General features: G+C 54.8%; 3 protein-coding genes across 5 annotated transcripts; 1 reads left to right on the forward strand and 2 right to left on the reverse strand.

Annotated features, from left to right (window-relative positions):
- Nucleotides 1-31797: 31797 nt before the first annotated feature.
- On the reverse strand, nucleotides 31798-36001 carry ZBTB42 (zinc finger and BTB domain containing 42). 2 transcript variants are annotated; one of them, XM_084792806.1, is made up of 2 exons: nucleotides 35549-36001; nucleotides 31798-35124 (listed from the first exon to the last, which is right to left on the reverse strand). In XM_084792806.1, exon 2 carries the CDS (start codon nucleotides 35105-35107, stop codon nucleotides 33845-33847), a length of 1263 nt encoding a protein of 420 aa, XP_084648932.1. In that variant the 5' UTR covers nucleotides 35108-35124; nucleotides 35549-36001; the 3' UTR covers nucleotides 31798-33844. The 2 variants fall into 2 exon arrangements, with proteins under 2 accessions (XP_084648932.1, XP_084648933.1); XM_084792807.1 differs by having other exon boundaries at nucleotides 31798-34946; nucleotides 35549-35995.
- Nucleotides 36002-39445: 3444 nt separating this feature from the next.
- On the forward strand, nucleotides 39446-59641 carry AKT1 (AKT serine/threonine kinase 1). Of its 2 annotated transcripts, none has more exons than XM_084792805.1 (14): nucleotides 39446-39508; nucleotides 42679-42814; nucleotides 51491-51619; nucleotides 54315-54426; nucleotides 54715-54862; nucleotides 55286-55417; nucleotides 55523-55588; nucleotides 55975-56043; nucleotides 56308-56433; nucleotides 56502-56630; nucleotides 56704-56918; nucleotides 57104-57191; nucleotides 58263-58365; nucleotides 58708-59641. In XM_084792805.1, exons 2-14 carry the CDS (start codon nucleotides 42769-42771, stop codon nucleotides 58785-58787), a joined length of 1443 nt encoding a protein of 480 aa, XP_084648931.1. In that variant the 5' UTR covers nucleotides 39446-39508; nucleotides 42679-42768; the 3' UTR covers nucleotides 58788-59641. The 2 variants fall into 2 exon arrangements, with proteins under 2 accessions (XP_084648931.1, XP_084648930.1); XM_084792804.1 differs by lacking the exon at nucleotides 39446-39508 and adding an exon at nucleotides 40336-40471.
- Nucleotides 59642-64059: 4418 nt separating this feature from the next.
- SIVA1 (SIVA1 apoptosis inducing factor) lies at nucleotides 64060-68762 on the reverse strand. Its single transcript, XM_084793462.1, has 4 exons — nucleotides 68461-68762; nucleotides 66290-66484; nucleotides 65244-65400; nucleotides 64060-64230 (listed from the first exon to the last, which is right to left on the reverse strand). The coding sequence occupies exons 1-4, from the start codon at nucleotides 68576-68578 to the stop codon at nucleotides 64173-64175; spliced, it is 528 nt and encodes a 175-aa protein (XP_084649588.1). The 5' UTR covers nucleotides 68579-68762; the 3' UTR covers nucleotides 64060-64172.
- Nucleotides 68763-68969: the final 207 nt, after the last annotated feature.

The raw sequence follows: 68969 nt of genomic DNA on the forward strand, positions 1-68969 counted from the left end.
GGGAAGAAAGAAGGTTAGGGGGGAGATGGGGTGTAGTCTTCCTTAGCCACTTCCTGCTGTTCAGGGTCATCGGGTTCCTTGGGGCAAGTCCGATCCTTGATTCAGAGTATCTTCACCGTCTGTCAGACTGCATCAGCAGTAACAGGAGCATCAGAGGGAAGCACCAGCAGCCTTCTTCTTTTTCAGAGCCCCCTGTCTCTGTGCGTCTGACTTTTACTCCCACTGACAAAGACCACGCCCCTGCACGAGGTAGTAACCAGCTGACAAGGATCACATGCCCTTTCATGGGACAGTTATCAGCTGTGGACAAACTGGAGCAGCCCCCATATCCCACCCCTGGAATTAAAACAAAAACATGTTTGCATATGAACCAAAACTGCCACAACAAAATATATGCCTATTTAGCTGGTGTTCTTTAGTGAGTCCTGGGGGTTCAACTCTGGTCCTCACACTTGCAATGCAAACACTTTACCAACAGAGCTATTTACGCAAACCCAGGCTCTCTTTTTAAAAAAGATTTAATTATTTTTGGAAATTGTGATTCTGTGTATGGGTTTTCTCCTTGCTTGTATGTCTAGGCACCGGGAGCATGCCTGGTGCCTGCAGAGGCCAGAAGAGGGCAGCAGAGCCCCCGGAGTTACAGATGATTGTGAGCTGTTACGCATATGCTGGGAGTCGAACCGGTATCCTCAGGAAGGGCAAGCAGCTAGTGTGCTTAACCTGACAGCCATATCTCCAGCCATGAGCTTTCTTCCTCTTCATGATACCAGACCTGCCAGCAGCCACACTTCCCTCAGCCTCAACCTCACTGCTTTTCTCCCTCAGCCTCAACTTCACTGCTTTTCTTTTCTGGGCAAAGAACACGTTCTAAGCTTTTCCTTACTGTGTTTTGTTCTGGATTCTCACTCAAAATTTGGCTGGAAACACTTTTGTGCCACAACTTGGATTCTGGGTTATCCTGAAACTTCCCACACTATTGTGTCACCTAAAAGTCTCATCAAGTCTGCGTGTGGAATGACCACAGACAAGTGTCTTACTACTACATGACAGTGTTCTGCTCTTTGGAGCTTCTACCAAAATTTCCCATTGGGTTTTGCTTATTATATTCTGATTCTTCTTCAGCCTGCTGTGTTGTCAGGATACTCTATAAAACAGAACTGTAGCAGGTATTTTTAGCTCTATTTTATTTCAGTTCCTTAATGCCTCTACCTCTGTCCAATCCCCCGACCCTAGGTAGGAGAGAAAGAATGTTAGAAGGGAAGGGGACATGGGTCTCTTTAGACTTAGCTACGGCTGGTTAGGTTGCCAGGTTCTTTGGGGAAATGCTCATCTCAGTCGTGAGGAGATCCAGCCGTCCAAACCACTTTCTTCTTTCTCCCGCTGTCTCCTGGAAGCGTTCTCAAAGTGTTCTTCTTCTCTCTGGGCTCTGATACTTCAACCCTCTCAGAGTCGTCAGAATTAAACTAACTGCAGCTGGAAAACACGCTCTGTTATTAGCTGTGGACAAACTAAAGCATCTCCATATCCCACACTTGAGATTAAAAAACAAAAACAAAAAACCAAAAAAACCTAAAACCTGTTTTTGGTTTGTTTTAGTTTGGTTTTTCGACACAGAGTTTCTCTATGTAGGCGTGGATGACCTGGACTTCCTTTGTAGACCAGACTGGCCTTTAAGTCACAGATAGCTGCTTGTGTCTGCCTCCTCTAGTGCTAGGATTACAGGCGTGTACCCAGCTGGTAAATGAGTTTTTAAAGAAACCAAAACTTCCACTACACAGAACACATAGTAGGAATATGTATTCAAAGGGAGCTTATTATATTGGCTTACACAACACAGTCTGAGTAATCCAGCAATGGGCCCCCCAACACAGTGGCAAAGCTGAGAACATGGTATCTACCCAGTTCACGGGGCTGCATGTCTTAGCAGCCCCAGTCTGTCATTGAAGGCCTGGAGGATTCCTGGGGTGCCGCTGGTCTTCAGTCCACACTGAACACCCGAGAAAGCTGGGTTCTGATGGGAGCAGAAATGATAGGCACGCTCACCAGGAAGAAGGGAGGGCAGCTGACCCCGCCCACTACATCTGGGCCATAGTCAAAGGAGCCTCATCCTCTAGGGAAGAGCCACACTGCCTCCTCGGCCCAGACAGCCTGAGCGGGTGTCTCTTAGTTGAGTCCAGAACCGGTCAAACCCCTAACGGTTCCCCAAGTTCCTCCTCAAAGCACTTCCAAAGGCCCTTCACCCCAAGGTCAGGTAGTCATAGCAACAGCAACAGTGACCCCTCTGCTGGTACCAATTTCCCATTAGACTTTGCTGCTGTGACCAAAATGCCTGTCAGAAACAAGGGAGGTTCCAGCCCGTGGTGATGCAGGGTGTGGTGGTGCAGGCCTCGTGCTCATGGAGGTGGCCTCTCCCCTTCCATCCCACCAGGGCCTCAGCCTAGGAGAAAGTGCCTGCCACATCCACAGTACCTTTCTCCCCTTAACAAATCCTCTCCTGCAAGTTTTGTACATGCCCAGGGATGTGTTTTACAATCCTCTAAAGCTTTTCAAACCAATCAAGTTGGCAATCAGATTAACTCTCACATGAGGAGGAGGGGAGGGGGAACCTCTGAAAAAGACAATAGTGGCAGCTGTGGGTAGAAGGGGGTCTCCAGCTTTGCCAGGGCTGTGGAATCTATCACAAGGTCAAATGGAGTATTTTGTCATGGATAATTTACTGGGCACATAGACCTAAGGTCTATGTGGCCACCTGGTATGTGAGCATTCCGGCATCCGGAATGTGTAAGGACAAAGACATCACTGAATGTGGCCAGCAAGATGTCGTCTCAGCAGGTAAAAGCACTTGCCTCCAAGCCTAAATTCAATTAAGTTACAAGTGGCACCACTGAACTGCTTCAAAAACCAAAGGATTGCAACAAATTAGAGAAACATTGTAATTCACGCTCCACAATGGACTGGTTGTGGGTAGAGCTAAGCAAAGCAAAAGGGAAGACAGTGACCTCAGAAACCAGCCAGACACCGTGGGAAAGGAGACTGTGAGGCTGTGCCTGAAGATGCCCTTCTTGGGCTGCAGTATATGCCTACAAGCCCAGGAGTTCAAGGCCAGCCTGGGCCACCTGACACTCCTTCCGGGTTGTTTAAGAAACAACAAAAACGGCTCGTGGGGCTGGAAAGATGGCTCAGCAGTTAAAAGCACTTGCAAGTACTTGTAAAAGCAGAGGTCCACTGTTCAGTTCCCAGCATGCACGCGATCCAGTAGAACTGACACCCTCTTCTGGCAGGTGATGCACATACATACGTACATACATACACACATGCATAGAGGCAAAATATACACATTAATTTTTTTTTTTAGCAGAGTGGTGGCATATACCTTTAATCCCAGCACTCGGGAGACAGGGACAGGCAGATCTATGTGAATTCGAGGCCAGCCTGGGCTACAAAGAGAGCCCAGGACAGCCAGGGCTCTGTTTAAGAAATCCTGTCTTGAAAACCAAAACCAAAACCAAAAAATTTTAATGTTGGTAAATCTATATGTTCTTTAGAAGTGGCTTGATATCACCCATGATTAAATAACTGCAAACTGTTGTTATCTGAGAGAGTCTGTCCACCTGTCAGACTTGGGGATGGGACACACATCTCCAATTTTTTTTTTTTCTGAGACAGGGCTTCTCTGTGTAGCCTTGGCTGTCCTGGACTCACTTTGTAGACCAGGCTGGCCTCGAACTCACAGAGATCCACCAGCCTCTGCCTCCCGAGTGCTGGGATTAAAGGTGTGCGCCACATCTCCAGTTGTTAACGGGTGTGAGGTGCACATGCAGGGACTCTTCATTGATAGAGGCGGTGTAATATTCTTTCAGCGGGGACACAGGGAAACATGGTTTCACTCTGTTGCTCAGTACATTTCCCTGTTTTTTTTTTTGTTTGTTTGTTTATAGAACCAGGAGGGTAGGGGTTCCCCCAAGGAGTAAGGCAGAGTCAGGGGCTGTCCAGCAGGACATTTTTGGACTTTAGGGAAAGACACTATGGCTTCCAAGCTGGACAGGGCCCGCAGATGGTGTTAGAGTTTGAGGCCCGCAGTGTGGATGCCTCTAGGGAGTTGAGGTGGTGGTGCCCAGGGAGGAGCAGAAGAGGAAAGTGGGGTGCAGTGGGAGCCAGATGTATCTGATCTCTCACATACCCCTGCATACTGTGGCCTATTGGAACCGCTTACCTTAGCTGCCTCTTGTGAGCTGGGCTTGGGTCTACCCTCAGGGATTTATTTTCCCCATCCACCCTGAACCCCAAACTCTGCTCTCCAGGCTTTGGGACTGCGGGACCCCCCAAGGATCCTTTTGATTTGCTTTTGTTTTCGGTTGCTGTTTGCACCAAAACTAACTGCTGCCAAACTTGCAGCCACCAGCAGCACCCAAAGAATTAGAGTATTTACTCCTCAGCTGGAGGAGACCCAGGGACACCAGTGGCGAGTGCAAAGCGGAGTGTGTCCGAAGACCTACTACATCTGCAGTCCACTGCTGCCTGACTGCACCGAGCCCACACCCCAGAAGCGCATACTTGGCTTTCACACCTTCAGTGTCCATGCCTTTCAACCTCCGTTACCTCCTGAAGCCACACCCTCACTGCTCCCGGCACTCCCTCACCACACCACGCTGGGTTCTCACCTCCATCGCTCCAGCAGCCACAGGGCTCCCGTTCCCTCACCATTCCACTGCCTTCCACATTCCTGCCTCTAGCGTTCCCCTACACTTCCTGTGACCTGAGCTTTGCATGCCTATTCTTCTGCCTCCTGGCATCCGGCAGGACAGCAATGATCTGGAGGGGCGTGCTGCAGGGACCTCTGTGCTCCCCAGCATGGCTGCCCCTTATGCCACCTGCCCCTAAGCTCTGCGGTGTTTCTTCTACACAGCCAGGTTCTTTCCATCCTCAGGGACCAGGTTCAATTTAGGCACAGGAGCATGTTCAATTTAGGGCCAGTGTGATGAGCTGCCATTGTGGAGGTTGGGGTGTGACTTTGGGAATGCTATTCCACCATAGAAATGGAGTGAAGGAAGACTATCTTGCTTGCGTCACTCCCTTTTCTGGGCAGGCCATGATGCTTGGTGCTGCAACAGCCATCTTGTGACAGCAGAGGACTTGGAGCAGCGTGGAGAGACAGAAGAGGCAGATCTAGATCCAAGTTTGTGGCTGACCCAGTCTGACACAAATGAAAGCGGCAGGGGACCCTGCGCTGTTCACACTCCTCTGTCAGCTGCTGTCGTAGTTTTAGCACAGCTTTCTCCCTGGGATATGGAGATCAATGTTTCCTTCTGATAAAGGTCTATTCTAGGGTATATTTTAAAATAAAAGCACGTCGCCCTGCCTTAACTTCTGCTCCCTGCAGTCATAACTCCCACTGGCATCTTCTCTAGAGAGGGCAGGTTTAAGAAGAGGGCATTTTAACCAGGAGTTACTGTATGCCCCTCCAAGGTGGGCTGCTTTAGAAAGAAAGGAGGTGCCGGACACATTCCTTTAATCCCTCAGCACTCAGGAGGCAGGAGGCAGAGGCAGGTGGATCGCTGTGAGTTCAAGGCCAGCCTGGTCTACAGAGGTAGTCCAGGGCAGCCAAGGCTACACAGAGAAACCACCCAGACCCAGGAAAAAAAAGAAGAAAGAAAGAAAGAAAGAAAGAAAGAAAGAAAGGAGGCTTATTTGGGACCACAGTTTTGAAAGTCAAAGCTCCAGCTTCATCTTGTGGTAGCTTTCTTAATGCAGAGTCCTTAGGCAGCACAGGGCCGCGTGGTAAGAGGTGGGGAGCATGTACGTACCTACTCTTGTCCCATGGGCCCATTATGGTCCCCTTATAAAGCCACTGCATTCAATTACAGACTTCACCCTGACCCTGTTTACTCCTAACCCTTCCGTAGCCCCCTTCTCAGTAATGAGGTTAGGTTTCTACCCCCTTTAATCCACATAGGGAGATTATATGTCATCACGTGGGTCCTTGGGGCATTCCACACATTAGACCAGCAGACCACAAGCCAGAAAACCCAGAGTGCTCCCTGGCAAAGCTTGCCAGAGTCGGCCACAGGGGTCATGGCATCTATTGGGAGTGGGCCCTGGGCAGGAAGGCCAGCGGAGCTCTGAGATAGGAGCTTGGATATTAAGCACATTTTGACCAGTCCTAAAAGACTGAACTAGTAAGTATAAGTCTGGTCACAGTAAAATTATGCCAACAAAGGCCAGCGTTTGACACCCACCTTCAGGGCAGTTCTCGGCTATAGACTGCAAGGATCTGGGGTCTAAGACCGTCAGCTCCCTCACCCCAGGATCTGTATGTCTTAGGTCTCCCAAGAGCTATGTTCTTGCTCATTTCCTCATTCACCTGCCCAGCATATGTCACACCATGACCCCTGGCTTTTACTCAGTCGCAGCGAGCCCCTCACAGCTCTGTCTGTAAGTCCAAGACTGCAGATCTGGTGGCTTGCTGTGTCCCCACATGGTGGAGACACAAGCAGCTTTTCTGGGCCACTTTTAACAATAATCCCTTGAGGGCTCTGCCTGTCCCCCCAGTACCTCCTAACGCCACAGCTGTGGGAGCAGGCTTTTGACGTAGGAGTTTGTGGGGCCGCGTCACCCACACTTTCAGGTGACTGCTGAGCAGCGATCTCTGGATGAACCAAGTATGCACAGTGAAGCTGGCTTGGCTTCTCTGGGGAATCCTAGCATCTTCATCTTCTGCCCCCAGCTTAGGGTTTGGGGGTTCACACCCACACTTCATCAGCTAAAGGGTCTGGGATACCCCGAAGGGCCTCAGCCTCCAAGCTAGCATCAAAACCTCTGGTTAGGGGCCGGGTAGTTTATGTGTCCTTCAGGGCCCTGAGCAAATGGCTGAGTGAGGGAACTGGGGCTCTGTTGTTCTGTGGGGGAGTCTTCCCTATTGACCCCAATAGCACAGGGAAGGGGACCTGGTCCCCCTCAAGCTGCAGCATCCCTCTGTCTGGATTCTAGGGTGCCCTCTGTTCTGGATAATTGGCACCTCCAGTACAGTTCTCTGCCACAGGCTGGGCTGAGTCGACAGAGAGGCCAAAGAGGAGAGAGCTACCTACTTATGACCATGATAAAGATGGCAGACACTGGAAAAGTGGGTGTAAGCCCTCTGCTTTGCTTAAAATATTTTATGTATATGTGTGCCTGCTTGCCTATATAATGTGCCCCAGGTAGACAAGTGCCCTTGGAGGCCAGAAGTGGACACCAGAAGTCCTGGAGCAGGAGTTACAGGCAGTTGTGAGCCACTGTGTAGGTGCTGGGGACCGAACCTGGATCCTGAGTAGCCAGTGCTCTTAACTGCTGAGCCAACTTTACAGCCAATTTTATAGCATTGCTTTTTAGAATAAAAAGCAAGGCCCAAGATGTGGTTGGGTTTTTGTTGTTTTGGGGTTTTTTTTTAAAAGGTTTTTTAGGTTGTTTGTTTGTCTTGTTTTGTTTTGTTTTTCGAGACAGGGTTTCTCTGTGTATCAATCCTGGTTGTCCTGGACTCACCTTGTAGACCAGGCTGGCCTTGAACTCACAGCAATCTGCCTGCCTCTGCCTCCCGAGTGCTGGGGTTAACGGCATGTGCTACTACACCTGGTGGCCCAGGAGGGGTTTTTTTTGTTGTTGTTTTGTTTTTTTGGTTTTTTTTTTTTTTTTTTTTGTTTTTTTTTTTTGGTTTTTCTGAGACAGGGTCTCTCTGTGGAGCCTTGGCCATCCTGGACTCACTTTGTAGACCAGGCTGGCCTCGAACTCACAGCGATCCGCCTGCCTCTGCCTCCCAAGTTCTGGGATTAAAGGCGTGCGCCACCACTACCCGGCCCCAGGAGGTTTTTAAAATTTGTTTTTTAAAAAAATTTTTTAAAAATGTTTTGTTTTGAAAAGAGTTCTTACTGTGTACCAGACTGGCCTTGAACTCACAGAGATCCACTTACCTCTGCTCCCATAGGGCTAGCACTGTGTGTGTGTGTGTGTGTGTGTGTGTGTGTGTGTGTGTGTGTGTACACACATATATATTCTCCCTATGTAGACCTTCAAGTTGCTGCAACCCTCCAGGTAAGCACCACCCCAGGCTCACACATTTGAGAGTTTGGTTCCTAGTTGGTGGAACTTTCTGGAGAAGGATGGTAGGTGAGGTTTTGTTGGAGGTGCGTCACTGGCCCAGTTTTCATCTCTCTGCCTTGGCCTTTGGATCATTATGTGAGCTCTTAGCTATCTCTCCAGCACGCTGCCTGCTGCCTGCCACCTGCCGCCTGCCACCTGCCGCCTGCCACCTGCCGCCATGCCTCCTCAAGACTGTCATGGACTCAACCCTCTGAAAGGGTAAGCAAGCCCCCAGGCAAGGGCTTCCTTTCACAAGTTCCCCTGGTCACTGTGTCTTTTCACAGCATAGAACAGCAACTAAGACAGCAAGATAGCTCAGTGGGTAAAGATGTTTGTGACCAACTCTACACACATGCCATGGCACCCCTGCCCCCCCAACACACACACAAATAAATAAATGCAATTTTTAAAAAGAAACAGCATGGAGCCAGATGTGATGGCATACGCCTGTAATCCCAGCACTCAGGGAGGCAGAGGCAGGTAGATCTCTGTGAGTTCAAGGCCAGTCTAGTCTACAAAGCGAGTCCAGGACAGCCAAGGCTACACAGAGAAAGAAACCTTGTCTCGGAAAAAGAAAGAAAGGAGGCAGGGGTGGGGATGGGGCGAGAAAAAAGAAAGAAAGAAAGGAAAAAGAAGCAGCATGGTTTTTAGGCTCACATTCCAGTCTGTTCTTACAGTTCCTGAACGCAAGTCCCCACCCAGACCTCCCTCTGCTCCTTAACTTCCACCTTGGAGCTGAGCTGAGGTCAATGTCCGGTACCTCCTCTCTACCTGACATCTTTCCTACTGTCCCCTCCCCCTCCACACAGGCTCACCACCCCTGGCTCCTCCTTCCCACAAGCACAGGCTTTCACCAGGTCTAGGACCAGGTCAGCGCCTTCCACCCTCTCCCCTCACGCTACCCACATTCTCTGCAGAGCACACAAAGCGTCCTCCCTGAAACAAGCCGAGCTTAAAAATCTAAAGATGCCCCCTCCTTCTAGGTGATCCCCCTCCCTATAGCCCCTCATTTGGTCCCCTCCCTCTGGTTTCTTGCTGCAGGTCTTGGCCAAAGCTGTCATCCTATCGAGGGGTGGGGACTTCTCCATGCTCTGAGCACGCTCAGCTCTTGCAAACTCCCCTCTCGGGCCTCTGCAGCTGCTGACTCTTTTGGAGTCGTGGGTGCTCAGGGTCTTGAAAGCTGTCATACCAGTGCAGATCTTACTGGCATTCATGGTGTGAAGGGGCTACATTCTCTCTGGAGCCCAGCGCCGCCAGAGAGAGGAAGGATGCCCGAGAGAAGTAGTGGAGACAAGTCTAAGTAGCTAGAGGAAGCACAACCAAAGAGAGCTCTCAGCAGGACACAATTGCGCCATATCGCCAGCAGGGGTCGCGCTGGCCTTGGGGACTGGAGAGCAAGGCGCCGAGTAGGCACTCCCCGGGGCCAGTGTAGGGTTTTCTGGCCTGGGGTTCTGGCTATTACTGGCCAGGACTAAGATAAACTGGGACCTCTACCGAAGCTGTCTTGGGCGCACAGCTGTCCAGCGGGCAAAATCTTCTGTTCAGGATGAACCTTGAGCATAAGACCTCCCCTTGGCCTGAGACCCTGAGAGGTGGCCGTGCCTCATGCCAGGCCTCGTGAGCCTTCTGGCTTGCCCAGTGTCGTCCTCCATGCAGCATGCTGTCAGAAGCCTGGTGAGATCCTGCCGCTTTTGAGGATGCGGCCCTTCAGAGACTCCCACGTCTTTCTGAGTACTCACCAAAACCCCAGTACTAGCCCGGCAAATAACTGCTTCCTCTCACACTGGCCAGCTCCTGGTGCCCTGGCCACCTAGCTGCCTTCACCAACTTCATTCTGCAGACAGGATGCATGCTGGCGGCCGCCATCTTTCCTTGTTCTCACCGTCAGTAGCTTACACAGAATGTTGACTTTTATTTAGGTCAGGAATATTTGCTGCTTAAATTGTGAGTCCCACCCAGAAGGGCCTGGGGCCTCGTGGAATCATCCAGAGTCCTCAAATGAACTTCTCCAGTATACTCTACACACTCGCAGTATGCCCACAACAGGTTCCTAAACACTGCTGTACACACAGCAGTTGCTACTGTAACCCACAGGGACAAACCTCCTGACTCCTACCGTCTGGACAGCCCATCCCACCCAAGCCTTGCTTTTGCAGAGTCCCTAGCTGGTCCCCAGACACCAGACCACCTTCTCATACACCCAGCCCTGGATGCCCACATATGCAGCCACCTTGGCAGCCTTCCCTCTCTTCCTTCTGAAATGGAAGAGGAACTTGAGCAAGCCACTTGTTCCTGGTTCCTGAGCAAACCCAACGGAATCGGTTATTCGCTTGCTTTATGAGAATGTTCGCCTGGGTGTGTATGTATGTGTGCCACATGCATGCCTGGTGCCTGTAGAGGGTGGCAGAGCCCTGGAGCTGGAGTTGCCACGTGGATGCTGGGAACCGAACTCTATATCTAGTTTTCAGTGCTCTTAACTGCTGAGCCATCTTTCAGTCCCAGTTATTTGCTTTTTGGTTTTTTGTTTTCTTTTTTGAGACAGGGTTTCTCTGTGTAGCTGCCCTGACAGTTCTGGAACTCTCTTTGTAGACCAGGCTGGCCTTAAATTCAGAGATCTGCCTGCCTTTGTCTTCCAAGTGATGGGGTTGCAGGCATGCACCACCACACCAGCTCCAGTTATTTGCTTTTAGGTGACAACAAGCAACACCTCTGAAGGAAGGTGGATCTGGTTGCCTGGTAAGTCTCTCAGAGCACTATTCTACTCATGTTTTGCAGACTCAGGAACAAACTGTTATTATTTTGCAAAACTCATAGTTTCATTGATTAGCATACTGAGTAGTGAGTGGGCAAAATGGGCCTAATGCTTCTTTCCATCCATCTTCCAACCAGCCAGTCTGTCATCCTCTATCCATTCATCCCCCATCCATCCATCCCCCATCCATCCATCCATCCATCCTCCATTCATCCTCCATTCATCCTTCAGTCTATCCACTCTTCCATTTGTCCATCTATTCATACCTCTATGCAGCACACTTCTACAATGCTCCCCCCCCATGTCAGTGGTGAGTACTGCTTCCCAGAAGCACCCATTGGACAGCCCTGGGGTGCAGAAATAGCCCCAGGAGATAGAGGAGAGAGGTCTTCTTTTTAATTTTTATATATATATATATATATATATATATATATATATATATATATATATATATATATATATATATTAAAGTGCTCTGAGAGACTTACCAGGCAACCTGATCCACCTTCCTTCAGAGGTGTTGCTTGTTGTCACCTAAAAGCAAATATTGGAGCTGGTGTGGTGGTGTGTGCCTTTAATCCCAGCACTTGGAAGACAATACACACACACACACACACACACACACACACACACACACACACATGTTTTTTAAAGACAGGGTTTCTCTGTATAGCCTTCACTGTCCTGGACTTGCTTCATACACTAGGCTGGCCTTGAACTTACAGAGATCTGCCTGCCTCTACCTCCCTGCGTGCTGGAATTACAAACATGCACCACCACGCCAGCTCAGGAGATCTTCTTGGTGGGTTTTGGGAACTGGGTTGTTCACATCTGGTGGTAACCAATGACCTCGCTGTAGAGGCAGTGTGACACAGATAATCATGGTATGTGGTGGTGGAGGTACTTGCCTCTTCAGAGGTGGTAGAACATGCTGAAAAGCAGCCAGGAAGCCATGTCACTGCTGCTTGTCCATCACAGTGGTGGTCCCCACTAATCCTTCATCCCACATATCATATCATAGGCAAGAGATGCAGGCTGAAGAGCTGCAAGCACTCACATGCACTGTGTGAGCAAGATCAAGGCCAGTGGATTTCCTGAGAAGGAATTGGGCCATCAGGGGCCATGCATGACACTATGAGCCTTCAGCCCCCAGGTACACGTGGAGCCAATGTTACTGGTTGAGCCCGAAGTGTTCCCCACTGCCTGGTATTTTGAACCTCAGTCACCAGCTGGTGGTGCTATCTCATGAGATTGTGGAACTGATAGGAGGTGAGGCCTGACAAGACCAGTGGTTCTCAACCTTCCCAATGCTGTGACTCTTTAATACAGTTCCTTATGTTGTGGTGACCCTCAGCCATAAAATTGTTTTCACTGCTACTTCATAACTGTAATTTTGCTACTGTTATGAATTGTAATAACAGTACTACTGTTATTACAGTATAACAATGTGTAATATATAATGTAATAATGTATAATACTATAATAACAATGCTACTGTGGTTTCTGGTGGTGGACCCCTGTGAAAGAGTTGTCTGTAATGGAAGTTTTGGTTTCTTTGTAACCTCAGTTATGTTATGTAAATATGTTTTTGTTTTAATCCCAAGTGTGGGATTTCAGTTTAGGCTTTAGTTTGTCCACAGCTGATAAATGTCTTATGTGGGGCGTGGTCTTTGCCACCTGATGCTGCTGCCTGGTGCAGCACGGAAAGGGGCGTGGTCTAGGACTGGGGGGGGGGGCGGAATAAATAGAAGAGCCTGGAGAGAGAAAGTGTGGCATGAGGTGGTGGCATGAGGCATGTAGCAGTTTGGAGAGATCAGAGATCGACCCTGTGGCGGATGGAGAGAATGCAACGGCTTGGAGGAGACTGTTTGCTGTGTTTGCTGCTGACGGAGACTGGTATCGTCCCCCTCCCAAATCCCAATTGACTCTAAACAGCCATTAGAAGTAAAGGGGTCTGTGCCCCTCACTCCACTAACCTCCTTTCTCTCTTACCCGGGGCTAAAGTGTTGGTGGAAGGGAGGTAGAGACTTCAATACCCCTAATAAATTAAAGTTTAAAAACAAATGCCATCAGGTGTGGTGACGCACGCCTTTAATCCCGGCACTCGGGAGGCAGAAGCAGCAGATGGCTGGGAGTTCAAGTCCAGCCTGGTCTACAAAACGAGTCTAGGACAGCCAAGGCTACATAGAGAAACCCTGTCTCAAAAAATAAAAAACAATTTGAAAAAACCCACCAACAATCCTTTGCCTCCCAAAGGGTCTGTGACCCACATGTTGAGAACTGCTGAACTCTTAGAGGAAGTAGGACACCAGGGTGGGGCTTTGGAGGTTGCATATGTCCTGGTATGTCCTCTGCTTCATAGTCCATAATGTGAGCAGCCTCCTCTGTCCCCTCTCTCTATCCTAGTCTACTCTGCCCCATCATGCCTTCACTGCTGCAATGGACTGAACCATCCAAATCTGTGAGCCAAAATAAAACTTTCCTCTATTAAGTTGCCTCTCTCAGGCACTGTGTTACAGCATGGCAAAAGGAACTACTATAGCCTCCTTCCCTGTGGGAAGCAGCCTTTTGGTAAGTCTGGCTCTCCCCTTATTGCAAGCTGTACCCAGGGAACTGCTTCTGCCTCTCAGCTAACAGTCAAGGTCTCAGCCCAGCATGGTCGAGTCTCCTACGTGCCAAGTGACCTGCGTGAGTCTGCTGCTCTGTATTGGTTGGAGCCTGTGGAATCAAGTTCTTGTAAAACTGGACTAAGAGGAGGAGATGGTGGCCATACGGGCTGGATGTTTGCGTGAGTGCACCTGCTGGAGTGCATGTGTGGACATGGATTAAGCCTCACCACCCAGAGGGAGGAGTTTGCCTGGCTGGTAGATAGGCGAACCGCTGTTGGCAACACTATCCCAGGGCAGGGGGGTATGGGCTGTATAAAGCCAGCTGCGCACGAGACAGGGTGAGCGAGCCAGTAAGCAGTGTTCTGCTATGGTTTCTGCTTGAGTTTCTGTCCTAACTTTTCTCAGTGATGGACTGTATTGCAGGATATTTGATCCCACCGTGAACCCCGAAATTGTGAACTGTAAAAACCTGTCTCTCGGTTGGTGTAGTTCGGCCCTAGCACACACCTTTTATCCAAGAACTTCCTGTTTATTGTAAACAGGTGAGTATGTTGTGGTTCGGCCAGACCTAGCACACACCTTTAATCCAAGAGCTTTCTGTACACAGGGTTTAATAAAGTTAAGCCTATGTCAAGATGTGGAGCAAGAAGCCAGCTGACAGGGATTACATGGATAGGAGGGACTTGGAGACAGCATGGAGAAGAAGGAGCTCTTTAGCTTTTAGCTTTCCCTTTCTGGGCTGTCAGGTGAGCTAGCCAACCTTTTCCTCCTGGGCCATGAGCTGAGTAAGAAAGGGCTTTTGCTCTGGGACATGAGCTGAGTAGGGAGGCCAGCTGCGTGCTTTCTCTGCCTAGTATTTGGCTCCTGAGTCTTCACTGATAAAATCAAACATTTGGGATTTCCTTTTTTTTTTATAACTATAGCAACAGGGTTATAACCTGGAAATCTAAGCTAAATAAACACCTTCCTTCACTGAGTTGTTTTTAGTCAGGTGTTTATCACAACAACACAAAGTGAACTAGAACAATTGCAAAGCCCCTTCACTGCCCTGGAGGTTGGATGTGAGGAAAAGGGATATTGTTTGGACTCACTGGTGCCTTCTGTGGGCGTCCTTGCAAGCCTCCTCAGGGACCAGTGGGCGCTCTCTGGGCTGGCGGTCCAGGTGATTGTGGACTAGGGGAGAATAGCCAGGTTTTCCAGGTCATTACAGACTGTAGTGTCTTCAGTTGATGCTGGTCCCTTGGTTCATCTTGTTTCCACGGACAGAGTGGAAGACTATGAACATCAAGTGACAAAAGGCTCAAGTTCTCCCGCAGGGCTCTAGTGACTCTCAGACATGTCCTGTGGGTGCCTCCGTGGCACCGAAGTGTGTTGAAGTTACACATAAGTGGCAGCCGGCATGAAGTCCACGTTTGGCTCCATGATCTACAAGAAGGGCCTGGAGGAGCCTCCAGGAAGGAAGGAAAGAGATCCTCTCTAGAGCGTCCAGCAGGACCAGCCCCACAACACCTCGACTCGAGTCTCCTCACCCACCCACCCACCCCCCAAGAGAGGAAGAGAATGAAGTGGCCATTGTAGCAATGGGCTTGTGGACATTTGTTTTGGTGGCAGTGGGAGACCCACAGCTGTCCCCTTGTTGCAGCACCAGTCTGCCCGTGATGCACAGGTCGGACTGGTGTGGCCGTAGACCGTCATAGATCTAATCAGGTTAAAACAATGGCGGCTGTTCTGGATGCTGCTTATTTAGTTACAGGCAAGGCTAGCTCTGTAGCACAGGCTGGCCCCAAGCTCAGGGTCCTCACACCTTAGCCTTCTGGGTGCTAGCATTACAGGTATGTGCCTGTACACCCACCTTTACGGAGCGAACCACCTCTCCTGTGGCACCTGGTAAGCGGTTACTAACCTTTTTTTTTTCCCTCAGTCTTGGTTAATACAGCCAATCAGAAAGAATCTTCCGGGGCTGGAGGGCTGGCCCAGAGATTAAGAGCACTGTCTGTACTCCCAGAGGTCCTGAGTTCAATCCCAGCAACCACATGGTGGCTCACAACCATCTATAATGAGATCCAGTGCCCTCTTCTGGCCTGCAAGTGTACATGCAGGCACAATACTGTAAACAAACAAACAAACAAATAATAAATATTTAAAAGAAAGAATCTTCCTTCCCTCTATGAGGCATCAGCCCACCCTGGTGATCTTATCTCAGCATTGGACCCCTTCTTGCCCTCCATCAGAACAGTTTAGAGCCTTTGCGACATTTGTATCTCCTGGAGCTCCCCCTCCCTCACAGTGTCACTCCATTTGGACCTGATCCTGGGAAAGTGACAAACCATTAAACTCTTTAGTAAGACAGACTGCACTGGAGTGGGAGGGACAGACTTCTCTGGAGGTGATGCATCCAGGGCTCCACTCACTCCTCCCGACAAGGTAAAAGACAAATGGCTACCACCTGCGCCCCCTTGAGTCGGTGGGTGGTGCGCATGCCCAGTACCACCACACTTCAGCGCAGCACGAGAATCTTCCGGTCGCAGTAGGGACCGAGCAAGAACAAGCTGTCCTGCCAGAAGAGCCCTGAGACCTAAAGGAGAAACAGCAGCCAGAGAGGATGCAGGTTCCGGGTGTCGTCCTAACAGGAGAAGCACGGGAAGACGCTGCAAGTATGGAGACGGGGGTCCTGCTCTCCTGACTGAAATGCACAACAGTTGAATCAAGCTCTGACTTGGCCGCTGGGTCCAGAGGATGTGAGGCCTAAACACCAACTGCCTCTGTGAGCTGCTCGTGGCTCAGGGGGTGATATTTGATCCACACAAACATACAATTAAGCACGCACAGCAGCATTCCTGTCATTAAAGGGAAACTGTGACTATGAGCCAGGCCCGAGTGAGCAGGTCCGGAAGGCACAGCAGTGCAGTGGCAGATGGTCCCTCTCCTGGGTTGATGCCTGCTGCTTACCCTCGGTATGTGTGCGGCCTCATGGGGCACCCATTTGGCTGGTTAACAAAAGAGCAAAATAAAACCCTGAACTGGTCTAGCCATGGGTCTCAAGGGTGCTGGTACCAGCAGCCCTGGTAGAGCAACCCTGTCCATGGACACTCAGAAGCCATGGCAGAGGGCAACCCCTAACCCCTCCCTGGTCTGCAGAAAACATCCAGAAAACACTTTTGTAATCTGCTTTGCTTTCCAGAAAAGGCATTTACACAGGCCGGTGAGGTTTAGCTCATAGGTGGGAAGGTGGGTTTGGCTGGAGGGCAGGTCTGCACATCACTCGAGGTGCACAGAGTGAGGACATTGATCTTTTGGGGACATGCCACCAAAGCCATCGCCTGCAGGAGGGGCTCTCAGTAGACAAAAGGACATACAGTGGATACCAGGGCATTGTCAACAAGCCACTGCAGTCTTCGTACAAGCTGGCCAAGGCGGCAGACATGGTACTCTCAAAGAGGTCAGTCTCCACCTCTTCTAGTGGCACCGAACACATTTCATCAACAGCAAAGCGATGTGTGCTCTGTCCCACACTGGGTCCCGTCCCTGCCAGCCTCCCAAGAGTCTTTCCACAAATAGCATTTGCAGCCAGGGGTCATTTAAGAGCCAAGCAAGTGAAAGCAGCCGATGCTCTGAGCTCAGAGTCCATGCTTAAAAGCAGGGCTGGTGTGATGGAACAGGGCCTGTGGAAGGCCGCATCATCATGGTGACAGGCTTCCTGCAGGAGGGACTGACAGAGCAAGAGATAGAGTGGCCTCAGTCTCGGGGGCTATCAGAGCATTACAGAAGGCTTCTCCTCCCACTCGGGAGGTCAGTCTATGGCCCCAGTCGGCTAGTGACTGTTTTCCTGCATCGAAGTGGAGGCAGCCCTCACTGTCTAGGGCTCCCTCTGCCGCAGAAGTGACAGTTGGGGAAGGCACTTCTGCATCAGCCAGGGAAATGACTGCAGCGTCACAGCTGGAGCCTCGCTGTGTCAAGAGCCCAGGGATGCTGGGGTGTGCCTGATGTTCTGGAGTTCAGAGATGAATGTCAAACTGTGGCACCCACAAAGACAAAATCCGAGGGCTCAGAAACTGCAGAAGGAGGGTGTGGACCATCCATGTAATAAGAAATGCTAACCATGTAAGAGTGGTGGAGAGCTAAGTCCGCAGACCACCCTGGGGAGCTGTAAAGAGGATAAATGTGTCGTCATCCCCTCCCCCTGCCCCTGCCTCATTGTCATATTAAAGACCTAGCCTTACTGTCTTAGAATGTCCCTTGTCTGGGAATGCAGTTGGTGCAGGTGGAATCAGGTGAGCTCTCGGCATCCTTGTGAAAATGGGGACACTGGCAGCACTGGCTGGAGAGCATGCTCTGAGGCAGAAGGCAGAGTTACGGCACAGGTTCTTACCAGCAAGAGGGACAAAAGTCTGAGCAAGCACAGAAGGTGGGACAGGAGCCTGAGACAGCCCAGGAAAGCAAGTGGCCCTGCTAAGACCTCAGGCTCTTCGCCTCTAGGAAGGAGCTCTCTGCCCTGTGAGCCTCCTGGACCACGACTGCCTTTGCTGCTGCTGTCCTAGTGGGGAGCACAGGAACAGACACTTCCCACCTCCTGTGACCTGCTCTGAAGCAAGAAAACAGGGAGCAGCACTGTGTGACTCTGCGTGCACCCCGAAGCCCATGCTGCTAAGTCCCTGCTTCCAGGCCACACTAGGGGCACCCAGGGCCCAGTCCTCCTGCCCTGGCTGGAGCTGCTTCCTGAGCCGGTGACATGCCTTCCCTGGGCCTACTGCCTACAAATCACGAATGCTATTGTGGTGGCAAAGAACGTTGCTCAGGTTTGAGGACACTGACCCTTCCTTAAGGGACCATGGCCAAATGGAGCAAGTGATGATGGCACATTTCCGCCAACTTGCTTCTCCCTTGCTCTTCAGGCTAGGGCTCATGGCTGCTGGCTCATGGGTCACCCACGACGTCTAGTCCCTGGGGGCCCAGTGCTCCTCTCAACCTGCATCGTATTTATAAGTGACCTTTCTGGAAAGAGCTGGGGGAACCAATTCTGTCTGGATGCTGCTTGCTCGACCCCGACCCCGAGGCTGCTGTCAAACACTCCCCCATCCCTCGAGTGCCTGCTACTCTAGAATGCCCCTCCCCCCACTCTGCCCCATCCCCAGGAATGCGGGTGAAGGAGGCACAAGGCCTACACCGGACACATCTAGTGCCCTAAGTGCAGCCTCTAAGGCTTGGTTCCTATGAGGGGAAAATCAAGCCCACACTGCAGGTGTTTCAGAGACTGTCTCAGGATGCAGAGGGCACAGCCCCCCACCCCCACCCCGAGTGCTGCATCCTTGGCCAGGAGGCCAGGGACCCCCATCCCTCCGTTTCCACAGTCCAGGCAGGGAAGGTAAGCTGTCAATGGGGTGGGTGGGGTGGCGGGGACTGCAATGCCGTAGGTGGGAAGGCTGATTGAGGGGCCTGGGTACTTTGTAGGTCTCTTTAGTATTTGGGAACCTCAAGCACCAGGGAAGCTGCACCTCGCTTTCTGTTTCTGGATGCGGTCACTCGGGGTGGGCTGCGTTCTTAGACAGTCTGTTCATATCCTGGGCTTCAAACAACAAAAGGTCACTCTCCCGTAGTTCTGTAAACAGGAAAAGTGAACCCAGGCAACCACAGGCCCCAGAGGGTCCTTCCTACCTCTCTCAGACAGCCCTATTGTCCTTGACTTACCACAGTCCCTGACTCTGCCTCGGCTGTCACCGTGTCCATCTGCTGGGCCCAGTGATGCCCTATTGGCTGGCAGAACATGTTTCCACCGTGTGCATCTGAGAAGCTGGCAATGAGTCAGGGAAATCTCCCTCATCAGCGTGCTTGACACCATCTAATCCGGGAGATCCTGAACAAAGTGAAGAGCGGAGTCCTCTGTGTGAACGGAGAGATCTGCCACCTCTGGCTCTTGGACATTACCTCTCTGCTCCCAGCACATGAGCGTCCAGACTGACTGAATCACGCCAGCCCTTTTCCTTCTAGCTTGTAGATGGCAGAGTGTGGGACTTCTTGGCCTCACACTCACATGGACCAATGCCCATAGAATGCCGCATCTCTTAGCTACCTCTCCAGCCGACCTACGTGATATGCACAGGGCCCTTGCGTCAAGATGTCATTTCTTTCTTTCTTTTCTTTTTTCTCTTGAGACAGGGTTTCCCTGTGTAGCCTCGGCTGTCCTGGACTCACTTTGTAGACCAGGCTGGCCTCGAACTCACAGCGATCCACCTGCCTCTGCTTCCCTAGCAGTGGGATTAAAGGCGTGTGCCACCACCACCCGGCCCCAAGATGTCTTTTCTAAAAATATAATTTTGAAAGATTTATTTTTAATTGTCTATATGTGAGTATGTACAAAAGTATAGGACATTGATAGGTTAAAGGCACCTGAATAACCAATGGTCACCGCAGCATGGGTGACCACTCACACACTTTCCTTCCCGGAGCTTCCTGCCCAACACGCATGCAGCTCCACCAAGAGTCTCCCTCCCCATAATTAGTTATCGCTTACATAACCAGGAGGTGGAGGCCCTTTGAGTCTTATAATTTTATGACTCTTATAAGTTTCATTAGCTTAGGAGTCTCCTTCCTCTGTGTATGTGGGTGTTTCAATTTGGAGGAAATAGCTCTACGGCACGCTGGTGCAGCTGGACTGCGGAGGTGCCACCAGCCATGCCAGCCTCCGGCCAATGCACTGGTTCAAAGTGCTGCTATGTGAAGCTCACACGCCCGCATGCCCCTCCATGCACCCGCAACTCACCACACACACACACACACACACACACACACACACACACACACAGACACCAAACCCTCACCCACCCAGTCATAAACAGCCTATAGGTAACAGTCAAAGCAAGCGAGTGACGTGGTCACGTTTACTGTTTGCAAAGAACCCGAGAAAGAAGAGGCATAGGGACTCTGGAGGTGGCCATGGAACCGAGCACAGAGATGCGGGGGAGGTGTCGACGGTCAGAGGTTGGATCCGGGGACGCAATGCTTCCCAGAGTCCCTCAGTCCACAGCTAGCGGTCATGCAGCTTGAAAGGAGCATAGCTTTTCTCCTACAATTCAGGTGCTTTCGCCTTTGGAGATAGGCTCAGAACTCTCCTCCACATCACCGTGGAGGGAGAGCCACACCCTTCTGCACTTCCTGTCAGCTCTCTGCGCATCATGGTGAGGGCCATGGTAGGTGGACAGCGGCCAACACCACGAGCACTGAATGAGAATGGTCCCCCTAAGGCTAATGTCTGAATGCTTGGTTCCCAGTTGGTAGATCTGTTCGGGAAGGGATAGGAGGCGTGGCCTTGTTTGAGGAGGCGTGGCCTTGTTAGAGGAGGTGTGGCCTTGTTGGAGGAGCTGTGTCAGGGCAGGGTTTGAGGGTTCAAAAGCCCATGGCATTCCCGGTTAGCTTCCTGCCTCCTGCTTGTGGACCACATGTCCGCTCTCAGTTTCTGCTCCAGGGCCACTGCCTGCCTGCCTGCCTATTGCCATGCTCCCTACCATGACGGTCCTGGACTCTGACCCAATAAACTCTTTCTTTGGTAAGTCGCCTTGGTTATGGTGTCTTTTCACAGCAATAGAAAAGACAAAGTTGTCCCCAGAGTGAGCCCAGCCAGGCTGACTGCAGGGGGTCCTGTCCATAAACCAGGACTTGTGAAGATCCTTTCTGTTGGAAGTGGGAATTGCCACAGGCAATGCTGGAGCCAGGATCAAAGCACCCAAGATCCCGCAATGAAAAGTGGAAGAAGATAAGGTGGTCAGTGCTCATCTTTAGGGCTGGGATTCTAGACGGGGGCACAGACCTGCAGAAAACACCAGCTGATTAAAACCATCACTACATGGGCTTTCTGTTGTGAACTGATTGTGTGTGTGTGTGTGTGTGTGTGTGTGTGTGTGTGTGTGTGAATCTCTGTTAAAGATGTCACAAGGCTGATACATACCGATTAGGCCTTCCATGACCGTGGAGAGTTGGAATGTTTCAGATCACACGCTGAATAATCTTGGATTATTTTTTTTGTCCTTTCAATAGCCAGTCATTGAATTGTGCTAACAGACCACACCAGGTTCCATGAATCCAACAGCTAAAAATGTTATCAGCCTCTGAGGTCTACAGCAGAGATGTACTCAACTGATTAATTACATCAAGGTAAAAAAATGCTTTGACTTTAGCTATAAATATTTCATGGAATTATCACACTTAACACAGTATAAGGGTAAGCAGATCTGCGTACCTCTGTCATGGTCACTCATATTTGGCTACAGAGTACACATACTCTTTTTGGGGTAAGAGGTTTTACACCAACAATCTGTCTCTGACCTCCACCAAGGACAGAGTTAGCCTGTAGCTCCCTGCAGCTCCTCTGTGCCTTGGGTTCTCCCTGTCCAACAACAGGGAGGCAACCATTAATCCAGCGGACCGCTCCCTTCCTTCCTCCCTCCGTCATTTCCATAGCTACGCATAACGACAAGTCAGGCCCTCGTGATAGCTCTGCAGACACAAGATGAACAAATCCCACGCGGCCTCTGCCCTCGAGGAGCGCGCTCCAAGGCACAAGTGACCAAGACAAACACCGACCGACCGGGAACCAGCTTCTCCGAGGCTCGCGCTTCCGCCCGGCGTTCCCAGGCGCGACACCGCCGGGAGCCCGCGTGACACGGGAACGCGGGACGAGGAGTGCGCCTGCGTGAAGGGGCTGCGCGTGCGCAGCTGGTGTACGGAAGGCCCGGGGCGCTGAGTGCCGGAGTGGAAGCTTGCTGCTGTCGCCGCGGTGTCCTGGAGAGGTCTGCGCGGGTTCTGTCCGGCGGAAGTTGCCGGTCTGCACGCGTTGTGTGCAGTGCATACTTTCGTCACACCCTCTGGCCCCGTTGTTATCTGGAGCTGCTCACTCCCTCCCTTCTTGGGAAGGGAGGGGAGGACTTAGGTCGAGGTGGAGAGTGCCGAAGTGGCGTAGGGCCCGGCTTCGTGGGTGATTGACCCCAGTCTCCTAAAGTCCCTAGTCCCACGTTCCCCAGGTCCCCAAATTCTAAGGTCCCTGGGCCCGAGTTACCCAGACCCAAAGCCCTAAGATCCCTGGCTCGCTGGAATCCAAGTCTTAGGGTACCTGGTCTCCACCTTCCCAGACCCAATCCCTAAACCCTCTGTTTCTCAGTGTCCCAAGCCCTAAGGACCTTGACCCCAATTTCTCCCAGCTTGCAGCTTCCAAGCCCCAGGACAGTCTATGAAAAGTAAGAGAGCAGCCACCTTCCATTCCCAAGAATAGCACAGTGCAAAGGTAGAGGCTTCCTGCTCCCTTTGGACCTTTGGGAGGTCCATTTCAGGGGCCCGCTGGAGGACAGGGTGGAGCTTGTAGCGAGTGGAAGGGTGAGTTCCCTAGAAAAAGTCAGAGCTGTCGCCAGAGCGGCTTCGCTCCGTGGGCCAGACACACTGACTTCAGAGGCCACCTGGAAAATGGGCATGGAAGCAGCCAAGAGAACCCAAAGCAAATCAGAATGCGAGTGGCCAGCTCTGCTTGTGGGGCAGTGTGGGGCCTGGACTCTGTAACAGCCACCCACTGGCTTCCGCCTGGCAGCAGGAGGATGCGGAGGCAGGAGAGGACCCAGCACCTCCACACAGATGTGCACCCGGGGTTTGTTGGTTGAGGTGTGCACTCTGTCGTGACATTGCTCATCCCAGTGGTCATAGCTAGGGCTACGCCCTGACCACCTGCCATCTCACACCAAAGGATTAGCGCGCCTAAGAAGCGAATCCTTTAAAACCTCAGTGAGGAAGTGGTGGTAGGGGCTGAACTCAGACAAAAATACAAAATATCCGGGAACCTAGAAGAAAAAAAAAAGATCTTATCCTGAGAGAAACATCCACTGCGGTGAACTATCAGATCTAGAAATTTCCTGGTTTGTTAATGCAGTTAAGGCTGCAAGAAAACGGACTGGCCCTTGAGCAGACAGTTCGGCACCCTCTGAGAGAGTTATAGGTGCCTCCTCCTCAGGCCATCTCAGCCCTGCTTTGGGGAGTTGGGTACTTGTAGCGCTCAGTGCTGCGTAAGAATATTTGCTACCGCTGCTTACAGTCAAAACTGGAAGCAACCCAGATACCCAGCACTGGGACACTTGATAAATATGTGATGGAGTAAGCCCACTGGGCCGTGACATGATGTGCCACACGGAGAAATGAAAGAGCTGGCTGGGAAGGTAAAGTGCTTGCTTTGTGTGATGACCTGAGTTCAGTCAGAACCTAGCACTGAGGAGATAAAGAGAGGTGGAGCCCCACCTTTTGACAGTCAGCCAGGTTGGCCTACTCGGGAAGCCCGAGGCCAGTGAGAGAACCCATATCAAAAACAGCAATAAAACAAGGCAGCCCGGCTCCAGGGGAGCATCACCTTGGGGTCTTCTGGCTTCCACATGTGCATACATATTCAGGGACAAGGGACCATTTATGTGAGAAAGGAAGATGCACAAGCATATCTGATGCTGTGCTACCTTGGGTGAGGCAATGAGGGAGTTCTGTGTCTGTCTTTGCTGGCCAGTTTTATGTCAACCCAACACAAAGAAATAGAGGCAACTGGCAGGAGGGAATCTTTTTATTTTTTAAATTTTTGTTATTATGTATACAGTGCTCTGACTACATGAACACCTGTAGGCCAGAAGAGGGCATCAGATCACATTATAAATGGTTGTGAGCCACCATGTGGTTGCTGGGAATTGAACTCAGGACCTCTGGAAGAGCAGTCAGTGCTCTTAACCTCTGAGCCATCTCTCCAGCCCGTTTTTGTTGTTTTTAGATGGGTTTTTCTCTTGTAGCCCTGGCTGTCCTGGAACTTGCCCTGTAGACCAGGCTGGCCTTGAACTCGGAAATTTGGCAGACTCTGCCTCCTCTAAGTGCTGGGATTAAAGGTGTGCCCCCCCCCAGCCTGGCAAGAAAGAATATTTATTATTTATTTATTTATTCATTCGTTCGTTCGTTCATTCATATTTCACGTGCATTGGCACCCAGACAGCACACATGTCAGTGTGAGGGTGTCAGATCTTGGAATTACAGTTAGGAGCTGCCACATGGGTGCTAGGAACTGTATCCGGCTCCTTTGGATTAGCAGTCAGTGCTCTCAACCACTGAGCCATCTACCTCTCCAGCCTCGAAAGAGAAAATCTTAATTGAGAAAAGTGTCTCCACAAGATTGCCCTGGAGGCAAGTCTGTGGGTTATTGTTTTGATTGATGATTAATGTTGGTTAGCCCAGCTCACTGTGAGTGGTACCACACCTGGGCCCGTCGATGGTCCTGGATATCTTGAAAGAGCAGGAGGAGCAGCCCCCTAAGCAGTGTTCCTCTGAGGCCTCTGCATCAGCTCCTGCCTCCAAGTTTCTGCCCTGTGTGAGTTCCTGCCCTGACTTCCCTCAGCGATGGGCTGTGATGTGAAGCTGGAAGCTGGAATAAACCCTTTACCCTCCCCCACCCCCACCCCCTGCAAGTTGTTTTTTTTCATGGTTTTTTTAATCACTGCAATAGAAACGCTAACCAAGGCAAGATCACAGCAGGGGAAAAGGAAACACACACCCCTGGTCAGTCATGGGAAGCACCTTACTGGTTATGTAGAATCAGGATAAAAAGAAACGTTAGGTTTTAATCCAATTCATCAGATGTTAAAAGACAATTGGTAGCATGGTGCAGGGACTTACAGGGCTGACTCTGTCTTCCAGGTGCTAAGGTCCCTGTAACACAGCCAACATTTTCTTAATACCTGTCTAGAAATATTTTATACCTGTATAAATGCTATTCATGAACATTAACTCCAACATATAATTTACCATATCAAGAAGAGGGGGCAGCATAGAGGCATTCTCATTTGACAGTATGCTTTTTTATACCACTGGGCACTTTTGTTTTGTGTGTCTGTTTTGCCTGCATCTATGTCTGTGCATTTAGTGCCTTGGGGAGAAGAGGGCACTGGATTCCCTGTGACGAATTAAGACATCTGTGAGCTGCCATGTGGATGCAGGGAATCAAACCTAGGCCCTTTAGAAGAGTAGTCAGTGCTCTTTACCACTGAGCCAGCTTTCCAGCCTGGCACTTTGGCTTGGATGGCGGTGTTGTAGTCTCTGTGATGGAAGGTAGCGGGTCTCCTGCGGTGCTGCTATATTGCACAACGTCCTAATAACCTGACGTCAGAGTCATCTCCTTCTCTGCACACTCATCCATGGGCCTGATTCCCAGGTCCGCTGAAGGCAAGCACAGGTGCAGCTGTAGATGGCTGTGCTCGAACTCCCTCCAGATGCTGACTGCTGTTGCCCCAGGTGTCATAAAAACACAGCACAAAGTTTGGGCCTGTCTTTTTGCATGCCCCAAATCCGAGTCCTCATCCGCAAGGCGATGGTGTTTAGAGCTGTTTAGAGCTGGCCTTTATGGAGGTGGTTAAGCTCCATGGGCTCATGGGTGGGGGGCTGCCTGTGATGTGGCTGGTGCGCTTGTGAGGAGAGGAGGACACAGAGGGCTGCCCATGGTAGACCTCGAATGGTTCTTGTTCTTGGCTCTTGTTCTTGGTGTGTTGTGTGTGTGGGACACAGTGTTTTATCTCTCCCAATCTGCAAAATGGTATCTTTGTGTGTTCTCTAAAGTATTTATGGGAAGTTTCAAGCTATGCCAAAGTATGTAAATACAGAGACTTCCCGTTCCCACCACTGACCGCAGCAGCCCGTTCCTGCCACTCCACTGCTCTAGGGCCTGCCTCATCACACACATCTTACCGTGGGTGCATTAGGGCTGCCTCATCACACACATCTTACCGTGGGTGCACTAGGGCTGCCTCATCACACACATCTTACCGTGGGTGCACTAGGGCTGCCTCATCACACACATCTTACCGTGGGTGCACTAGGGCTGCCTCATCACACACATCTTACCGTGGGTGCACTAGGACTGCCTCATCACACACATCTTACCGTGGGTGCACTAGGGCTGCCTCATCACACATATCTTACTGTGGGTGCACTAGGGCTGCCTCATCACACACATCTTACTGTGGGTGCACCCATGTAGCACACTGCTGTAAGACCAAACCCAGGCCAGCTCAGGAGCAGCCGTGCATTCCCAGTCCACATCCACCTTCTGCCCCGAGCACCTGCTGCTCCTGCCCTTCCTGGCCCTGACTCACCGAGTGTGCGTGGAGACTCAGGCTGGATGCACATCATTTGGCTTCCTTGTGTGTGACTTCGCCAGCGGTTATTTCCACCCCCACTGAGTTCCGCAGTTAGTGTACTCATCCCGCCTCCTACTGGTGGCTGGGAATGTACTTTCCAGCTTTGTGACAGTAGTGACTAGAGCTGGTGTGCATTCGAGGGTAAGTGTTCTCGAGGGTGTGCATTTGTCTCTCTCTTAAGTAACACCCGCTAGCAGGACTGTTGGGCCAGATGACAGGTGGTGGATTTAAACTTCATTATAAATGGCCAGCTCCTACGGGGCACGCTAGAACATGCCTATAGTCCCAGCATTCGCGAAGCTCAGGCAGGACACAGGTGAATTCACAGCCAGCCTGGGTGAGTGTCTTTTCCAGAGCCCTGCCAGAAGACAGTGATGAGCATCACAAAGGCTTTGCCACCCCACTGCCACTTGCCACTGTCATCTTTTCATCTTTGTGTGTGTGTGTGTGGTGGTATCTCATTGTGCTAATTTGCATTTCCTGGTGGCTAGAGAAATAGAAACGCCTCCCCGCCTTGTTAGCTATTCTTGTAACCTGCTGGATCCAAGTTGTCTCCCAAGAAAATGAAGTGGGCTGTTGCCCTCAAAGCCCCATTTGGGGGAACTCTGGACCATGAGGCATGCAGCGGGACAGATTACTGTGTAACCAGCAAGGACTTCCTCATCTGAGGTGTGCGTGGTGTTGGGTGATGCACAGGATCAAAGGTGAAGCAGGCTGTCATACCTGGTGTTATCAGGAGGTCACCTGATAATCTGGCTTCTGTGGCTCTGGGCAAGGTTACTTAGCAGTGAACACCTTAATCACGTAGGTGCAGCTGGTGGCCTTTCTAGGACTGAGAGTGCCAGCAGTGAAGGGTACGCAGCACTGCCAAGGGCACTCCCCAAGGAGCCACACCAGGTGGTGTCGGCATCTATTAAACTGGTGGCTACTGACACATAGCCCTGTGGCCACCGTTTCTTTGCCTGGTGCTGGCTTCTCTCAGCACTGCCTGCCACCCTCATTTTTTTCACCAGCAGTTTCAAGTCATTTTTTGTCATGTGTATTTTTGTCCCAATTTTATCATTTTATCCAGGGGGTTATTTCAACATGCTGGTCCAGCGTTGCCAGCTCCTCACAAGGACCAATCTTAACATTTCCTCTACTATATTTAGTATGAAAGGCAGAGTGCCTGTCCTGTGCCCCTGCCTGAGATGCACTTTGGGGAAATTGGCTGAGTTGAGTGTGACAGGGGAGAAGGACATGAAACCTGGAGGCAAGCTAGGCCAGGCTTGTGGTGGCACCTCATATGAGGAAGGAAAAAAGGGGAGGAGGAAGGTGGAAAAGGGTGGTAAGATCAGCAGACTGGCACCAGGCCACTGGTGTTGGGAGTAAAGGATGCCCAGACCTCACCTTCAGAAGGAGGGGCCATTCAGGTGATGATTTGAGCTACACAGGCTGGGAGGACGGCTGATGTGGGCTTGGGAGAGAGGAGGGATGGGGTGCTCAGAGCCAAGCCCTGCATCAGATGAGGAGGACAGGGTGGTTAGCCAGGCTCTGTGCAGAGAACACAGAGGGCAGAGATGGGAAGCAGTGCAGGCTGGGAGTGTTCCCCTCTTCCTACTCTGACTGGTGGAGGCAAGTGAAAGCCGAAGAGGAAATGGAGTCTGTCCAGATAGGACAGAGCATGCCACGCTTCTGCCAGGCCACACACACTGGTCACCTGCCCTGAGATGCAGGACATGGGAAGCTGTAGGTGGAATGGGCAAGCAGAACGGTCAGAGCCCACTTCCCTTTAGTGCCTGATGGCCTGTGAGCGTACTTAGCAGGCCGGCAAAATACCAACCAACAAGTGTTGCTGGAGAGAGTCCAGTGGAGTCAGGAAGGGCCTAGGCCATATCCTCAGCCCCTTACATTCATCTGAAACACAGAGTGTGCAGTGTCTTGTTCCCCCAAACTCCAGCTGAAGTCCTAGCCACCAGGAAACTAAGCCTGTTTAAGAAGTGACAAGTGGGGCTGGGGGTGTCCTAGTTCAGTGTGATTGTTTCCTTCCAAGAAAGGATGACTCTGAGAACACAGATGATCCAGTCTGCACAGACAGAGGGGCCTCAGGGGCCAACCTACTGACCCTGCTCCAGGACCTCTGGCCTCTGGGACTGCAAGACATGTCTTGTTCAGAACCCTGCCTGTTGGACTGCCGTGGCAGCCTGGGACCGTGAGCAGAGCTGATACAGGACAAGAGTGGCGGACAGCCCAGCACCCCCATAAGTCTCCCTTTCGGTAGGATCCCACTCAGGGATGTGAGGGCCCCCAGGAGCCACTTATTACCACACCCAGCGCTAGGTAAATAACCCTGCCTGACCACCACAGCATTTGGCCCCAACTATAGCCACAGGTCACCTCATGCTTTATGCCACAGTTGCCCAAGGAGAGGAGGAGAAAGGGGAGGGGATCAAGGTGGCTTTCAGAGGAAGCAGACCTAGTCAAACAAGGCTTAACAGCAGTGATCCTCGCCCTATTCTCATCACAGATCCCAGGACACCCAATGCTGTGGCCGGCCGGGTGGGCCCCAGATCTTGGTGCCAGTGTCCTCAGCCTGGGCTGCTCTGACCTGCAGCCGCCCACAACTACTCACTGCCATTCCATGTCCACCACACTCAGGTGGCCACCGCCACTCCATGTTTCAAGTGAGGACACTGAGGCAGAGAAGAGGCAGCGAAGGGACAGGGCAGAGCCGGATGGGACGGAGGCAGGAGTCCCCATGTGACATGGAGGTCACCGTGACTATCTCTCCACAGCATGCACTGGGCATGCTAATTAGCATCAGCAGAGAGAAGCACAGGCCTGCCTCACAGGGCACAGACCAGCTGCCTGTATGGGAAAGGTTGAGCGGGTGTTGAGATCCAGGTGATGGTGGACGGAATGGTGAAGGTGGAGGTGGAGGAGAAGAGCGTGGGGGAAGCCATTGCGGTGAAGGTGACTGAGGTGGCGGCAGCAGCAGCAGCAGCAGCACATGGTAGTGGTAGAAGCAGCAGTGCAGGCAACAGGGGATAGTGGTGATGGCGTGGTGGAGAGGGAACAGGTCCTGGTGGCAGTGAATGTGGTAGAGTGAGCGGTCAGACACTGGTCTTCGTGGTGGCGGTGATGAGCTGACCGTGGTGGTGCAGGAGGAGACTGCAGAGATAGCGATAGCAGAGGGAGCAATGGAGGCTCAGGGGTGACTGTGGAGGTGGGGACGGCGATGGAAGCTGGAGAGGTCGTGGAGAGGCAGGCGGGGGCTCTGGAGATGGACTTGGGGAGGCTGCTGGTGGTGCTTGAGCTGCTGGAGGCGGCGGAGTCTGAGGCACCGAGAGAAGCAGTAGTGGAGGTGGTAGTGCCAGAATTAATGGTGGAGGGGATCTTGGTCGCACTGGAGGTGATGACAGTAGTGGTGGAGGGGGGAGCAGCGTACAGGGCATAGAGATGGCACATGTGCTGTGGTAGATACAGAGCCGGGGTGAGGGTGATGGCTGGGCGTCTGGAGAGAAGATGGGGCCGAGATGGGAATGGATATTTCGGAGGACCAGGACAGAGGCACAGATGAGCTTGGCACTCATCGGTCCACTCCTGCAGCTCAGGTATGGAACTATACCTGCAGAGTTGCCCTCCCTCCCTCCTTCCCTCCTGTCCCTCCCTCCCTCCCTTCCTTGGGGGTGTCTAGAAACTCCTTGTGCTATGAATATCAGAAAGGAGCGGGACCAAGTGGATGTTATGTAAGCAGACAGCTCAGCTTCCCTGAGGCCAAGGGCTAGGAAATTGGGGAGCCCCTGCTCCACTTGTTTCTCATGGCCTCAACCTTCCCACACCCACTTCACGTCATATGACCACTCCCCCTATGCATCTTCGTTCTGGTCCACTCAGAGGTTCCCGGGAGGCTTCTGGGAACACCTCCGTGCTACCTCTAGCTTTGTTCTTGCTGTTCTGCGGAGTGCCGGCCCCTTGGGAGACCCCGGGCCACTAGGGTCTGTGCTGTTCACTCTGCCACACGGCTAAGGCACGCGACAGTACTGGGGTGCAGGCAAGTCCGAGACTTGTTGCTCACTGACTGAGCTTTTGGGCTACCGCCATGCCTTTCTACACGCCTCAGTTTACCATCTGGCCAACAAGTCAAGATGAATACCTCCAGGGAGGGTGCCAAGAGGCCCATGTTGTCCAGGAATAGAGCTGGAGGCTTAGTGAAGCCGGACTGGGTGGAGTCCAGCAGACAAGAGGGGCCCCAGGGAGCCTCCCTCCCAGGGATCAAGACCCCCTCCTCTCTTATGGCAGCAGCTGCCTCCTCCTCCTGGACTGGAATGAGTCACAGGCTCAACTGGGAACATGACAAGGGCCTCCTGCAGGACAGTGGCTCCCATCCAGGCCCAGTGAGAGGCAGAGTGAGTGTGGGGCAGGGGAGGGCCAGGCACCTCTCCCAGGACTTACATCTGGAGCCAGAACTGGAAAAGCAACAGGAGTTGGCCCAGGAAGTGTGATGCCCATCTGGTACCAGCTTAGGGCCAGGACCCCTGTGACATGCACAGCTCCCACCTTGCCCTGAACTTGGCTAGAGCAGAATGAGGCTCACGTCACATGCTGAGGCCATTCTCCATCTGCCAGAGGGCCCGGTAAGAAGGTAGATAAAGCATGGAGGGCTCACGGGGGGCATCTGCACCCCTATTCAGTGTCCAGCACAAGGAGGTATAGGGGAACTGGCATAGGCCCCAAACCATCAGCCTGGTGCCCAGCCACCCACTACAGAGGGCCCAGAGGGAGTGAGGGGAAACAAAGCCATCCACCCAGCTCCACCCTGAGAGAAGTGTCATGGGTTGCGGAGAGAGAGATAAGAGAGCAAGGTAGGGACAGAATGCGGTTTGCCTGGACGGTTTGGAGGAGGTAGAGATTTCAGACCACAGAATCGGGTCTTAGATCCAAGACCCTGCCTGGTCCTCACATCACCCTGTCTCTCTGGGGCTCTTTTCCTGAACTCTAGCCTTCAGGGGCACCCATCACCAGGCCTGTGCCAATCCACTCACCCCACATGGCATGACACCCCTCAGACTGGATCCCCAGGCTGTCCACCACTCCCACTCCCAGCCCAGCAAAGCCCACTTTTCCTAACCCCCAAGAATAACTACAGCCATCTTCACTGTGGTTGGCTTTATTACACCATCACTGTGACCGCCGAATGTGTAAAATAGGAAGACAGCACTGGTTTCTACGAGTGGCGTGGGCTGAACACTAGCGGGGCTGTGCAGACATCCCAGCCAAACCTACACGGGAAGAGCTGTCCTGTGGAGTCACTTCTCAGGGGTCCCTCCGGGGGCAGAGCAGCAGTGAGACCACAGGCAAGGACAGTAGCTGGGTCGGGAGCCCCACAGGGCACAAAGCACCTGGACCCCCTCTACACACACCTGCCCTGTGCTCACCACATAGGTAGTGTGTGTCGTCATATGTATACACACACACAACTGAACTGTGCCAGTTATAAACTCACAACCAGTCACTTATTCTTTGTTAACTTCACAGTAACTGTGCACCAAAGACAATGAGTCCAGTGTTGACTGAGGGCAGGCTTCCTGCCCCGGGAAAGCAAGCACTCAAGGAAAACCAACGCAGCAGTGCTCTGCTTGTAGTGCTGAGTACGCGTGCGCCACACACACACACACACACACACACACACACACACACACACAGAAACACACATGGGGGGGCGTGCACACACACACACACACACAGCACACTCAGGTCATAAATCACAGGGTCCTTCCTACCAGCCTTTCCAGAGGTGGAGTCAGAAGCCAGCACATCACTGCCTCTTCTCCAGCTCTCTGAACTGACAGGCACCAGCTTCCCAGGCCAGCCGTGGACACATGAGAGGAGCACAGAGATGGTTAGGAGATCAACAATGGATCTGTCCACCTCGGGGAGACCAACTGCCACTTCGCTCCAGACCAAGCAAGCAAATAAATACATCAAGTGTTAGTAGAAGACACAATGACAGACATGGCCAACTCTGTCCTCTGGGTCACTTGCAATCATCAGAGACAGCCCTGTTGGGGGAGTGGGCAGGTTGTTTCAGACATCTCTACCACTTGCTCTGAGACAGGGTTGAGGCCTCCCCCATCCTCTTCCTGAAGGTTCTGGGACAGCAAGGCTTGCTTGGGAGCAAGTGGTCAAAGTAAGGTGGCCCATATCCATGACAACATCGGAGGACAAAGCCCTTCACATTCCAAGGGTACCAGCCTTCCTTCCAGGGCTGTAGATGAAAGGGGAGGGTCTGGCTCCCGTCTCTCTGTGACAGCTGCTTCTACGCATGCCCCACAGCGGGAGGTGGCACAGCAAACATTGCTCTTGTTAAGCTGGACACGCTTTGGCCTTGTGTTTGGTGCCTGCGAATGACTACAGCTCCAGGGAGACCCTTAGAAAGCCGAGAGTGACCCCCAGGGTCAAGCCTGCTGGAACACTTGGCTCATGGCAGGATCTGCCATTCCCAGCCCCATGACCCCAGCAGTAGACACATGGGGAGCCTCGGGAGGCTCTTGGTATAAAGAGAATCCATTTCCAACTTCCCGACTTTGCCCAGAGTTCCATCCCCGTTCCACCCTAGTAACAGGTCACTCCAGGGACACCCAGCTTCAGCCACCCTCCTCATGATGCTATGGGTCCCCACTGGAGCGATGCCTCCCGCAAGGCCCACTGTGTCTCCACGGCCACCGCCGGTACTTGTGGTGCCTGAGGCCTTCTCAACAGGGGTTCCTGCTGTCACTCACCAGGAGTGGCCGGGGCACCCTGTTAAGACACTTGCACTAATGACTTTCCTGACGAGTGAGTCATTCTGTCACGGCACTAGGCACACAAGGACACTCTCAAATGTCCCAGCAGGGTGGTCACGGGGAGCCCCAGGACAGAGGAAAGCTACATAACCTCACACTGAGAAGCCCAGGCCCAGTGAATGGGCAGGCTGGACACTCCTAGAACTTTGCAGGCAAGGGCAATGAGGCACAGACAACCTGTGCTCAGGTGTGAGGTGCAGAGCGAAGGGCAGGCGGAGGCAACCCATCCAAGAAGCTCCTGCTCAGGCTGGCAGGCGGAACCTTCTAGCCTTGGGTAGGGTTTCTTCCTCTGTCCCAAAGTCCCACCCAGGAGACCCGGCCCCTTCCCTTCCTCCACCTTGGGGTTACGGAAAGAAGGCTTCACACCAGCAAGGACTTGACGAGGCCATAGTGGAACTTTCGGACATGGCGGTACAGGTCCCCAGACTGTGTGAATCGGCGCTCACACCAGCGGCAGGCATGGGGCTTCTCCCGCGTGTGGACCACGGCATGCCGGCTCAAGTTGTGTGAGTACTGGAAGCTCTTGCCACACTGCACGCATGTATAGGGCTTCTCCCCGGAGTGAGTCCGCTCATGCCTCTTCAGCGTGTAGGTGCAGGAGAAGGTCTTGCTGCAGAGCGGGCACGTGGGCACGGCCCCCTCAGGGGAGAGCCTGGCACGGATGCTGTCCCGCTCGCGGAAGTGGGCGCTGAGGTGCAGCTGCAGCGCATGGGTGCTAGGAAACAGCTTGCAGCACAGCGGGCAAATGCAAAGGTGCCTGCTGGGACCCAGCTCCCCACTGTCCACCACTGCCTCGGCATCCAGCCCAAGCTGCTGGCTGCCTGTCCCTTGGATGTGCAGTGGCTCCAAGTCCACTGCCAGGCCCTTAGCTGCAGAAGCACAGGCTGGTGGTGGGGATCTGTCGGGACTCTGAGGGCCGCTGCTATCTTGTTCAGAGAAAGAATCTTGCTCAGCCTTCACCAGAGGCTGGGCCCCTGGCTGTATGGAGCTACAAAGGGATGTCTGGAGGAGACAGGGTGGGTGGAGCCGCTCGGGTCTTGGGCCAGGCTTCAGTGACAGGTCCAGGGCCCCACTTGACTCCCCTGTGACCTGCCAAGACGGAGGTCCATATGTTGGCACGGGATGGGCAGCCTTGACCCCCAGAGATGGAGGTTTGGCCTTTGGTGCGGCTTGGCAGAAGTCAGGGGACAGGGAAGGCAGGGGTTGTGGTGGCTGACCAGGAAGCTCTGTCCCCAGCGTGCGGGTCTCCAGATCTGGGTCCTTCTTCCTAAGTCTGCCCTTGCAGACTTTGACGATGTCATACATGTGAAGGTAGCTGGCTGCTGCCAGGACGTCCTCGACGGGTAGGCTGTGAAGGTCCAGGCGGCCCTCGTACATAAAGTCCAGCAGGCGGCTGAAGGCGGGCACTGTGACGATGTCGCCGTTGAGCCGCACCGTGTCGCGGCTGCTCGCAGGCTGGTCCCTGTAGAAGAGATGGAAGTAGACACTGCACGCGGCCAGTACAGCGCGGTGCGCAGGGAAGCGCGCGTCGCCCACCAGGACAGTGCAGTCGCACAGGAAGCCCAGCTCCCGCTGCTGTCTCAGGCGGCCCAGCAGTCGTACGCTGTGCTCCGGGAACTCCATGCCACCGCAGTCATCACCTGGGCACAAACGGGATGCCTGTCAACACGCCGGGGATGCCGTGGCCGCTGCTCGCCCCGACGCGCCCTTCCCGGGTGCAGGCAGCCCACAGAGAGGAGCAAGAGTGACGCGCGCAACCGCCAGCCCCGAGCTGCCCTGGCACCTGCCCGGAGCAGGAAAAACTCGATCGAAAGTAAACAGAAGCTGCTCTGCCGCCGGGGCGGGGCTCGGGGCGCAGCGGAGGGGCCGAGCCGCGCGGACTGAAGTCGGGACTTCAGGCTGCCTTGCCTGCCCGCCCGCCTGCCGCGCCCCCCGACGCCGGAGTCGCCGCCCGCCCGCGCCGCCGCCAGCTGCCACCGCTGCCGTCGGCCCCATTTATGGCAGCGGGGCCGTGGGGAGCGGCCGGCGCGGCAGGCGGAGCCGGGAACCCGCCCTTGCGCTCACCTCAGCTACACGCGCAGCTCTCCGCTGGTGCTGCAAGCTCTCCGGTGCGGCTCGGACCGCACGGAGCTGCGGGCGGCGCTCCCCGGCCGGGAGGGCGCGGGGACCCGGACGGCGCCGGGCGGGGCGCGCACTAACTTGGCTGGCCAGGCAACGCCGGCTGCTTGCCCCGCCCCGGAGAGTGAAACTCCGAGCTAGGGCTGGAGGGGGCGGGACAGGCGATTTCCCGGAGCGGCGGAACCGCTGAGGTCACTCGCTACCCCTTTTCTGTCCGCCCCACCCGGTCGGCCCCTCTAGAAGCAGCCCGCGTTCTGTGGCGGGAGGGGGTACGGGACCCTCTCGCGATACTTGTCTCCTGGGTCTCTGTGCCCTCCATGGGGTCCGGACTGCCCCAGTGGACAAAGAGACACCTCCCAGGCGTCAGCCTCTCCCTTTACCAATGCACCCGCAGTCACTGACAATAGCCTCCGGCCGGTTTTGGAGGCACAGTCCTTCAGATCAGTCAGGGCACCACCGGGAGACCACAAATCTTAAAAAGAAATTCACTTTTACCCAGGAAGCATTCTCTTGAGCTCAGGTTAGCGTGGCTGGGACAGGCCGTGGAGCTGGGGTCCCTGACACATGATCACCGCCCTCTGCAGACCCTGGGCTGGCAGCCAAGCTCACTAAGATCTGTGACAGAGGACACTGGATAGGGCAGATGTAGCGGGATGGGTGGAAGCGGCAGAGTTAGGCAAACAGGGATTAGAGGGGTGACAAGGATAGAGGCCAGGGCTGGCACCCTGGGCAGAGTGTTCCAGGGGGAACAGAGCTCTAGGTTTGGAGGAGTTGAGGCTACATGGGCTACACTGACAGCTGGAAAGTCTCCCAGGGGTGCAGGTGGAAGGGTAACCTTGACTGGGGGGGGGGGGTTGAATTTACTCAAGACGTTGCTCAGGTCAGCGTCACAAGACTGTCAATTGGACGCTCTTGTTTACAAACGGCCACATAGCACTAAACTTCAGGGCCAGGGCTCCTATGGCTCCTAGGCACATTCTGAATTTTTCACCTTGCGTTTCTTGAAGCTCAGGGACCATGGGTGTTGGGATGCTCGAGGGTAGGTAGAAAAGAGGGTAGGGCTTCACAGGGTTAAGGTCAGCGGAGACAGGGCAAAGGCATTCTGGGGGGTGGGTGAGGGGCTGGCGAGTCCCCGCCCCTTGCTCTTTAGACTCAGAACAGAGCGCCCGCCCCGTTGTGAGGTGGGGCCTCCTGGCTGTCGGTGGAGTGGAACAGGGTGCCAGGGTCTCTGGGGGGGCCTAGATTTTACTAGGAAGAAAACGTAACGTTGTTATACAGAACAGGAGGCTGAAGGCGGAGTCTTTCTAAACCAGTACACAGCAAGGCCCTCTCAACTTCCCATCCTGGAAAAGATGCTCCTGAAATGCAAATTTGGCTGGGTATTTGGGTATTTCCTAAGTCTGGCTATCGCAACGCGGGACCTAGAATTGTGCTCCATTTACCCAGGCTCAGCACAGCCGAGGGGTGGTATGGCTGGCCCCACCTGGGGTCCCTGCCTGAGGAGGACCAGTTTCCTCCTCTGACTAATTACCCCGGCCCCTGCCTCAGAGGGAATGGCCATGTCACTATTCAGGGTGAGCCCAGATTCTACTGACCCTCTCCGAGCTTACCTGGGTTGGAGCCTGCCTCTGCCTCACCTGCTCCCAGGGTTAGCATGCTTCTGAGCCCTTGGATCAGTGGTTCTCACCCTTTCTAATGCCTGGACCCTTTTTGGTTTTGGGGTTTTGTTTTTTGTTTGTTGTTGTTACTGGTTTTGTTGTTGTTGTTGTTTGAGACAGGGTTTGTGTAGCCTTGGCTGTCCTGGACTCGCTTTATAGACCAGGCTGGCCTGGAACTCACATCAATCTGCCTGCCTCTGCCTCCGGAGTGCTGAGATTAAAGGCGTGCACCACCACACCCGGCCTGCCTCGACCCTTTAATACACTTCCTCGTGTGTGGTGACTGCCCAACCATAAAATTATTTTTGTTGGTATTTCATAAGTATAATTTTGCTACTGTTATGAATTGTAAATGCAAATGTTTTTAGGTGACCCCCTCGAAAGGGTCATTTGACCTCCAGAGGGGTCATAACGCAGAGGCTGAGAACTGCTGTCCTATATCCTTAATAATCTCCACTAGTGAAATGGGAATCCGAGCATGTTCTAGGGCCCACTAAAGCTACCTTTGGGGCACGCTATAAGGTGAGACGCCTTTAGCTCTGGGATGTTCCTTCCCAAAGCCACCACCACGGTCTCATCGTTCTTGTCTTTGCTTGAAGGTCACCCCTTTAGCTAGAGGGGTGATCCATGACCCCTCCTGACCTGCAACCCGTTCTCCATTCCTGCATGGCCCTGTGTAGGGAGTCAACGGCTCAGACAATTCACATCCTTGTTCTTTTTTTCTTAATTTTTAAATTTTATTTATTTTAAGATTTATTACGTATTCAGTGTTCTGCCTGCATGTACATCAGAAGAGGGCACCAGATCTCATTATAGAAGGTTGTGAGCCACCATGCGGCTGCTGGGAACTGAACTAGGACCTTTGGGAGGGCAGCCAGCGCTCTGGCCCTGCATCCGTGTTCCTTTACCAGGGCCATGGCTTCTGTATGCCCCCAGCACACCCACCCCCTACCCCCATCCCTCTCCCTCCACACTGGGCATCTAGCAGTGCCTCCAAAGCCTGACCCCTCGCTGACCCTACGTAGCTTTTAGGGCAGAGAAGTTGTGGGGTACAAAGACAGTGAACCTGTAGGACCAGAAACACACGGGCAGGGTCACACCATATTGCTCACGCTGGTCCATCATCTGTGCTGAGAACCCTGTCACCTGCCACTCCAAGATCCTTCTTTACTGGCCAGTAGCCTGTGGCATTCAGATGACAGAGGCTAACAAAAATCGACAGTCCAGCTGGACAGGCAGAACCTCTCCAGATTTGGGGTGTCATCTAACCTGGGAGCTGCCTCACTTGAGTCCTACCAACTGCCAGCAGCTGCAGGTGAGAAGACGACGACCTCGGTGCCTAGGAGAGGGTCAGGGACCCCAGTTTTTGTTGGAGACGTCTGGCTAAATAGAAATGTCAGCAGCAGTGAGTCTCAGTGACACGGGGCTCTGGGGCTTGCTTCTTGCCCCGTGCTTCTGTCTGGGAGGCCCAGATGTGTCGCTAAAGTGTGGGCCCAAAAGAGGGAGTCGGTCGCCTTGCCCACCCTGACCGTATGAAGACCGTGGACAAAGGGGAAGGTGGAGACGCAAGGAAGGCAGGCAGGACTGGGCACTGCCTAGAAACAGGGCTCACCGCAGGTAGGAGTGCTTCAACAGTGGCTCTCAGGGAGAGCACCAAAGTGAGACAGGTCTTTAGAGAACGGCCAGAAATTGCTCCGTCTTCCACAAGAGGGCGCCCTGCTGGCTCCTAGTGGCCACTCCCCATTGCTCAGACCGGTGAAGCACAGGGATCGGGGAAGCAGGGAAGGACTAGTGGGGCTGGGGTGAAAGTTTAGTGGGTGAGTGATGGATCTGTGTGTGATTCTCAGGCTCTGAGGGCAACCCTCAGGCCAGGGTACAGCTGGAGCAGAGCCGTCACGCTGCCGGGCCTCTGACTTAGAGCCCTGGAGGCGCTCTGAGCTGGGGCAGCTGTGCGGCAGAAAGGGCGCAGAGCAGAGCCCCCACCCCACCCCACCCCCCGCATCGCTGTCTGATGAGTGTGCGTCCCCTGCTGAGGGGAGAGTGAGTTCTTCTCCGGGAGGGGGGCGTGCTTCTTAGGTTCAGCCCCAGAGGAGGAGCCCCAGTTTTAGCAACGACTCCATCCTGGGCGATAGCTTGTACTAAATCTACCCTCCTGTTTGTTTACACTCCAGGTGAACTCTGACCCTTGGATGAAAAACAAAAAGAAAAAAATGCCCCCCTCTCGGAAAAAATACCAAACACATTGAAGGTAAACTCACAGAGGGTTGTTATCAATACGGGCCTCTGGGATGAGGGAGGGGCCCCGCGCAGGAACTGCTGGGGCAGGCAGAAGGGGGTTGGACTGAAGATGGGTCAGAGGCTGGAGCCACCTTGGCTCTTCAATTCCGGGACACCATAAGGAACCGCCCCCCTCCCCCCGTGCCTCGCCCATCTGGGTCCGCAGCAAGGTCTTGGCTGGCTGACTGATTCCAATCTGCTCCCTCTGGGTGTCCAGGTGTGCCCCCTTCTCCCTGTCACCTGCAGACTCCTTATCAGTTTCTGTGGCAGACAGTACCGAGTTGATCGAACCCTCCTTCTTGGGTAGTGTGGCCTTTAGGACACCGGTGGCCGGTCTCTCCCGGCTCCCAAGATGGGGACAGTTGGCCCTCTTGAGAGTCAAACTGATTGACTCCCCCACACCGGCCTCCGTGGGGTCTGGAGAGCTAGGCCGAAAAGTGCCCGGTCGTTCACAAACAGGGGGTACCTAGCTGGAGCTCTGGATCGGCGGCGGGGCTCCGTTACCCGCGTGGCCCTGGCTTGGGGCCACCCGAGGGCGGCGCCTCCGGGGCCGCGCTCGCGCTCACGGGGTGCCTCGCCCTGGCCGCGGGCCGCGCCGGGGGCGCCCGGGGCGGCGGAGGCGGATGTGGGCGGGCGGCGCGGGCGCGGGGCGGGGAGAAGGCGGGCCAGCGGCGGCGGCGGCGGCACGGGCACGGAGGCGGCAGGCGGGCGGGCGGCCGGCCCAGCGCGGCAGCGCACGCGAGTCCGGGACAGGCGGAGCGGACCGAGCAGCGCCCGCGGCCGGCACCGCGGCGGCCCAGATCCGGCCAGCAGCGCGCGCCCGGCCGCCGCTGCCTCCAGCCGGCCCCGCCCAGCGCCCGCCCGCGGGATGCGGAGCGGCGGGCGCCCGAGGCCGCGGCCCGGCTAGGCCCCGTCGCCCGCACGCGGCGGCCCGGTGAGTGCCCGCGCCGCGCCCTGTTCCGGGCCGCGGCCACTCTGCTTTGTTCCCGGCCGCGCTCGCGACTCCGAGCAGAGCAGGAAGTGGCCGAGCGGAGGCCTGGGCGGGGAGCGCGCGGGGCCGGGCTGGTCGCGCAGGAGGCCCACGCCGGCGAGGGTGCGGGCGGCCGCCGCGTGACCTTGGGTGGCCGCTCCGCGGGGCCAGGCCGCGGGAGTGGGGCGCTGTTAGCGTGCGCAGCGGGGGCCGGTGCGCCCTGGGGCCTGGGGCTGTCTGGGCACTCGGCCAGCAAGGGTAGGAGAAAGGCTCGCCCCGCGGCCTGCGTGCGGTGGGAGGGCCCTGGGAAGGAGAACTCATTTCCCACGGACAGAAAGTTGTGCGCGGTGGCACGGTGCCCAGGCTAGCCCACAAAGGACTGCTAGCCCTCCTGGGCCCGGAAGCTGCTTCCTGGACTAGGTGGTTTCTGGAGGTGCTGGGGCCTGGAGGACGGCATGGGCTGGGCCTCTGGGATCCGGGAGACCAGCGGCCGGCGAACTGATGGATCTGTCTAAAGAGGGCTGGTTTATAAGTTAGGCGGTGGTGAGACCTCGGGCCTCTGCTCTATGGCCACACTCCTCCTCCTCCTCCTCCAGGCCCCCCGGGCTTGCTCACGGTGGTGGCCAGTCTTAACTGCTTAGAGTCATCACTCAAGTGAAGGGCGAGTCGCCTTGGTCGGGCCCCAGCTGGGCGGTTGGCTCACGGGCCACTGTCCCAGAGGGGCTGAACTCTGAAGACTTAACAATAGCAACCATATGCCCTTCCGGCAAGGCTCTCCGGGGGCATGATGGGAAGAGTGTCCCATGCTCGGGGCTGTGGACATTGGCAGTAACATTGCTGTGTCTTTTCACTCGAAGCGTATGGATTTATTTTTACATGGCTTCTGGACAGCTGACTGTCATCCATAGACCTTGGGTCGGGGTGGGGGTTGGGGGACATCCAGAAAAGAGGTCTTGCTGTCCAACCCTTTGCCTCCAGGCCACACCCACTCTGACAGCCAGGAGTTGGGGTTTCTTGGCTTATGTTTTTCATTCTGGCTTTCCAGTGCCACCAGCATGCCGAGGGAAGGGTGCCTTTAGCTTCAGACAAGGCAGAGTGACAGTGACTTTGGGGCCAGCTTGAGCCTCCTGGGCTGGAGAGAGATGACTTAGGGAGGTTGTCTGGGTCAGCTGTCCCCCATGAGTTCCAGGAGAAGGGCAGCACAGGCTCACCGGTAAAGCAGTGCTGAAATGCACTTCCCCAGAATGTCCCGGGTTGGTGGTACAAGACCTATGGTTTGAGGATTCTGAAGAGTTCCTCCAGCAGAGAAGCCATGGCAGGGACCCTTGCAAGATGAGCAAAGTTTGCTTTGACGCAGCTTAGCCGGTGGGCCGCTCAGGACCCTAAGTCTTGTGTGTTGCTTGCCCCATTTGTGGGCTCCTGAATTCGTGACTGTGGGCTGTAACCACCCTGCCTGCCGTCCGTGCTCCTTACCAGCAGGTGGTCTAAAAGTCTCCTTGTCCCAGGCACAGTGTGAAGAAGACCTGATGAGGAACCGTAGATGTCTTGAACACATGAGCCAGATGAATGAGACAGCTCCAGAAGCAGGGTGCTCTGGTTTTGAGGGGGCCTGGGGTTTCGCCTCAGGAGTTTTTAGTGTTGTCCTGAGGACCCTGGGCTGTTTTGTCCTGTTATCCACTCTGCTTGGGCTTTCCAGGCTTTGCAACCCTGCGTTTCTAACCCCGATATGTAGGCATCCTGTGATTGGCCAGGCGTCCTACACTGTAGAGGGTGGTGAGAACACATGGTATGGACAGCAAACAAGCACCCCACCCCCACCCCCTGGTCACTAGTGTGGGGCGGGGCGGAACAGAAACAGTCAGGGCTGCCTGGAGGAGGCGGCCTGCTTGCTGGGGTAGCCAAGTGAGCGAGCTGCCCGTTTTTTAGGAAAGGCTTTCTGGAAATGAGTGTTCCAGAAGAGGCCAGGGACATAGGGGGTTGGCCACAGCCTTGCATCCCAGACTAGCAGGTCTGGATATGGGTACGGCTGTCAGGCAGGCTGGCAGAGAGTAAGGGTGAGGAGAGAACCTTGGACATGAGGGGACATGGGTAACTGTGGGTCCTCTGGGGTTCACTAAAGCTGACCCCAAGCAGGATGCTGCCTCCTCACATGCTCTTTTGGCTTCTTCTAGACGCTGCGGCCAGGCCAGTTGGGCTCAGTCTGTTGAGAAGAGACTCTGAGCATCCCTGGGTTACCCCGGTCTGTGGGGGCCACGGATACCATGAACGACGTAGCCATTGTGAAAGAGGGCTGGCTGCACAAGCGAGGTCAGTCCCTGCAGGAGGAGCGCGCCTGGGCCTGGGCCTGGGTCTGCCCAGCTCTTGGATATGGAAGTGGGGTGGGGAGGCTGTCCTGCCCCAGCAGGCAACGACGTTGTGGCAGAGTCAAAGATAGTCGGCTGTGTCCAGGCCTGCTAGGCTTGCTTCAGAAGGAGTGTGCAGGCCCAGTTTTTCCCATAGTATGGAGGCCATGGCCTCCTCCTGGGGCCTCCTGGACAGGGGCTGAGGCCCCGCGCAGGGCCCTGCTGTGAGTGGCCTGGGGGTGGGGCCAGCTGCTACAGCCTCGCTCCTGGCTTTCCTGGAAGGCAGCAAGGACATGGCTGCTGTTCCAGGGTTGGCAGGCTGGTAGCCTGGGCACTGCCCAAGGGCTCCTGAGGGCAGGCAGGGCAGGGCTGCTCGGCTTGGCCCTGTGCCCACCTCAGGCCTGGATTCCTGAAGTCAGGGGGCTCATCATCAGCATGGGCCCAGCAGAGGCATATTGTCATTGTAGCTGAAGAGCTGACTGAGCTGGGCTCTTCCTAGGTCCAGGGCCCCCCACCTTCCAGCTTACCCACCAGCTGTTCTCCCCACCCCCACCCCAACCTGCCTGGAGTACGGTTCAAATCCTCAGGACAGTCGCTAGCTCTTGCCCCAGGGCAGGCATCCCAGCCCCTCCTGACTTCCTCTTCCTGCAGACCTGCTCCCCGCCAGAAGTTCCAGGGCGAGCATCCCTGCCAGTGCAGGCCATTCCTCCCACTCCCCTCTCTAGGTGTCCAGCAGAGGGGATTGGGCATTCTCATGGCTTGTGGGGGACACTGACGACGATGGGAAGTGGGAACAGAAAGCAGTGTTAGGTGCGTGGGGTCTATAGAGCTCGCCGGAGAGCAGGGTGGGAGCCTTGGGGCTCAGGGAGGCCTCAGGCTGCCAGCTCCAGGGAAGATCTGCGAGTCTGCTGCTGGGCTCCTCCAGGAGGCGGTCACCTGGGCCCCTCGTCTGGCTCCACTATGTCCTGCCCCCACCTGCCTTCCCGTCTGCTCCCCAGTGCCTCCTTACCTGGCCCCCTAGGAGTATGGCATCACCCTCTGCTGTCTGCCTCACCTCTCAGTCCTCTTTGGAAGTGGGACTCAACCCCTTTGGCTTCCTTTTCTCAAACCTTACCCGAGTCCTTACACAGCCTATTTCATGAACAAATGCTTATTGTCTGGCTGTCAGAGTTAGGGCCTCAGGTTACTGGGACATTCCCCAGGCAGGAACCCTTCTGAGGCCTTCTTGAGGGAGTGTCATATTGTTCCTTCTGGCTGAGCTTTCTGAAGGGGCCAGGTGGAACAGGACATCAGGCCCTGTGGACATGCGGGGGTTGCGTTTGAACTTAATTTGGCAGGTGTTATTGTCCCTCTCCAGGGGAAGGCCGTTGAGATTTTTAGGCCTTGGCTTCCCTGTTTATGCTGTGGTAGGTAAAGGTGTGGAGAGGAGAGTGTTATCTGTGGGATGGCCCACCTGGACCCAATGCCTCCTGCCCTGTGCAGTTGTCAGGGGCCGCCCGTCTGTGGGGTAGGGTCTTCCCAGCCTCAGGGACAGCTGCTTGGTGACCAGTCTCGGGCCAGAAAAGACGGGCCATTCTCATGGCCTCTTAATCCCCCTTCAGCTCCAGTCCAGGTGGTAAGGGCTCTGGTGGGGCGAAGGCGTCCGTATGTCGTGTTCCTGGGCAGGTCCTCCTGCTGTGTCCTACTGCTTGGCCTGGTGGTGCTTGCTGAGAAAGGCCTGTCTTGGTGACCTTCATGTCTCCCTGCTGAACACCCCCAGCCCTGTATGTTATGGGCTCCAATTCATGCATACATCATTGGTTTGGGGTTCTAGCCCTCTCCCTGTTTTGAGTTGCCATGTCAGTTCAACCTCTAACCTGAGGCCACTCTGCCTACTGTAATTGTCCCTCAGTGACTCATGATCCCTCGGACCCTTGGGTACCGCCCCCCCTCCCCCTTTGTTCCTCTGTAGGTTCGAGCACTGCTGACTGGGAATTGACCCCATCTCTGCTAGGTCCCCCAACCCCGACCCTCCGTTTCCAGCCAGGGGCTTGGAGAACCCCATGTCAGTCTTGGCTGAACTCCCTGTGGGCTGACCACGCCTTCAGAGCTATTTGGGCACAGAAGGGGGGGGTGTTCCTCCTCCTCACTCCATGGCTGCAAGGACCCTAGGTCCTTTCTACTTCTGGGGAGTTAGGTATCCACCCCTCAGGAAGTGTCCCCAAGCCACTTCCTGGAAGCTTTATTTGTGCTCTGGGCCAGAGGGTGCCTAGGCAGGTGCCCAGCACCAGGGCAGACACTCAAACTGCGAGCTGTGTGTTGATCTGCGGCTGGAACTGATGAGCCTCTGGGGGTTAGCCTCCCTGTGTGTCCAACAAGAAGCCCAAAGACGAATGGAGCTAGAAGCGAGGTGGCTGGTCTGGTGGACAGATGGGTGGACAATGAGCGCAGTGGTCTCACCTGGGAGAGTGGGTAGGTCAGGGCTCAGTGCTGGTCACATATCCCCAAATGCAGAGGTTTGGGGCCGATGAACCCTGGCGGTGTCTTAATAGCCAGCCTGGGGTTAAGTTGCAGGTGTGGCTGAACTTGTCTGACCTCTGATTTCAGTCCTGAGATTGCAAATGAGCTGTGTACTGAGGGCACAGGCCTGTCCTGTCTGTGTTACTCTTCTGGGTTGATGCTCCCGAAATCCCTGATATCTGCTGGGTTGTATGCACAGGAGCTGCCCTGGCAGAGACTGTGGCCAGGGAGTCTCCTTTGATCTTCTTGGCCACCTCATGTGCTCGCTCACTCAGCAGGCTGTTAGCTGAGGGCCCAGCAGGATAGGAGCGGCCTGGCTGCGCTCACTGGGTCAGTACCTGGCAGGTGGAGCAGGTTGGGAGAGAGATGGAGGGGTGGGCATGTAGTGTGGGGCTGTCTGTCTGGATCAGTGAGTGCTGAACTCATCGCATCCCGGGGGAGCCCAGTGTGCAGGTCAGCGTCTAGGGACAGGAGTGGTGCTGTGTGTGGTACCCACTGGAGAACTGGACAGAGGGGACAGCACACTGCAGTGCGTGGCTGCAGCTGCAGCTGGGGCTTGGCTGCTGCTGGTGCTGAGTTTCCTGTTTTGTGAGCGTGTTGAGTTCTCCCTTAAAAACAAACAACAAAAGAGGAAGCTGGGTAGCCTTCCACTGGGGTGTGAGGGGTCATTGCTGGCCCAGCCTGGTGTCTCCAGAGTGGGCAGCACTCCTCTCTTCCACACCGCTATCCTCTGGACAGAATTGTCCCAAAGGGGCTGAGCCACATGGAGGCCACAAGGAGGTGAGGGAAAGTGCGTGTGGACGTGGGACTCCACTGAGCTGCTTCTTGGCCCTGCCAGTTCTGCAGGGAGGCAGCGTGCACTGCACAGGGGGACACTGAGAGCTGAGTTGGGAGGAGGTGGGGTCCTACGTGGATGGCCAGAGCCAGGACCCACTGTCACTGCTAGGAGTAGCTTGAGGGGTTGCACCAGGCTGGTTCCTAGAAATGCCATGGGCTAGCGGGGAGAACTGTCCTGTCCTTTGCTGGCAGTCCTTCCTGCCCAGTCACACCCAGGCCAGGCCTAGAGCCAGCACCAACCCTTAGGCCCTCCCTGTAACAGTAGCTGCGGCTGTCCCAGCCACCCCACTGTGGCTGTGCTCCACTCACGCCCAGCACTTCCCCAGAAGAGCCTCTCCAGCCAAGACCTAGGCCCCAGCCAGGGTGGGTGGGTGGAGGAGCAGCCAGGAGCCCCTCAGTACCAGTGGCTTGTCTGCAGGGAGCTGCACTTCCTGATGTGCAGGGACTTATCTTTTGCCTCTGGATATCTTGCTTCTGTCACAGGACAGGGGCCATGTGGCTTGCACAAAAGCTGGGACTAAGCTGAATGGGATGATCTGAGTGGTACGGGAGGCTTGGGATGTGCTGGGTGTACAGCAAGGTGGGGCCCTAGGCTGGCCTTCCTTTCTGGTCCTGGGAGCGTAGGGAGTGCTGTGGAGGAGGTGGATATGCATAAGGCGTGAGTGGGTAGATCACAGTCTGGCTCAGGGAGCTGGGCTGGGTGTGCCAGTAGGGAAGCGCTCTGCTCCTGGTCTTTTCTAGAAGGCTGGAGACCTAGTCACCACCGTGTGAGGTAGATCCCAGAGCAGTGGAAGGTGCCAAGGGGTCTGTCACTTCACTTGCAGTGTGTTGTGTGCTTGCTGTGTCTTGGCCCTTCTGCCTAGGCCTGCCTGTGCGGTTTGTGGCCTGGCAGACCCTCAGCTCTGGTTATTTCCTGCCTCTTTGTTACCTCTAGGGTCCCTTTATCTAAGCCTCAGTTTCTCCAGAGAGATAGTGGGTACAGTGAGCCCTACCTCCTGCTAGGTGAGATTTTAGAGTTACAGGCTGTGGCAAAAAGCCCGCCCAGGCTCAGTGGACTGCCAGCCTTCCTTGGGCCCAGACTGGGCATTGGCGCCCCACCCTGAGCATTGTTGGAGCCCTACATGAGCACTCCTCTCAGAAAGGAGTCCTCTGCCTAGGCCATACCTGGTGACACCAGACCTGGAGTGTCACCTGCTCATGGGCAGTACACCCTTCCACTCGCTGCCTTTGCCCAGCTCTTGGTCACTGAGTCTATTGGGGATCAAGAAATATGGATCCCAGGGTCTCCAGAGGGGCCTAGGCAGCTGGGCCTGGGAGATGACCTTGCCACCTGCTGACCACCCGCTGCCCAGCAGGCAGCGAGAGCCAGGCTGATAGCTCCCAGTGGGCTGCCATCCGCAGACCAACCGCTTGCTCAATGTGCTGGAGAAGGTAAATGGGCGCCCGGCAGCTGTCGGTGCGATGGATGTGCTGGTGGCGGGGGACGTTTGGTCGCTGCTGTCAGCTGGCGCCTGCTCCCCGGGCCTGCTGGGGCTCACTTTGCTGTGGAGAAACAGCTCGGTGCCGCCTGGCGCCTTGCCAGCTGCTGCCTGCCACTGCCACCGCCACTGCGGCAAAGTGTTTATCCAGCAGTTTGCCCAGGATCCAGGGACTTGGAGAGAGTGTTCACAGTGATCAGGACACAGGGCCCAGGCCCATGTAAGAGGACTCTTGTGCCTACCTAGGGCATGGGTACCCCTAGGCGTGTCCACAGGGGTAGGTCGTGGCCTTAGCCAGCCTGCTGCCCTCCCACCTCCCTCCCTCTCTCCTTCCCTCCCTCCCATCTTCCTTCCCTCCTTCTCTCTAAGCAGGATCTCTGTGTAGTCTTGGCTGGTTTGTAACTCACTGTGTAGACTAGGCTAGGGTGGCCTTGAACTTTGAGTGCTGCACTGACACACCCAGCTTCCCCCGCTCCTTGCACAATGATTTAGGTACAGGAGGCCCTGGGGGAGACATGTGGAGGCTAATGCACACAGATGCTAGAGGGGCCAGGCCTTGAGGACAGCAGTGAGTGGCATCTCTGGGTACCCTTTCCCCCAAGATTGGACAGTATCTTGGAAGAGTAGGTGGAGGTGGGCCTGAGGGAGCCCTGGAGGTGTCGGGGAGCCCTTGCCTCTTCTTAGGTGCTGGTCTTGTTGCAAGAAGATGGGGTAGGCTCTTGGGTAGGGCTGGTCCTGGCTTTGTCTCTGCATAGTGGGGGTGAGGCCTAGATGAGCTTGCAGGGGTGTATGGTGGGGAGGTGGGTCTGCCGTGACATCAGGACTGGGCAGGGGTGTGTGGTGGGGAGGTGGGTCTGCCGTGACGTCAGGACTGGGCAGATGTGTATAGTAGGGAGGTGGGTCTGCCGTGACATCAGGACTGGGCAGGGGTGTGTGGTGGGGAGGTGGGTCTGCCGTGACATCAGGACTGGGCAGGGGTGTATGGTGGGGAGGTGGGTCTGCCGTGACGTCAGGACTGGGCAGATGTGTATAGTAGGGAGGTGGGTCTGCCGTGACATCAGGACTGGGCAGGGGTGTGTGGTGGGGAGGTGGGTCTGACGTGACATCAGGACTGGGCAGGTGTGTATGGTGGGGAGGTGGGTCTGCTGTGATGTCAGGACTGGGCACAGCCCTGGGTGTCTGTTGTTTGGCTGTGTTTTGTTTCTGATTGAGAAGCCGTTGTCAGGCATCTGGCCTCGAGAGCCATGGGGGCCACATTGTGGAGGCGGCAACTGGTCATTTGTCATCTGTCCATGTATTTGTGAACACAGGCCTGGTAAGGAAATTCCAGGTGGAGGAGCCCGGCACCTCTCCTGGACCATGTGTACCTGGGTTCCCTGGGGCTGTGTAGACAGGTGGAGGGCCCGCCTGGGGCTGTGCTTCCCCAGCTGGACTCTGGCTTGCCTGAGTTCAGGGTATGGAGCATCCAGATGGTGTGAGGCAGCCCAGAAGAGCCTGTATGGGCCAGAGCAGACCCCTTCCACAGAATGGCTCAGTGTCACTCTCTCTTTGCTAGAGTGTAAAGAACTGGAGGGAGACGTGCCAATGTGTGTGTCCCCAAGAGAGACCCCCAGAGTGGACAGGGTATTCCTTGCTCCCATGTAGCCATGAAAGTCAAGGACAGCCACCTCTTGGATTTGTCTGTCCTGCTGGCCCGTTTCTACAGTGGGGTGGGGCTTGGGGTCTGTCTGGACTGAACTCATTAACATGCAGGCCACAGCCCAGGCTGCAGCTGGCTCAGCTGGTACCCCCAGTGACCACTTGGCTAGACCTTGAGGCCGGAGATGAAGAAAGAGATCTGTGTGTATCAAGAGCTGCGGCCCTTTCCTCTGGAGGGGCTGCCACGGGAAAGACTTAATGAGGTCGCTTAGCTTTACATTTCTCCTTGGCAGTGTGGCCTTTGTGTGCTTTGTGTGGCCAGGGAGGGAAAGACACCTAGGTCGTGGGGCTGGTGAGTGCCACCCTGCCTGTACCTCCAGGTCCACAGTCTGGAATCTGCCTGGCTGGCCTGCAGCCTGGTCATGTAGTCTAAGAGCCTGTATGAGATACAGGGTCAGGGTGGTGGTCTGCGTGGGGAGGGGGGGTGTACAAAGCTGGGAGCCTGCACTGGGCACAGTGGGGTGGGCAGCAGTTGGTAAATCAAGATGAATTTCTGGGGCGCGGGTGCGTCGCTCATCAGCCTCCGACTCAGTTAGTGTCCCGGGGAGCAGCAGCTGGTGAGATGGGAGGCACTCCATCAGGGGCCGACAGCTCCAGACTGGCGCTGGCGGGTGGGCACACGCGGTGGGTGGCCCAGGAAGGAATAGGAGGGGGGTGGGCTGCACACCCGCCAGTGGCTCTGCTGTGTTACTCAGAGCCCCTGCCTACCACTGCACCTTCTAGGTCCTGTGCCAAGGGAGGGGCTGCCGGGCTTGTGAACACTTGCAGGTGTGTGCCACCTGGTCAGGGGCAGGGCTGGTGCCTGCAGGGGCTCAGGGGACTTTGCAGAGCTGGGTGGGGACCCTGTCCTGTGTTCTTGTTATGTAGGGAAGTTGTTCAGGCCTCAGACCTCCCGAGGGAGGGAGGGCTGGCTTTGGCCATTGCTGTGAGGCCTCCAGTGGCTGTGGGAGGTGGCTGGGTCGGTGAGCTGGGTTTTTGGGACCTAAAGCTGTGAGGCTGGATTAGGTGGACAGGTGCCGTGGATACATGTGGATTGTCGGCCCCTGAAGAGAGACAGAACAAACTTGCCTGTGCCCTGGAGGAGCCCCAGCCACATTTGGGCACATGCTAAAGTCAGGAGGGCTTTCTTGCTTTGCTGCCCCTGCCTGTTGTGGGGCTGGGGTCTATGGCAGTGCTGATGTCAGACCTAGGAGATCTGCAGTGATGAAGAAGCAGGACCCCTAGCCCTGGTAGCTGCTCGCCCCCTGGCGTGGGGGTCTTAGCCTGGTGGGGGCTCTGAGCAGTTCCCTGGGCTCACCATGAGCCTCCTCCACCATTTAGGCTTTCTTTCGTCCTGCTTCAAAGTGCAGGGTTTTAGGGTCATGCAGAGCAACACTGGTGCTTGGAAATGCTTCTGAGCGTGTTGACTGGAAGGGGCTAGCCAGGGGAGATGAAGGAGGTGGGGCATGGGCACCCTGAAGTGTCCTGAGAGCCTGGCGGGGCTCCTGGTTGACATACCATACTGGGTAAATGGCCTCTCACCTGGGAAGTGTTCTCAGGGAACACCTATATTTGGTACCTACCGTAAGGGGCAGGGCACAGAAGGAAAGCTGGTGAGCCTGTCCAGAGCCTGAGACCAGGGTGCTTGACCTTGTGACTTGGTCTGTGCCCAGGAGAACCTGGTGGTGGGTAGCCTGGACAAGCAGTCGTTCATCACACACCTTTCTACGTGCCCTTGTTTAGGTCCCTGTGGGGCAGGCCGACTTTATCCCAGACAGAGCTCAGGGACCCCAGCCCTGTGGGCTGCCCCTCCTGTCCTCAGCCTAGTGTCCCCTCAGATGAAGAAATTGCCTAATTAGTTAGTTCCCTGTTGTTCAGACTCCTTGCTCGGCAAAATGTAAATTAAACATTTTTTCCGGGTGTCAGTATGAAAAATGACAGTTGCTGGGAGACCACAGAGGACATCTGCTCTGACGCCTGAATGGCGCTGGCTTATGGCTGATGCTGCAGAACGGAGGGGACAATGTTCCGGTGTACCTGGGCGACCGGGGCAGGACTCAGCTGGCCGCAGCACCCCTGTCCCAGCTGTGGCACCTCCTGGGTCTGCAGTGGCGTTCACAGGCAGTTCCTTATGTCTTGTGTCCCCACAGGGGAATACATCAAAACCTGGCGGCCACGCTACTTCCTCCTCAAGAATGATGGCACCTTTATTGGCTACAAGGAGCGGCCTCAGGATGTGGAGCAGCGCGAGTCCCCCCTCAACAACTTCTCAGTGGCACGTAAGCGTCGTAGCCACGTGGGCTGAACGGGACGGCTAGACAGGACAGCAGGGAGGCTGAAGCCTGAGGAGAGCCCCCTCTTTGTCCTAGGGTGCTGGGCATTGCTGGCCCTCAGTTACCTCCTGTAGGGCCGGTGAGAGGCCAGCTCTGGTGGGACCAGGGAGCCCTTGCTAGAAGGCTGACTGGTCCAGCATGTAGTGACCTGATTTAGAGGATGGCTTGACCTGGGTCCCTCTAATGGGGACTAAACAGCCATTCAGGGACATTCATTAGGAACTCTAAGAGCATGTGGCATCCCAGGAACCGCCTCTAATTCTCCCTGGGAAGGCCATCAGAAGCCCTTTGCCCTATGAGTCTTATGGTTCCCTTACCTGGAGTGCCAGCGGGAGTGAGCCTTACTAAGGGTTGGTGTTGGGGACACTGAAACTACCTTCCAGAGCCTGGAGCTTGAGATGCTGCGTTCTTGTTCTCTGTGCCACATTGTGACAGCCCAGTTCTGCCCGGCCCTGGTAGTTTTGTAGATGTGGCTGAGTCTGACTGTGTTAAGCAGCAGTGTGTGTGAGCTGTGTGGGTCACTAGCGGTCACTAACTGCGCAGTCTGGGGTCATCCTTGGGCTGGAATCTAGAGTGTGTGCCTACCATAGCTTGGTCTGCACTCCATCCCCTGAACCACCTTCTTTTTTTTTTTTTTTTTTAGACAGGTTTTTCTGTGTAGCCATAGCTGTCCCAGACTTGCTTTGTAGACCAGGCTGGCCTTCAACTCACAGAGATTCACCTGCCTCTGCTTCTCTAGTGCTGGGATTAAAGGCGTGAGTCCGAGCCTAGCTCCCCTGAATCTGTTGGTGTGCTCTGCCCTGCAGGCAATGCTGTTTGACCCGCCTAAGATCCTAGGCCAGCTCCCAGGTCTGCCCCAGAGCCTCGGGGCTTAGCTTAGCTGCTGCCTATACAGCTGCACGGGGATGGCGGGAGGAAAGGGGCCTCTCCAGAGCAGACATGTAGCTACAGGCACCAGCCAGGGGGCTCCTGAGCAGTGGGCAGGGCTTGGCCTTCAAAAAGGTCCTGGGCCTCAGGAGGTGGGCAGTTTATACCTAGTGGGGAGCAGAGCTGGTGGAGCTGTGTCCAGTTCAGTTCAAGTTCTTTTCCTCAGAGCTGGGTTCTGAGGGTGGCTTGGTGCGAGTTTTCATCTGCTGGCCCGACAGGCTGTCTTAGACGTGCTGGGGACAAGGCTCAGGGTTATTTTCCATCCCATGTTGACACAGGCTTTCCCCAAGGCTGGGCCTCAAGCCCCTTTTGGCCCCTGGCTTGGCAGACTGCCCCCAGCTCATTCATTGGAGCCTGGAGGCCCCTCACATTACCAGGACCCAGACAGTGGAATGTGGGAGGCCCCTCAGCCCCTCCTGCCTTACAGTGCCTTGCCAGGAAGCCCTCTGGCTGCACACGTACCCTCAGGGCCTGGGCTGTTCCCTTGTCCCACCCTTAAAGGTGCACACACTGTAGGTGTGTGTCCACCTCCAGAGTGTGCTCCAGTGAGTGCTGGGTCTGGGTGTTGCATGTGTCTGTAACTTTTCCAGAGATTCGGCGTGGTTGGGGAAGCAGCAGGCTACTCCTGTACCCAATGCGGTGGATGGGCTGTGTACCCCTGCCCCTCCTGGGCATAACGGTGTCCTCAATCCCTGAGGCCTAGCATGAGGTCAGCACTTTAGGAGTCACAGGGCAGGGCTAACTGATACAGCCTAGCCAGCCTCTCGTAGAGCCTCCCCCTCAGAGCAGAGGGCCTCGGCCGGCAGGTCTTGGCAGTCTGATCTGTGAAGGGCGTCAGGGCTAGAAGAGCAGGTGGAGCGGGGTGACCTGGCTCATGCTGTAGTCCTAGCACTCAGGAGGCTGAGGCATGACTGCCTCAAGTTCAGGACCAGCTTAGACTGCATAGTGAGTTCAGGTCAGTCAGAATTACATAGCAAGACCCTGCCTTAGGAAACAAAAAGGCCAGGGGTAGAGGCTGAAACCTGTAAACTAAGCATGTGGGAGGCAGAGACAGAGGCAGGAGGATTGCCATAGTTTGAGGCTTCTGATCTATTCGGAGTGTTCCAGGGCTACACAGCAAAGACCCCTTATCAAAAATAAACATTTGTCTTAAAACTTTTAAAATTCTTTACATTTTACTGTTTTGTGTAAGGGTGCGTGCGTGCGTGCGTGCGTGCGTGCGTGTGTGTGTGTGTGTGTGTGTGTGTGTGTGTGTGTGTTGCTTGTAGAGATGGGAGGAGAGTATCAGATCTCTGGAACTGGAGCTACAGACAGTTGTGAGCTGCCATGTGGGTGCTGGGAATTGAACTCCAGTCCTCTGGAAGAGCAGTTAGTGCTCTCAATCAATGTGCCATCTCTCCAGCCCCTCAAATAAATTATTTGGTTTTTTGAGACAGAGTTTCTGTGTACCCCTGGCTGTCCTAGAACTTGCTCTGTAGATTAGGCTGGTCTCAAACTCACAGAGATCCACCTGCCTCAGCCTCCCAAGTGCTGGGATTGAAGGCGTGCGCCACCACCGCCCAGCAAATAATTTATGTGAAGGGAAAATGGAACGCACCTTCCTGGGGCAGGATGGGTGCAGTGGGGGATGGTCTGTCTGGCCAGGACTGTGAGGAGGGTTTCATGGAGGAACAGGTGGATTGTGCAGATAGATGGTCCCTGACCTCTCCTTTAGAATGCCAGCTGATGAAAACAGAGCGGCCAAGGCCCAACACCTTCATCATCCGTTGCCTGCAGTGGACCACAGTCATCGAGCGCACCTTCCATGTGGAAACGCCTGAAGAGCGGTGAGTGGGCAGGGTGTAGACAGCCAGCTACGCCGTTGCTCAGGGACATGCTTGCTTGAGAGCCCAAGGCCTCGCTGAGCCCACTCTGGAAGAGGAGGCTGGTCCACGTGGGGCATGGGGAGCAGCAACGGTGTCCCTAGTACCTTGAGGTTCTAAATTCTTGAGTACGTGGAGACCCAGTTGTGGGTGGTTGCCTGCAGTTTTAGGACTAGGCAGCCAGGCAGGCGGTGGGTGAATGCCATGGCGCAGCTCCTGCTGGTGCCTGAGGCCTCACCTGACCCGCTGCAGGGAAGAGTGGACCACTGCCATCCAGACTGTGGCCGATGGACTCAAGAGGCAGGAGGAAGAGACAATGGACTTCCGATCAGGTTCGCCCAGCGACAACTCAGGGGCTGAGGAGATGGAGGTTTCCCTGGCCAAGCCCAAGCACCGTGTGGTGAGTCTGTGCTCTGCATCTACTGGGGCTTCAGGTCCAGGTACCCCTGCCTGGCCTCTTTCTGGGCCTCCTGCCTAGGTCCGATGCCCCCCTGACATGGGCTGTGGGTATAGCTCATTTGGCAGAGTGTTTGCCTAGCATGCCTGAGACCCGAGTACTTAGAAAAAAGAAAAAAGGTGTAATGCAGATGCCCACCATCCCCCAAGCCGCAGTGCTCTGAGCTGAAGAGCCCTTCACTGAGCCCACAGCCCTGCAGATGTGAGGAGGGCCTGGCTTGTCTCCAGCTCCTTGAGTTTGCTGTAACTGGAGGAGCCTTGCTCGCTCTAGACACTGTCAGGCTGAAGGCAGTGGCAGTGCTGTTTATTTCCCTAGGCTGTGGTGAGCAAGGCTCCTCCCTAACTGGCTCGTGTCTCCTACCCGCAGACCATGAACGAGTTTGAGTACCTGAAGCTGCTGGGCAAGGGCACCTTCGGGAAGGTGATCCTGGTGAAGGAGAAGGCCACGGGCCGCTATTATGCCATGAAGATCCTCAAGAAGGAGGTCATCGTTGCCAAGGTGCGGGGGTGCGGGGAGTGCCGGGGGGGGGGGTGCGGGGCAGAGCGGGGGAGGGGGCTGAGAGGAGTTCGGGGGAGATGGGTACTCACTGGGTTCTCCTTCCAGGATGAGGTTGCCCACACGCTTACTGAGAACCGCGTCCTGCAGAACTCTAGGCATCCCTTCCTTACAGTAAGTAGTGACCATCAGCCTGACGCACGCACACTCACACACTCGTGCAAACGCACACAAGGGCTTCATGGCCTCCAGCCCTCTCAGACCCATCTTCTAGGCTGGCTCCTGGAGGTTTCCTTGGGGTTTGTTGGTACAGTCAACTTCTGAGCCATCTTGCCCTGCCCTTGATCCCAGACCTCATGTTCCTCATTGTAAAATGTGCAATTGGCACAGTGCCTTGCATCTGTAGTCTCTGCACTTGGGTGGCTGAGGCAGAGGATCTGCTGAGTTCCGGGCCATCCTGGGCTGCAGTGGCACCTTATCTCAAGACACAAACATGCCCTGGCACATCTTGAGGGTGGCTGGGACTTCCTCGGCGCTCAGCCTGTCTGCTTCCGCTCCAGGCCCTCAAGTACTCATTCCAGACCCACGACCGCCTCTGCTTCGTCATGGAGTACGCCAACGGGGGTGAGGTAGGGCTGTAGGCAACTGCAGAGCTGGGCGCGGGATGGGTGGCCTTGTCCCTCGGGGAGCCTTAGGATCCCCTCTGTGGCACAGATGGAGCTGCCAGCCCTGGCTGTGTGAGCCTGCAGCTGCTTGTTTTGGGATGTTCTCTTTCTGCTGAGTTGGAGGCTCTGGGCCCTCAGGTTCCTTTGGGGGCTAGTGCCTAAGCTCTGCCTTGAAGGTTGTGGGTTGGGGCCCTCATGCAGCTCTCCTCAGCACTCTCCACCTCACAGCTCTTCTTCCACCTGTCTCGTGAGCGTGTGTTTTCCGAGGACCGGGCCCGCTTCTATGGTGCAGAGATTGTGTCGGCCCTGGATTACCTGCACTCGGAGAAGAACGTGGTGTATCGGGACCTGAAGGTGTGTGCACGGACTGGGGGAGGAGGGCACTGGGCGCTGGGCTGCTCTAACCGGGGCGTCCCACACAGCTGGAGAACCTCATGCTGGACAAGGACGGGCACATCAAGATAACGGACTTCGGGCTGTGCAAGGAGGGTATCAAAGATGGCGCCACTATGAAGACCTTCTGCGGAACCCCTGAGTACCTGGCCCCTGAGGTGCTCTGCCACTTCCTGCGTCCCTCTCCCCACCCCGTGCCCCGCACACATGGTGACACAGTCCCCCATCTAGGTGCTGGAGGACAACGACTACGGCCGCGCGGTGGACTGGTGGGGGCTGGGCGTGGTCATGTATGAGATGATGTGCGGCCGCCTGCCCTTCTACAACCAGGACCACGAGAAGCTGTTCGAGCTCATCCTCATGGAGGAGATCCGCTTCCCGCGCACACTGGGCCCCGAGGCGAAGTCCCTGCTCTCCGGGCTGCTCAAGAAGGACCCCACACAGAGGTGAGGGCCGCCAGGCAGGACTGCCGCCCACTGTAGCCACCGTGGCCTCAGTCTCAGTCCTGGGTGGTGGCCAGGCAGCTAGGGGATACCTCAGACTGCTCGGGAAGCCCCACCCTGTGAGCATCCCCAAGAGCCTGTCACCTTGCATGCCATGTCTGAGACCTGGACCTGTCTCCTACCCACAGGCTTGGTGGCGGCTCCGAGGACGCCAAGGAGATCATGCAGCACCGCTTCTTTGCCAACATCGTGTGGCAGGATGTGTATGAGAAGAAGGTGGGCATCTGGCCACAGTGCCCGTCTGTGTGTGTGTGTGTGTGTGTGTGTGCGTGTGCGTGTGTGTGTGTACGTGTACACATACAGACACTCTCACTCTTTAGTTTTCATTGGCTCAGATGCCCATGATGGGCTCACAGCTCCGTGGTGATCACATGCCCCGCCTCCTGAGCAAAAGGGACGTGCTCACGGTCTGTCCTGTCCCTGTACAGGGTAGTAGGCTGCCCTGCACACGTCATTCAGCTCTCGGCCTCTCCAGGTCCTTGATGGTGCTCTTGCTGCTCAGAGGTCTCCTCATGTGCCACATCCTGAGAGCCAGCAGAGGGCAGAGGGCAGAGGGCAATGGCTAGGTACGTCCCGCTCCAAGGAGAGCCCATGCCGCTCTCTGGGACAGCACCTGCCCTTCTGGCACAGTGCAGGTTCCCTTCAGCTCCTGAGCAGTCTTAGCCCAGCTGATGAGGCATGGCAGGTGGCCTCAACACTGTACCTGCTTTCAGTGTATCCAGGCTGCCCTTCCTGAGTGTTCCTTCTAGGCCACATGGGACAGCAGGCTTGGGTAGCCCACACTGCCCTCTGGTCATGTGGGGTGTGGATGGCACTCCTCTCCTGCCTATGCCCAACTAGAGATCCTGTGAGTCAACATGTAGTAGCACTGCCCGCACACGAGCCTTGGGGGATGGCATTTGAGGACACACAGGGGTGTTAGCATCTCTAGTGTGCACATCACCTTCCACCTGTCTCCTCTTCCCGGCTGTCAGTGAGCCAGGTGAGCTCACCTCAAGTCTAGTCTCCTTTGTGTCCTCCTCCACTTAGGAGAAAACTTAGGCTGGCCACCACCACATGCCTTTAATCCTAGCACTTGAGGATTTTCTGCTGCCTGGAGATGGGTAGTCGCTACCTCTGTCCCTCTGGGGCTTCTCTGGGTGCTCTCTCCCCTGCCCACACTGTCCTGCCCTGTTTCACCTCCTAGAGCTATGCCCTTCTGCTAGTGACTCACCCCTCAGGAAGTCAGTATTGCCTGCATGAGGGAGGGGCTGGTACACAGTTGTAATCAGTTCTGTTCGTCCACAGCTGAGCCCACCCTTCAAGCCCCAGGTCACCTCTGAGACTGACACCAGGTATTTCGATGAGGAGTTCACAGCCCAGATGATCACCATCACACCGCCTGATCAAGGTGAGGGCTGCCCCTCTAAGGTGCCTCAGTCTCAAGCTTTTACTGATACTAGGGTTTGTTTTGTTTTGGAACAAGTTACAGGTTCCCATGTATTTACTGGGAAATGAATCTGGTCTTCTGTCACAGCAGCCGTGCCCTTAACCGCTAAGCCACCTCTCTAGCCCCAAACCCACACTTTTAACAAAGCCCCCTTTTGAAGGGTGGTAGCAGTCAGGCTAAGAGTGAGCATTCTGAGGGCCAGGGTCACTGCCACTCGTGAGGCCTCCTTGTACCCTCTACTTTGTGGCAGGTGGGTAGGCTGTTTGTGGGGTCTGGGTCTGAGCCCTGTCTTGTGGCCCACAGATGACAGCATGGAGTGTGCAGACAGCGAGCGGAGGCCGCACTTTCCCCAGTTTTCCTACTCAGCCAGTGGCACAGCCTGAGCCAGGGCAAGGGCTGGCAGCTCTGCACTCCTGCATTGCCGTCCAGAAGCCCCACACGGATCATCTGTGCCTGATGGTTTTGTTTCTCGGATGCACTGGGGACGAACCTAGCCAGTGCCCAGGAGCAGGGAGGACATTTCTCCTGTGGGCAGCAGCCTGCCTCCCAGCCAGGTCAGGAGGAAAACTATCCTGGGGTTTTTCTTAATTTATTTCATCCAATTTGAGGCCAGATGTGGCCTCTGTGCCCGGAACAATTAGATTCACGTAGAAATATAGTAAGGACTTACGCGACCATGTGCAGTGTGGGCTCATGGGCCTGGTGGGTCCTCTCACTGCCCCTATCGGTCTGGCCACCCTGGCCACCTACTGTCTTTAGGGTCCAGAGCCAAAGTCCAACCAGAGGGCACCAGAAGCACCTCACTGTGGTCTGCTAGCTGCCTCTCTCCCTCTGGGGTGGGAGAGGGCACAGAGCAGCCTCGGCACTAGGGCTGGATGGATGGCCAGGGCTCACCTAGGCTGACAGAGGAACACGAATTCAGCTTGTTGCTGTGTCTCATGCTGTTCAAAGGCATTTTAGAGGATTTTAATCTTGGTGACAGCAGAGCCCCTGTCCTCGCCCTCCTGTGTGGCGGTTCTCAGGCGCACTGGGCGTGTCCGCCTCACTTGAGCTCTTCTCTTAGCACTTCTCCTTTTAGATGCTTTACTTCTCTGGCTGTCACCCCGGCCTGTCCCCGCCTGGCCACACACTGGCCGTTGCTGCACCATGTCGTTTTTTACAACATTCAACTTCAGCATTTTTACTATTATAATAAGAAACTGTCCCTCCAAATTCAATAAAAATTGCTTTTCCAGTTTGTGGTTTGCTTTGCTGGATGGTGTGAAGTGTGGGCGCCCTGCTTGTGGGTTTGAAGGTGAACGGTTGTGACTGGGGTCACCTCAGGGTAGGTCCTAAGGTTCCAGTGGCGGACGTCCTCCCCAAAGGATGCTATCCAAGCCACCTGCCAGCCCCACCGTGTGTGTGGCTGGGCAGAGCAGGAAGCCAGGCCCTGATACCAGGAAGGACAGCAACGTGTTGGGGATACAGTTTTAAAAAGGGCTCAGGAGGCCCTGGTTGAGGTTACATAGCACATCTGTGACTGAGCAGAACTGGGGCCTATTCTGGGTTTGGATGATGGTGACAAGAGCCAAGGTCACTCTAGAATGTCAGCAATCCAAGTGCCTCCAAGATATATTGCATATGCTACTGGTGACGCCTGGTGGCTACTGGTGGAACTGCATCAGGCAACAGCAACTGCCCAGCAAAAAACATTTAGAGGCCTCCAGGCGCTGGACTGACTCCCTGCTGGTGGTTTTGCTGGGATGGAGTCTGACTCCTGCAAAGACGGGGCAGGTGATGGTCTGGACCCATAGAAGATGAAAAGATTTACTTCTAGAACAGCCCACGTTTGTCTCTGGGTGACCACAGGCCACATTAAGTGGTGACTTCTAGAGCCTTTCTGGAACAGTACACAGCATTGCTTACTGTATTTTTGAAGTAAGAATTTACAGATTTTAAAAAAGCACCAGATCTGGGTGGTGGTACACACCTTTAGTACTAGCACTTGAGTTCAAGGCCAGCCAGGTGTACATAGCAAAACCCGTTAGGAAGGAAGGAGGGAGGGAGAGGGGAAGAAAATAAGCACAGGGCAAATAGTGCTTTTTGTGACCTAGAGTGGCTGAAATATAGCAACAAACACAGCTAAAGGCCAGGGCGGGGCCCGATGGAGTGCTGCAACTGCTCTTTCCAGGAGACCCCTCAGGGATGTCTCCAGTACAGAGGAAAGGCCCTGAAGTCTCGGGCGTTTCACAGTGTATGCGCCCATCACAGAGCTGGGCGAAGCTCCTAGTGGGAGTGAATACGCTAACGGTGACTTTCTGAGCCTACTGTAGTTCATGCAGCTGACCAGCGGAATCACTGTAGGCGGGAGCCAGGCATCTAGGGAGTGTTCTTGGGACATGGTACCCTCACCAAAGGCAGCCGATAGCAACCAGAGCAGATGAAGGGCTAGGCCCTGCAGCCATGGTAGTTAGTTAGGGTAAGCTTAAATGAGGTGTCTAAATTACTCTAACTCATAAAGCAGAAAATAGGATGATGTTTGCCAGGGTGGGGACCAGTGGGAATGAGGAGTAATTGCTTAATGGTTATAGCTTCCATTTAGGGAAATGACCTACTAAGGCCAAGAAAGGAGAAAGAGAAGTTTACTGTTTATCTTATGGGGGCTGAGTTGAAACAAGACCTTTTGATGTTCTGGAATATGTTTGGTTAAACACTTGTAGTATGACACTATTCCTGGGGAGATGTGAGCAAACGATCTGTTCACCCAGCTAGGGAACCAATTATAGACCAAAGTACAGATACCAAAGTCCAACCTGATGAACTAATGAGTTTTACAGGGGTAGCATGCAAAAATATAGGTGAGCTAGGCAGTGGTGGTGCACGCCTCTAATCCTAGCACTCGGGAGGCAGAGGTAGGCGGATCACTGAGTTCAAGGCCAGCGTGGTCTACAAAGGAGTCCAGGACAGCCAGGGCTAACAACAGAGAGACCTTGTCTTGAAAAACAAAAACAGCGTGTGTGTGTGTGTGTGTGTGTGTGTGTGTGTGTGTGTGTGTGTGTGTGTGTGTGTGTTTATTTACAGGAATAGAAATGACTCAAAAGGCAGCTGCATCACCAAGGCATGGGTGAAACATACCTCACAAACTATAAGGCAACTGAACAGCCTAAAGAGTTGAGCATTTGAGGTAGCTAGGGGATTTTGCCTGTTCCAGGCAGATCTGAGAATGCTTGAGAGGGACAGCCCTAGTGAATCTGGTCAGTTTCGGGGACTTCCTGAAGCCTTTGAGTTTATTTGAGCTTAAAGAGCTCCCTTGCAGGAGTGTTTCACCATGTGTTCCCAACACCCTGTGTCTCCAAGATGGGAAAGTTTAATCTTGCAGGAAAACTGCTACACAACTGTAGCACTGACAGTGGCTTTATAAGGCAAAGCTTTCACCACAAGGAAGGGCTAGGTGGCCTGCACTAGGGAAGGGGAGGCCTACCCAGTGGATTCTGAAGGCCCTGGTGAGGATCCTGTCCACATCCCTTTGTTGGGAATGTGGACTGCTTCTTGTCCCTTCCCTGGCTCTCAACAATATGAGTAACACCTTCAAGGGCGTTCTGATGCAGTGTGCAGCCCCCAATGACAATCTGGCACGCAAACTCTGCCCACCCGAGATCTAATCCCCTAAACCTTAATCCTTTATACAAGCTCTCTGAATCCCTCCCACACCACAGCTGAGTGCTCCACAGACAGGAGCTGACACCCTGGGCCCATCTTAGTTCCTTCTTTGGGGTTACATCTACCGGGTGCTGTCCAATGTCTAGCTACTTTGTTCTTTTTCAAAGTTGCACAGGGACTGGAGCACTGTTAGTAAAATGCTGGCCATGGACACATGACCTAAGTTTTGACCCCAGAGTATAGATTTTTTAAAAAACCAGACAGAGAGACAGCATCTGTTATCCTGAGGCTGGGGAGACAGGCCCACTGTACAGAGAGCCTAGCCTAACCAGTAAGCTGCAGGCCAAATGAGAGGCCCTGCCTCAAAAACCAGATCAAACCACTACCACAAAGTAGATTGCTGGCTCCACACATGCACACTCATGTGCACACCACACTGGCTTACACACATACACTGCCCAGTTAAGTCCTGCTACCTTGTGGTTGGATGTTGGGCAGATCACTGAAGTCTATAACACGTAAGGGGCCATTTCAAGCCACAGATCTTGGGAACCCACAAGGCAGCTGGAAGGGATAACATCCACATTCGGTACAGTGCAATCAGAAAAGCCTACGTGGCTCTATATTAAAGCAGTGGGATGCTTCTGAGCCCAAGGGCAAAAATGAACCACACAAACAACCAGAGGAAGAGCCTCCAGCCAAGGAAGTGAGGGGATCTAAGGTGAAAGCATGCTTAGCTTGGACTGAGCCCTACTGGGGCAGAGTGCAGGAGAGGTCAAGTCTCTGGTGTTTTACTTTTAGGGCCAGCCAGCTGCTTATGAGGACAGCCTGAAGGTGGTGGGGGCTGTGCAATGATCCCAATTGGTGACAGAAATAGGCTGGTGACAGCAGGCGCTGGGGCAGAGAATGGCGGAGTGGGCTGGAGGAGAGTGGGGAGCCCCAGGGCCTGGCGGGAAGCTAGGCCGGCGGGAAGCAGCACCAGGAGCCATGGGCCAGGTTTGCTTTGGCCCCCAACAGCCAGCTCCTTGTTTCTGACATTTGCAGACAAGTGTTACTGGCTTCAGCACTTAAATCAGCCTCAGGCAGCCTCAGAACTTTAAGATCCACACACACCTGTGATCCCAGCACTCAGGAGGCAGAGGCAGGAGGATCTCTCTGAGTTTGAGGGAAGGCTGGTTTACACAGCCCATGCCACAAATAAATATAAATGAGTAACTCCACGGAGGATCCCAAATCCCATCCTCAGAGCCTCGCAGGCTGGCCTGGGTGCCCCTCTTCTCCAGCACTGCCACAGCAACTTAACTGCTACCCCTGGCCCGGATGGGCCCAGCTCCAAGCCACGGTCTACAGACCACCAGCTTTCACCCTCAAACTAGTGAGAGTCCCATTATCCAAGCCAACATAAGGCCTGCAGCGCCCCCAAACCCTCCTGCTCACAAAGGGGCTGTGGCTGTGGGCTAACTGTCCAGTCTTATCAGGAAACTTGAACCAAGCTCACCTAGGACAGCCCCTCACGATGTGTATGGGGACCACAGCCTCAGCTGCTCTTGCAGGCAGGGCGAGGGGAGTGCTGCACTGCTGCCCACCTACCAGCCAAGCACTTAGAAGTAGCAGATCTTGCAGGCCATCTTAGCTCCTGTGAACCCTTCCAAAGCTCTGCATAAACTCCACCTCTGAAGACACAAGGGCTGTCAGACCCCTAATTTCAACAGGACAGTCCACTGGGCCAAACCTCCTGGAGGGCAAGAGCTCTTCAAATCACCTGGGGCTCAGCTACGCAGGTACTGGCCTAGCACAGGTGACCACTCTGCCACCTGACTCCTGGGATCTAGCTGCCTCCCTCTTGGGCAGCTGAGCGAGGCCAGGAAGGACTCTCTGGCCTGGCTGGCCTGTCAAGTGTGGTAATAAGCAGGGATCTCACCAGGCCAAGGTGACTGAGCTGCATGCTGCTGCGAAAGTTTGCCCCTCCAGTTGCCACTGCTGCCCTCACCACGGTTAACAGACAGAAGGGAGTCCTTGTGCAAATATAAAGAGGTTTATTCACTTGTTACTGGGGTACAAAACATAACGTATAAAAAGGCCACCTTCTCCCTCTTCCGTGTGAACATCTTGCACTGTCCGTGGCCACCTCAGGCTTCAAACATCGCACAGCTGGTGCAAAGTGTCTTCTCGCCATCATCGGCATAGCTACACAGTTGACAGGAGAGAGAAAAGCTACTAAGAAACTGATCGCACCCCTACTCTCTGAAGCCCCAATCCCAGGACATCTCAGAATGTGAACTTGTTTGAAAACAGACTCAGGTGACTGTGGCATTTCAGGGACAGTTTGGGGGACACCACTGTCTCTGGGAGGAGGTCTAGCATACAAACATCTGTGGGATTGACATCTGGGCTGCAGTCCTTTCTAGTTTACCAGATGGGTGAGGTGTCATCAGAGACACACAGATGGCCACTGACAGGAACTCTGAGGACCTACAACAGGCAGTCACCAGAAGCTGGGAGGCGGCCTGGGAAGTTCTCCCTCCCAGCCTCAGCATGACCAGTCCTACAGGTACCTAAGACTTCTCCCCAGAGTACTCTTGCATGGCACTCCTGATCTCTCCAAACTACTGAGGAGAATCCTGGTGGGTTTCTATCTGACCCATGAGTTTTAGAAAATGCTGGGTCTGAGCTTGTCTGGGTCCCCTGTATTGACTCCATATGCATTTGGTAGATGTGTTCTTACAGTGTGGGTCAAGGGGGTGGGGCTCTGCGCTGTCCACCCACTCACTTGTGAGGAGCTGGCTGCACGGAATGGGTGAGCAGCACCCTTTCCATACTGCCTGAGACCATTGCTAACCAGGAAACACAGAAGGGCAGACGTGACCTGCATGCGCATGTACCCAGTGGCATGTGGGAGCCAATCCCCAAATGACAAGAATACTGGATAGAAATCAAAGCTAGAAACCAGTGCAGACTATCGGACCCCTAATGAGGACTCGGGTGACCAGACCACAGGGCTGTTTAAGCCAGGACACTGCTTTAAGTAAGCCAGACACTTAGGAAACATTGACTTCTTTCAAAAGGATCAGTCTTGAGAACCACCCAATCCTGACCTGTCCAGTGATGGCGAATGGTGCCTATGGAGTGGGACCCAGCACCCGGGACCCTCACAGGGACAGGGACTGTGATCTCTGCAGCCCCCAGATCAAAGCACTCACTCTGCAAGGCCACACAGCATACAGGCCAAGGCTCCGCAGCCCCAGCAGGTGTATATACACTGCCCACAGAGGGCCCGGTCACACTGGCTGCAGACCGCCTTCCCATCCACAGATCTCACGCAGGATGAACAAGCGATGGGTGCTGCCCCAGGCAGGCCTGTGAGAAAACAACAAAGCTATCAGCGTGGGAAGGACACTGGGAGAACAAGAGGGCAGTCGGCACCCACTCTCTCCTGAACCGAGTCCTTCTGACAACCTATCTGCCACCTGGAGCACTGAAGACCGGCAATGAGGCCTTCCCGGGACAGATCAGCTGCCTGCTCCTAGTATCGAAGTGTTTGCTCTTCCCTGGAGTACTCTCCCAGAACTCTCTCTGTTTCACTGGCCAGCTGAGAGGTTTCTGGGCGGCTTCGGGGACCAACAAGATGCAGAGCTAAAGCAGAGGCCCGCTTTTCACCAGTCACATGCGAACTGCCCCCCTCCCATGGTCCGACTGCAGACAGGAACCAGGAGCTCTTCACACACCAGCTAGAAGCTGGCGACCTCCAATGAGGGTCTGTGGCGGGCAGACCTTCCAGCAACATTTGCTCAACCTATCAGTGGCTCTCAAGCTTCCTAATACTGTGATGCTTTAATAAATACAGCTCCTCAGCCAGGCATGGTGGCACATGCTTTTAATCCCAGCACTTGGGAGGCAGAGGCAGGTGGATCACTGAGTTCTAGGACAGCCTGGTCTACAAAGTGAGTTCAGGACAGCCAAGGCTACACACAGAAACCCTGTCTCGAAAAACCAAACCAAACAAATACAGCTCCTCATGTTGTGGTGATCCCCAACCACTTCCTAACTGTGATTTTGCTACTGTTATGAACGAGAATATAAATATTTCTGGACATGGAGGTTTGTCAAAGGGGTCACAACCCTCAGGTTGAGAACCACTGATCTAAGGGCCTCCTGCTTGGCCAGGTAGTTAAAACCCTGGAACAGAATGTTTGCTACCGTCTTACCTGGGTGTAATAGCCAGCAAGTACCACCCGCAGGCACTCACCAGCTTCCGAGGCCTGAGCCTGGCAGCGTGTCAGTCGGCCATCAGGTCCGATCAACATCTGTCCCCTTGCAGCTTGAGAGGCCCCCACCAGGCCAGGCTTCAGTGACGCTGGCATGTGGTGGATGGAACAACCTTCGCCCCATATGTGATCTCTATAGGCCTGGGCCCCTTGGAAAAGGAGCTGCTTGGTTCTTTCTGGGGAAGAAGATGCTTCGGTAAGATAACCCTGCCAACTGCAAAGCTCTCGCACACCCATCCTATGACTCTACAAGGCACAGAGTCCCTCTTGTACCTGTTCCCTAACTTTCAGCAATGCCACGGCCTCCCTGGCTCCTCTGTGACCTCCCACAGCAGGCTGCAGGTCCTCCAGCCCAAGCCCACCTCCATGCTGTGCTCAGCACGGGTACTCCTTCCATTAAATATTTCAGCAGCCGTGGCTAATCTTACTTCACTGGGTTTGTGTTCTCCTCTTCATCCTCCAGCTCGCCTCCTGTAAGCTTGTCTTACAGCGCCAAAGAAAGCTCTGGCCCCAAAGCCTTCATTCTCTAAAGCAAGTGCCCCGAGGAGGCAGGAAACAGTCACAGGTTCAAACACCACCTACAATTACTGCCACGCCAGCCAACGACTTCACCATAGGAAATAAGGACAAAACCTCCTGACAAAGGTCTCCCAGAACCTTCCAGGCCCTCCCACCCACCATTCCAGTGTAAGCAGCAGCTCACACCTCTGGCCGTGGCTTCCCTTTTGGCCTGACCTAGGGAGCCTCACAGTGAAACACTGTAGCAAGTTCCAGACAGGTTCACTCCCACACACAGCTAGTGGGAGACCTGCCAGACCCAGGGGCCTCTGTGAGATAGGGAGCAAGCAAAAATTCACACAGTGGCTGTTACTAGCCTAGGCTCACCCAGTGCCACCTCCTACTTTAAGACAGGGAGTAGATGGGGGGGGGAGGGGGGGGCAGGGGCAGCACACACCAGCATTCAGGAGACGAGGCAGGAGGATTATTTAAATTCAAGGCCAGCCTAAGATTGTGAAACTCTGTCTGAAAAACAGGGCAAATGGGAAAAGTCCCATGTTGAGAGTAATCTTTGTCTCAAGGACTCCTGGTCCACCAACGAGTTCACAGTGTGGGCTGGAGCTTGGCATTGTCCTTAGGTCTCAAACTGTGTGTCCTGTATTACTATACAACATCAGAGAGTCCAGCACGCCTCCCTGACCTGGCTGGCTCTGACTGGTCCTGGCAAGTGCTCCAGGATCTAACTCCTCAAAAGAGTAGAACCAGGCTGTTAGGTTCCAATTATACCTAGGTCTTCTTTTTTACCGAGTGCTTACATTAAAAAATAAAAAGATGTATTTGCCTACTTATTTATTGAGGGTGGAGGTCAGAAAACAACTTTAAGGAGTCGATTCTCCGTGTATTCTTGAGACCTGACTCAGGTTTAGGCTTGCATAGAATGTACTTCAACCGGCTGAGCCATTTTCTGGGATTTGTTTGCATTTTGTGATTGCTGTTTTAAGACATCTCACTATGTAGCTCATGCTGGCCTCGAACTCCAGAAATCTGTCTGCCTTTGCCTCTGGACTGTTGGCATCAAAGGCACACGCCAGGACGTCCTGCCATGTCTACATTCTTTCTTTCTTTTTCTTTTCTTTTCTTTCTTTCTTTCTTTTTTTTTTTACAGTTCAGGCCTCAAACTTCACTCATCACTCCCGAAGCCTCAGAACTCGAGTTTACATTCCCAGCGTTTAGAAAGGCAGAAAGCTAATGAGCTCCACACTTGGGGCTGGGCGGGAAGTCTGTTTTCCCCGTTCATTCCAAAGGCACAGAGGCACCACTCAAAACTGTACAGGTCTCAACTTTGCTCTAAGAAAAGTAAACTGCGTTCCACCCGCCCGCGAGAGTCATCACTGCAAAGCAACGCTCGGCGACATCCGTCCGCTACAAAGGCCACTAGAGAGGGCCTAGGGCAGCGCATGCCTTCACGCCCGGGGGACCGAGTCCCTCCGCCGGGCCTGCGCTAGGCTAGACCGCTCGGCAGGACTCGGCGTCGACTCGGCTCTCTCCGGGAGCGGCCTCCAGCCCCGGGCTCGCGACGCGCAGGCCAGAAGCCTGGGGTCCGCAGCTGCCCCGTGCGGCGCGGCCGGCTCGACCCACCGAACCCCGCACTCACCGAAGACCTCGCGCGAGCAGCGCTCGGCGAACACACCGCGGCTCAGCTCTCTCGGGCCCACATGGACTTTGAGCTGCAGCGGGGAGGCGTCCGCGAACGGGCAGCTGCGCTTGGGCATGATAGCGGGTACCAGACACCAGAGCGGCGCACAGCCCGCCGAACACACGTCACGGCGCGCTCGGACCGCCTGCGAGGCCCGGGAGGCGAGGGGCGCTCCGCTCCAGCAGGCCGCAGCGCGGGAGACGCTGGGGGCGGGGCTTGTGCCGCTAGCGCCGCGGGATAGGCCCAGGGGTGCAGTGGGTGGAACTCACGGGGCGCGGGAAAGGCCAAGGGCGACGGCGCGGCGGGGCGGGCGGTCCTGTGCAGAGTGTGGCGCACACGATAGGGCGAGGGGTGGCGGCGGGCGGGGCTTGTGCATGACGCAGCTCAGGATAGGCCAGGATTTAAGAGGCGGGGCTCTGGAGGGTGTGGCGCGGGGGGTTAGCGGGACGCTACAACCGGGGCGGGAC

This window comes from Acomys minous, assembly GCF_964271855.1.
Source record: "Acomys minous genome assembly, chromosome: 8".
Taxonomy (NCBI): domain Eukaryota; kingdom Metazoa; phylum Chordata; class Mammalia; order Rodentia; family Muridae; genus Acomys; species Acomys minous.

Excerpts from the sequence above, each read along its gene's own strand:
- ZBTB42 (XM_084792806.1), bottom strand. The coding sequence starts at position 35,107 with ATGGAGTTCCCGGAGCACAGCGTACGACTGCTGGGCCGCCTGAGACAG.
- AKT1 (XM_084792805.1), top strand. The coding sequence starts at position 42,769 with ATGAACGACGTAGCCATTGTGAAAGAGGGCTGGCTGCACAAGCGAG. Across the intron at positions 55,589-55,974 it reads CTAGGCATCCCTTCCTTACA|GCCCTCAAGTACTCATTCCA; the intron begins GTAAGTAGTGAC and ends CTTCCGCTCCAG. Across the intron at positions 58,366-58,707 it reads CATCACACCGCCTGATCAAG|ATGACAGCATGGAGTGTGCA; the intron begins GTGAGGGCTGCC and ends TGTGGCCCACAG.
- SIVA1 (XM_084793462.1), bottom strand. The coding sequence starts at position 68,578 with ATGCCCAAGCGCAGCTGCCCGTTCGCGGACGCCTCCCCGCTGCAGCTC. Across the intron at positions 66,485-68,460 it reads CTGCTCGCGCGAGGTCTTCG|AAAGAACCAAGCAGCTCCTT; the intron begins GTGAGTGCGGGG and ends CTTCTTCCCCAG. Across the intron at positions 64,231-65,243 it reads ATGCTGTGTGGCCTTGCAGA|CTATGCCGATGATGGCGAGA; the intron begins GTGAGTGCTTTG and ends TCAACTGTGTAG.